Source organism: Numida meleagris, chromosome 3, assembly GCF_002078875.1.
Source record: "Numida meleagris isolate 19003 breed g44 Domestic line chromosome 3, NumMel1.0, whole genome shotgun sequence".
Classification (NCBI taxonomy): domain Eukaryota; kingdom Metazoa; phylum Chordata; class Aves; order Galliformes; family Numididae; genus Numida; species Numida meleagris.
In genome coordinates, this window is record NC_034411.1 from 32,836,439 (window position 1) to 32,908,527 (window position 72,089).

The window sequence follows — 72,089 nt, forward strand, 5'->3', positions numbered from 1 at the left end:
TGAAAAAGGATTTTGCTGGATACTGAAGTACTTGAGAGTTAAGTGCATAAGAAGTAAATCCTGCAATGCTTATCACAAATTCTCACTCCTTGATGGCTAAACCAGCCTAAAGCATTTCCTCTTCTGACCTGTATGTCTGTCTGAGATAGCCATAGACTGGCAGGCAGGCAGAAAGGGTCTCCAGAGATGGGATGAACTCTCCACAACAAGGACAGCCTGCCTTAATCATGTATGAAACAGCTACATTCTGTCATGCTCCTCATTAACGCATTTTATAGATGTGCCAGCATGGAACCAGTGACTCCCAGAACATCGCCAACCACCTAATGCAGTGTGCACTAACAAGGCCCATTCTTCAGCTTTTTGTAGGTCAGTTTAGGTGGGTATGTTAATTCTGCCTTGCAGTCTGGTTCTCTACTCTTATTCAAGGCTAGGAATAAGACAATCTGCAGGCTGCCTCATGATAGGCATTCTGCACATTTTGCAGAAGCTATAATTCTAGCCTATCATTTGCTGCTTCTTTTGTACTAATGCCCAGATCCCTTGGATTATTTTGGTGCATGCAGCTAATTATCTACTAACGCATACACCAACGGAATGACATGCTGGAGGTGATTCAGAATGAGGACTCTGATATTTTCACTGTGTTGGAGCTTGCTCCTTTTGGAACAACATGGCTTATATCTGTGTGTCAATTGAACAAAAGAGGGAACAAATTCAATAGAAAATAAAAATGTTTTTTTCTCCACTTTATGTTTTGAATGGGCAAGATAGTATCGTTAAAAATGGAGAGAAAGAAATGGAGGAAAGGAAGGGAAGGAGAAAGGGTTCTTCTGTTTTTCTTCCTTGATCTTTCCTCCTTCCTAATAGGTTTAAAAACTGATCTATTCTGCAAATAAGAGCCCATCAATTGTGGCAAGAATGTGCCAGGCTTGTCTAGCATGACAGCAGGTTTTTCACTATTTTCAGCACCTGTGTGAAGCTATGAATGATTCATGGTTTAAATGATTCACTATAAAAATATGGTACAGTCTGTCAGCTTATTTTGTGATGAGATGATATTACTGCAGGGTTGGTTTTATGAATTGGCACTGCACTGACAACTCAATTTGAAAATAAGTATCTCCAAAATTCATCCACTGCAGCATTTCAGAAAATCAGTCAGTTACTAACTCTATGCATATCTGAATGATGACTCTACTGAATCAGAGATTTGCATCAATTTCTTATTTTCCCCTCAAAGCCACGCATTTATTTTCACAGTCGCTTGCATGATGCGTCTTTGCAAAGAAACAGTTAATTGCTAACACTACCAGTTATTTTTAGCTTTAAATAAATTATGTGAACTTTCCAAATATTCTTTTACCTCATTCCAATGCTTCGGGCTACACAGATGGACCAATTCAGAATTCAAGAAGCAACAGCTTGTATCAATCACTTTCTTTCTGCTTCTCCTTATGGGCTTTCTTGAATTCAGTATTACTTTACCATTCTTATGCCTGCTTTCTGTGTGACATGTAGCATAGTTGCAAACATACCAATGACTTACCTTGTGACCTTCACCATATTTTGGTAAGTTAAAATAAAAAGGTGCCCTCAGGAATGGGCACGTTAGTTCTTTGAATATGTATGTGTCTGTGTACTTGTGCAGTGCACGAAGTTCCACTAAAATCACTAGAACAAATTTCCTGCATTAACATTTGCAGAATTGGAGTTAGGCAAGCCTAGATCAGAAAATACATAAGCACTGACAATAACTTGTGGCAGGGGAATCAAGGTGACAAAAGAATAGGGCGAAAATGAAAAAAACACTTTGTGTATCTAAGAGATTCCACTTACTGTGTACACTTCCTAAAGATTAATCATGTGAAATAATTGTTGCCCTGTAAAAAGTAGAGCAACTCCTGAAATGCAGTAAGTATTGCAATGAGAAAGCTGCTGTGACTTTTTCTGGATGAAATGAAGACACATATTCATTGGATCAAGAAGCCTGCTGCAACAACAGCAGAACATTTTTTGTAGCTCAGCTGACAGTTGTACAAAAAGAGGTCAGTTGTAGATTGCTTCCAAACCAATGGGTGCTTTTTAATGAAATCTCATTGAAGTTGAAAAGGTGTGAAAAGTATTAGAGAATGTTTTCAAACATGAAGAACTGTTATTTTGTCTTAAGTTTGTCTATTGTCTCATGGGTCCAAACCTTGGCAAATCACCTTAAAAGCAATGAATCAAACTAGAGAGATGTTCAGAGGAATATTTCAGGGTCTAGTCCTGGGGCAACTTTTCAAAAATTCTTTGTTAATGATACAAAAGAGAAGCTGATGGAAACAGTTGCAAATATACATTACAAAACAGTTTTCCATTATGAAGGAAGTCAGCAGAATGAGTTTATACTGCTTCTCTATCCTTAGCATCTAAGAGCCATGTACAACAGTTCTCTCCATTGAACAGTAATTGTTTATTATAAGTTTGGACTGTATCGAAAGCCACAAGCAGTGAAGCCTGATTGTTATGCAGTACTGCCTTGTCCCTCCAAATCACCAGCACTATAGGCTGAGACACGAATCTGTGACAACAAATATTTCACCAAAAAATTGTTCAGACTCTAAGTGTACATAAAAATGCCAAGAGTGGGAAATAATGCAGGTGAAAAACCCCTGTCTTAAAAGACTGCACTGCATGAAAAGTGGCTTTCATTAGTCTTCAGCTGGAGTCAAAATTCTAGGGTCAGGATTTTTTTTTGTGCAATGTAAAATGCTCTATTTATATCTTCAGATCTTTCTAAAAGTGTGTTGTTATTCAAAAATTAATCATAAATTTAAAGCGCTCACCACTCAGCTAAATTAAAACTGATTTTCTCTGAGAATCTATAAAGCATCTCTCATTCCCCTCTCTGCTAAATTTTAACTTTTTACTCCATTCCGCTGAAGATGTGATCAAAATAGATCGAGGTTTGCTTATTATTTTTTTTAATAAGGGGAAAAATGGATTCTCCCTGAGTAGCTGTCTTAAAAATCATCATGCTGAAACACTCACCTTTGCATGTGCTTCAGCAGCTGAAAGTTTTGGGAAGTTTAAAGCAAGAAGATACTGACAGTTGTAAATATATCTGTCTGTTTAAAATACACTCTTCACTTGCAAATATTTGCTTCACAACACAAGTTATCAAAGAGTTACTGTCATTCAGGCATTTCTTTCATAGGTCTCATATTCTCTTGCCTGTGCATCAGGCCTAGGCAAGGTAAATAGTTTGATCTCTAGTTTTTGATGTCACATTTTGCACATGGTGGTTCTTTGAAATTTACAACAAATAATTCAATGAAATCACAATTTGCCTTTAAAGTGAACTAAATACTCTTCTGTCAAAGACTTAGAGCCATTGTTCTATGTTGTAACAAATTTTTATTTTGGCTTGGTGGACTAATGAACTCTGAGATCTGTGCAATTGTGATAGAGATGCTGAACTTCTTAAATCAAACAATTTTTTTTATAGTTATGAGAAAGCAGAGGCTGAAAAATGTTCCATAACTTCTGAACTGGCATGTTCCTACAGCTCTCCATGTGATGTCTGTCTTTAATTCATACAATTTCTTCCATATTAGTCATTAAAGTTTCAAACATCATGTGGCAACTTGTCCCCCTTTTCCCCTTGAAAAAAAAATATAGTAAAATCTTGTTTTTTTTTTCTTTTAGGACACTTAAGACAATTATTCACCACCTGTTTCATATGAAAAATTGGACTATAAATTACATTTAAAACACATGGGCCAAGTGTATGAGTTGTAATGACTTGAAAATAAAATGGGCAATAGTCATTCCAATTAGATTGTGTATTTGAGTTCTCTAAGCAGATTAAAGTTGTGAAATTTCTGGAATTATATTTTGCTGGAAACACAGATAATGGTTGACAAATCTTTGCAGACTGTTGTCTTTGTTGTGTTATTGATTATTATCCAAGCATGAATTTTTTAGAATGAGTGATATTAATAACAAAAACTCAGTAATATCCTAGGGTTTGTTTCTTCTCTTAGAAATATAGGCAGGTGCTAACACAACCTTTGCGCTTTCTCACTTTCTCCCTCTTTTCTTTCAAATGGTAGCAGTCAGCTATTTGTTCTCCTTCTCTGCCTAATCAAGTTTGTACTTCTTTGCCTGCCTTGTAGTTTATACCAGGGTGCTGCAAGGAATGGTAGCGGCTGGGACTCCCTATGGCAGGGCTGTAGCAGCTGGAGACTGGCACTGTAATGTTATCACTGGGGTGGGTGCTGAAATAGGGTCCTGGCTGTGGGAAGGGTGCCTGCCACCCTGGAATGGGGGCATTATTGCTCCCAAAGCCTCGGCACTTTATCACATGCTCACTGCATTATACTGGTGAGTTACAAAAATGGTAATGATCCATTCAGATTTTTCTCCTTCCTATTACGTGACATTTCAATCTCTTCTTTGGACCTCATTTGAAACTTGTTTGCACAAACTTTCACTAGCCTCAAAGCAGGATTTCTGTCTGACCAGTTTGAAGTTAGCAACATCATAATATGTCCATGCTCACTAAATCAAAAAAGCAAATTGATAATTTGCTGTTGATAACAGCAAAACGTTATCATGTAGATAATATTTAAAATTTTCATGCTGAAATTCTTGATATGCATTCATGAAATAGTTGCAAACAGTTGACTGGTTCCTGAAACCTGACGAATAATTACAAAACAACAGGTCCCTAACCTTACTTCAGTAAACAAGTAAAATAAATGAAATTCATGTCTAGCTCAAGGGGAACACATGGAGTACAAAGAAGGTGTGCACAAAGACAAAAGTGAAGAAGATAAAGAAATGATGATCTGCTTCTGTACAATTTTTTTGTAGCGCGACTTGGTACAACTATAACAAAGTTCTTTCATCAGCACCAGAATCTCCTCATATCTGTAAAACTAATGAAAACACAATTCAAAGACAGCCCTGAGGTCAAAATTTGTTACAGTTTTTCTTTCTATAACACTGTCATGTACCTCACAAATGTTCCCCAGAAGTCAATACTATTTCAGCATTCCTTTTATACATGAGAAAATAGAGTAAAAGTTCACAGTCAGGTGCTTTCTGTAGCTTATGATCAGTTCAAATATAGCAGCTCAGTAGATTATAACTAGTTCAAGTTAGGTTACTCCTATGTAGAGCCAGACAAAACATTTTGACAGGTAGTTAATTCATTAGAGAATGGGCTAAAGTCCTTCCAAATTATTCCAAATTCAGATTTTTCCTGGAAAAAATCCCTCGAATCGTTTCAGAAAAAACAAACGTGATTAATTCTATTAAACATACTGCTGTGAGTAAAGGGCTCCTCAGGTAATATGGGAGACCTTGGTCATATTCATATCTCAAGAAGGGAATCAGAGCATTTTAACACGGTATTTATTAATTGTGATAATATGGCTCTTTTTTCTCATTTGCATTTTAAGTAAAACATGCGAACAATTACTGAAAGATGGTGAATTCTCTTTCTAGGTAAGAAGCATGAAAGTAGACCATGTTAAAATCCTATTTTGATCTAGTGTGTGGTGACCCTCCTTAAATCTTCAAGTCACAAGATCTCCTTTCTCAGATCAGGGAACTGGATGTCTTTAACATCTAGTTACATATTAAATGTGATTAAAAACAAAGCAGGAAAAAAAAAAACCTGTTTTTTTAATTCACAAACCAGCTTTTGCTTTCTTATTGTTTCTGAAAAGCAGCTGATAATGCAAAATATTCTTTCAGTGAATAAATTGGTCTTCAAAAAAGAAAAAAGGAATGCTTGTGCTTAATTCTGTGTGTGTTTTGGTTTTTTTACTATTATTTTATTTCAGGCAAAAAAAAAAAAAATAATAATCCCAAAGAAGTAAATATTTAAATCACATTTTTTTCCCCCTGCAAATATTTTGGTTTCACTGTTGAAATGTATTTCACATAATTTTAATCTGATCTATAAAGTGTTCAGTTGGACATACCTCAGAAGCTTATGTACCTGAATTTGAGTAAGAAGTTCAAAGGATGAGCCTTGACTCGGTAATTCAAAGCACATAGGTCATTCTGAATGTAATGCTGCTTATTTATTTTCATGGAAACTACAACAGATAGAAAGAATGCAATAACACAATTTAACAGCAAATTCTCAGCTACAAAACACTACTTGTCATCATAGTCACCACCATTAGCTATGCATTTTTGTTAGCAATGAACAAGAGTCTGCATTTCATGCTTGTAAAAATCTGTACCAGTGGAGGTGACCCACTGTTGCTCTCTCCACTGCTGAAATGCACCACCCACCGCCACACTGCGCTCACATCCACTGTTTGGTATCCAGCAACAGCAAGTGCCTGAGTGTCAGTGGGTCCACTACTTTCAGCATGGAGGAATACAGTTTCACACCTTTGCTATATATGCACTTCCATGTCAGATGCCATCTGTCACATGGCAATAAAATGTAACGGAATACTGATGAGAAGATTCAGCCTCTACCACCAACATTCTGCCTCTGGTGTCATGGACCAATGTAATAAAGTAGGAAGCATTACTTTCAGAGCAGCTCTCGTATTTAGATTCATTTCTAAATGAACTGTTCATGAAGGGAAATTAAGATATCGAAATTTTTAAGCTTTTAAATACGGAACCTGATGCAGTGGGAAGAGGAGATTTGCAGTATTTCTACCTACTCATTCAAGTAGTATTTCTGATATTACACAAGCATGAAGTCTGTGATCAGACACAGATCACAGATCACTCTGACAGCACAGCCGTTAGCCCTGATCCTCAACACTCCTGCACATTTGCTCCTTTTTCATTCTGAGGAGGACAGTCTGCTCAGTTATTTAAATGCTGTATGCCTCTGAGGAACTCTTTCTGAAAAGCCACTAATATATGATTTAAGCACAAGGAGCACTTTGTGGAATGAGCCCTGCTTCTCAGTGGTCCCAGATACACCCCTTAGCTCATCAGCTTTTTAGCAGACTGTTGTGCCTGAGGAAAAGCTTCCAGAAACTGCTTCTCTTTTCCCCATGTAACACCATCATTTTATTACTCTCTGGTCATTTCAGGAAGGAAGAAATTTGGATTTATTTTTGTTGAGCACATTCACTGTACTCCTTCCAAGATGCATCAGAATTTGGCTACTGCAAGGGAAGTGCAAATCCTGTGGCTTTTCAAAATGATGAACTTTAGTCACCAGTAGCAGGTGGTCCTGTACTTCTATTGCAAAGACAGTACATACATATCTTAAAAGATTAAGGGCTATCTACATTTGAGCTTCATTCCATTCAAGTTTGCCAAACCTGTGACAAAAAAAAAGGCAGGTGGGGCAAAGCTGTCAAGAACAGAGATTTGACTCACACGGATAAGAATTTAATGTTAAATAAAAATTTAATGTTAAGGACTGAGCAGTAAAAGGCAGAAGTTTTTGTCGTAAGCCAAGTTAATCTTTCAGTGCAGCAGCATGACTTAAAAAAGCAATGACAAAGTAACAAAAGTTGCTTCAATATTTGAAAGGATCTCACGTGAGAGGTATTTATATTCTATGAAGCATCTTTGCTGTAATGGATGTCAGTGTGATATTTATTTGAATTAGTAATTATGGGGGAACCCATTTCAGTATTTGGTACACAAAACTAAAATAAAGATGTAGTACTAGATTGTATAGCAATATGTAATACAATAGAGATTTACTCTTCAAATGAAAAACAGAAGGTGGTACTTCATGAAACTGTATTAGGAAGTGTCCATTATTAGAGGCTGTGGAAATATTCAGGTAGCAGTAGAAAAACTTTCTTCAGCTGGAGTTGTAGAATAACATAGGTTAGAAGGGCCTTCTGGATATCGTCCAGTCCAGTCTTCTACTCAGTACAAGCCCAGCTTCAAAGCATGATCAGGTTGCTCAGGGCCATAGTCAGTTTTTATGCATGATGTGAATCAGTCTTCCCTCATCTCTGCTTTTGGACACGGTTGGGTGCTGGATTAGGTGAAAGTTTAATTTGACCCAATACATCTCTTCTTGCATTCTTATTCAAAGAAGCGTCATATTCATGGTACTCCTAGTGTGGCAGTGTTCTGCTAGGAGCAGACGTGTGGCATCTGACTTTGCTTTTTTTTCTTTTTAAAAAGCAGCAGAGCAAAGAGGCTGTGCAGATTTCTTGCTCCCAGGGGGAGTCCTATCTGCAAGTCATCATTTTTACATGCATGCTTTGTGACAAGAAGGTAAAAACCTGAAGCATGAACTTGCTTGTCACGGGTGATGTAGTAGGTGGTAAGTGGACTGAGGCAGTGAATGTTCAGAGCCTGTAGCATCTGAGGAAGTTTTCTGTAGTCACTTAGTGCAAATCCCATATTCCTGCCTAAAGGGAGACTTCTTTCTACTCCCACATTTGAGAGACTGTTTCAAAGCAGTCCCTTGGCTGGCAGTGCTACCCTCTGGCCAGTTACCAGTGAAAGGTATGAAAATTGCATCTGGACCCCAAGAATGACAGCATAACAGTTCTCCTGCAGCAATAGCTAGCTGTTGAGCAAAAGAAGAATGTGCCAAACAGGGGAAGAAGAAAAAATATTTCTTGATCAAAACCATAGTGGCTTTCCTTCATTTACAATTGTAAATTCAAACAATCAGGTCAAGCTGTGATTTTATTCTATCTTATTTGTGATATCATGACTCATGGTTTTGTGTGCAACAGAATGACTAAGAATGACTAATCTCTACACATCAAGCTGCATCTCACCTTCTTACTACATTTAGATGGCATAAATGACTATGTCAAATCTCAAGATCGTATTTTTCTTGAATTCAGCTCCTGCGTGGCATCACTTACTAATTTTTCCAGCGACAAGTTTATCCTCCCATCAATTCCCCAAATAAGAAAATTACATTTCCCAGTCAGCTGCTGGCCTGACACTTAACTTATTAATACAAACCTGAACCTGTGGTCTCAGACCCAGGGTGTACCTAAAACTCTAGCTATCCATATTGCTTCTTTTGATTGTTCAGGCCAAAAGGCCTACAAAACATATCTGCCACAGCAATAAGGATTTCAAGACTTTTCCAAAAAGAGGCCTTGAGTATACTTCTACTCAATTTCAGTCATTTGATATTGCCTTGAGAGAATGCCAGTACATATGCTATAAAGGAGAAAAGATTATTCAGAGTTTTCCCCTTGTAGAAGTGACTTGCTTTGGTCCTAGCTCAGTGTTCTCCTCTGGGTAAGCAAAATATCCTGTCAGCACATATAGCCCTGGGTTGCTCCTGAATCCTGCTCATAGAAGACTGGTCCCCAGGAAAGGTGGTATAAATTAACTGATTACACATGCCTTAGGGTTAGCTTGCCCTTCTCAGACCTCCTGCATGCCAACAAATATGGGTCTTATTTATGGTCCTCACATGCTACACTGTTTGGGAAGGAGTGATCACTGTAGTTATAGCTGCCCCCTCATCCACAACCAGCTTTGAACCCAGAGAAAAATTGTAATCTAAAACAGTTCAGAAACAATTAGCTATACTTGCTGTCAAGACAGTCAAAGGATCTACATTCAGGTTATTTGACCATGTAAGACATACTGTGTCTTACATGAGCAGGTGTACCATCTTCTACTTCATAACAGTCATTATTAATATAGTGATTTTTACATCTAAATCTACACCAAAACTTACTTTATTGATTTTTTCTTCTCATTTTAGAAGCTACTGATAAAATTATTAACACCTAATTGTCAAAGTTTTTCAAAGAAATCACACAGCAGAGTCCTGAGGAGACCTGATTCTTTCTATTCTACTCCAGTAATGAGCTACATTCATATGTTGTAAGAAGAACAGACTAGCTGTTCTGAGCATTGAAGAATAATTTTTTTTTTACTAAACATGGTTGCACAGTGTCAATAGACTAGGTTTCACATCTTCGGCTGGGAATGTTGACTCTCCTATCAGAAATAGGAAGAGTAATAATAAATTAGGGCCTTGGGAGATATTTTATGCTTAAATAGGAGTGAATCTTCATATCCAGGAAGATACTTAGTGCTGTTTCTGAACCTGGTCTGAAAGTAGTAACATTTTCCTAAATTTTTTTTATAATATGAGAAGGACATGATTACTTACAGTTGAAGAAGCAGAAAGGATTTTACTTTATTTCATTTAATGGTAAAAGGGCTAAAATTTGAGTAACATGATGAAACTAACTAGGGGAAAAATTAGGCTGACTATTCAAGGAAGAATTCCTACCAAGTGGTTCTATGGAACAAAGTCTTGAGAGAATAGTGGTAGGATCCCCAGTACTTGAGTTATCTAAAGTCAAACTCATCCTCTGCCCCTACCCTCCACAACTCTGAAAACATCTAGGAAACAATCGGTCATCCTTTACATATGTAATTACCTAGATTTATGTACAGCTAGTCTCCATCTTTCAGAGCCAAAGAGCTCGAAATCAAGCAGTCTTTTTCATGCTTATTTTGACTCTGCACAACACAAAAGGCTCTTTGTAGGAAGACACTGTACAGTACTATATATCCTAAGGCACTCAGGAGTTACTAAAGAAGTGAAATGTCAACTTTTAAAATTCAGGAGGAGATTTTTCTTAGGGCTACCCCATCCCCATAATAACAGTAATTCAGCAAAACATATTTTCATAAAATAAAGAATACCTTGTGGCAGAATTTTTTTTTTCCTTTTGAACTCGTTCTAACTTCATTTTTCAGAGAGATCAGAAGAGCCAAATTGAGTACTTTCAGCATGCTTTAAAATCACAGGCATTTCTCTCAACTGAAAGTGACATAGATGTCTCCTACTACTGAGGACAGAGCTAAGGGAACGACGTGTTCCTCTGTTTGTACAAAACATACTTAGTCTGTGGTTGACACATCTGTCTTCACTTTAAGCAAAGATGTAGCAGTCTTGATAGATTTTCCTTTCCTTCACCCCAGAGATAAATGTTTTTAACTGAATTTTACCAGCAGAAGCAAACTGATTAACGAAACAGAATTACCAGAATCTAAAACAGAGGTCTGCCTTTAAGCTGCAGCCACTTAGCCTGGGACAGTTTATTTTGGATTCAGAATGGTGCAGTATGTTTTTTTAAGCTCTCAGCTAAACTAGAAGACCTTTACATGCATAAAGTGGCCTGTAAGTGCATTGTTGAGTCTGTTCTGGAGGAAATCAAATAAATGACTTGTTTAGAAGTCAGTCCAGCATAGCATGAAAGGTGTAACACTCACTGTTCAGGTTAAGAGTGTGATTTATTATCATGCCGAGAGATGGGTTTTCTTTTTTATTAAATAGTGTCTTCATCTAATGATAGTTATACACCACATTTTCTTAGCTTTTGCCTTTAAATCATCCTGAGCAAGACATCTCTTCATACCTGAGAACAGGAAAATAGAATGTATGCCCACCAAAACATGCAGGCATTTTAGTTTCCTCCTGGTAGCAGTGACTGTAAATGTCCCATCATTTTTTTATGCTTAGGAAATATAGAGAAGTAGTAGTATAGCATACAAAAATTTCATATCCACTTGAAAAGCAAAAACCCCCAAAAGACCACCTTTTCTGCTAATTACTGTTTTCTAAATTCAGCCAGACGAGCATCTTAAGCAGCACAACTGGAGAAACTGGAAAAATCCCAGATGTATATCCAGCGTTCAATCACATGACAACTCCAGTAGCTTCATTAACACAGCTGTGTCAATACTGGGGAAAAAGTCAGGAGAAGTATCTTTTGGCAATGCAATTCTTTTGGAAAACTCTGAAAATCTTTTAATATTTAGATGAAAGTCATATGCTACGTTTTAAAAATGTGAACAGAAATTTTGAAATGATCCCTCTTAAAAAACACATCTGAAAATAGCACAACATCACACCTTGTGGTACAAAAATACGTTGTTTACATTTCTGAATGACCTGTGGCATCAATTTATCAATAAAGTGCCCTATGCTTTAATGTAGTTTTAATTTTTGGTATTGAATGTAATATCAGAGGTGGCAAGAGGAGATAAAATATTGGGTTTGGAAGTAAGCAAACACATTCATTCCTCTTAAATACGATGTTTAGAGCCATTCCTTCTCTTTTTCTTTACAGATTGCTCTAAAATAAGATACATGCCAGAAATGAGAGTAAACTCTGTCTGCCTGAATATTTTTCTGTGTGTGATTTACTCGCTAAATACTACTGGCATGAACAAATAATAATATATAAATGAAAGTCCACCTATGAGTAAAGACTATAAATTTGGTGTTCAACACAGCATGAATACCCATTCTTTGCTCTATGCCCTTTATAGGAGCATATATCATAGGTAGTAGGAGGAATCAATTTCAGACTTGTTTCTAAGTGATTTGCACTGCCTAGCACAGTAGAGAGACAACACCCAGAGATTTTGGCTTCTTTTCAAGGCTCAAGAATTAACTGGATGTCAAGGCCAAGACCTGTAAGCTCTAGGAAGACCTCTGCAAGTTTCCTGAGTCCTTCTCCAAACAGATTTTATCATGGATGAACACATCACAGTTTTTGAAAATCTGTTCTCTGATGCCCCAGGTAACAGCTAATCTGTTCAAGTTAAAGTTATTAGATTTCTTGTCAAGAGGAGGAGTACCATTTGGCTGGTGCAGATCCTTCTATATGCTTGATTTGATTAAATGGGCAAAGATGAATCAATGCAGTCATTAAGCCTTTAGATTTTTATGGAATTTGTTGATTTTATGATTATCTAAGGTCTCTCAAGTATTCAAATGGGCAAAATACATCTTGGCCTCTAAAATATATTTTCAAAGTCATGAGATCAGCAGCTGCCTCTTTCTTCTGTTAGGGAAGCAAATCTCTCCTTTCTCTCAGGTTAAAGAGTGAACTAGATATATCTTAGGAAAGAAAATCAGTGTACATGATTCTGTGGTACCATGGAAGAGGTAGGTTGAATTAGACATCTTCTGCAAGACTCTCCCTAGTACCATCTCTAGTCCATGGTCATGGAAATAATTTCAAGGACAGTAAAAACCTGAGATGATGGAATTGTTAGGTTTGGAGCTGTGGCCCTGGGCGAAGACAATGGTAACCCTCTCCCACCCTGGCCAAAGTGAATACACTCTCAGCTACCTGATGGCAGATGGGTAGAAGGTAGACATGTGCCCGTGCAAATGGAAGCAAAAATGCTGAAGTCAGGCTCAAAAGAAGCAGTAATCTACAAAGGAGCAGTATCTGTAGCAGCCCTAACCCCAATGGACTAGGAACAACATGGAAGAAAAAAATGCCAGCTTTTAATAAAACCCTGTAAAACAAAAACAGACTGGTAAAGATCCTAAAGATCTAGATCCTAAGACTCCTAAAACAACTGGTAAAGATGAAAAAACATGAAGCCCTGGAGAAATGTGAGATTAAAAACACTTCATTCCAAGCATTTCCCTGTTGATTAACCATAGCTGGGTCTCTCATCAGAGGCTTGAATTTTCAGCAACTCATTTTAATTTTTGCATTGTGCAGTATGCCCAAGTACCTGGCCATGATTCCAACATAACTCCAAGAAGCAAATATCTAAAAGACAAGAACCTCAGCAGTGCCACTATCCCAGCCATCTTGCTGCCTGTCTGCAGATCTAGCCCATGAGACATTCTTAGAGGCAGCAAGCAGTTTTTACACAGTGGTCATTTTAAATTAAAGCCTTCCACTACCTTTATTTTAATTTAGAGTTTGCAGATACCAACAAAAAAAAGAGAATAAACCCTCTGATATTAATAAACAGACAACAATTTCCTCAACTACACAGAAACATAAAAAAATAAAATAAAATTTTGTTGCATTTAAAACAATTATAATAATTGTTCAAGTTATAAACATCACTTTATTCATTTGTAGATCTTAGTTATTTTTCATTTGCAGTGTTATTCACCATTAACACTAAAATTAGGCTTTCCAAATGCGACTAAATGATCATTTAATGGTACTGCAATTAAATATATTTAACAACCATTGAAATGGCTTATATACTTACTTTACCTGCTCATAAGTGACAGGAAGTTATGTCACAACATCTTGTGTTAAAGCAGAAAGCATTTTAATGGATGATAATACTATGGTAGGAGACTACAAGGAATAATGGATTTAAATACCTTAATTATAAATACTTGAATTTTAATGCTATTCCTTGGACATTCTTCATTTATTTCTATTGTCCAATGCTTTCAGAAAAACATGCTTTTTCAGCTAAAACTTATCTGAAAAAGAATCCCATTTGTATAACACATTTCACCACTGTCCCACCTGTCACAGTCTTAATAGAAAAAGCAGAAATAAGTTTTCTATTTTTTCAGTATCACTCTACTTTCTTTTCTATTGTATTAAGATAATTAATTCTTAAAATAAAATCCTTAAGAGGACCAATCTACTGTCCTTTAAAACTGAAGTTAATTTAAAGTTAATCTAAGTTAAAATATGTAAACACATTTTACCATTCCTACCCCTTCTACAAGTACAAATGTAAACAAAGAAATTAAGCGTAGGATGAAAACAAGGCAGGAACTTGACCTTTTGTTAAGTTCCTTTCATTCCTGTGTTGAAAGCATACTGTGAGAAATGGGGAAATAATGCATAGAAAACAGGAATCATTTCATTGGTCACCTGGAAGTCTGACTAAACGTATACTTTCGTATGACAGGCTGTAATGACGTCTATGGGAGATAACAGACTCAGACTAGTGCTTGCAGAAGATAAAAGGGAAAGCTGTTGATCAACAAGACAGTAGAGTACTTGTCTAATTTGAGTTATATGCTAAAATACTTCACAGAACTGGGACTTAAAATGATTAAACAAGAATTCACCAAAGGTATGTTGCTTGTTTGTTTGCTTTAAAGCAACAATTACTTATCTTTCACTAGAAATATATTGGAAGTGCTTGTAACCCCAAATCATGCTTTGTTCAGCATGTAAACTTTTAAAAAAAAAATTCCTGATTTCAGCTGCAGCTCATTTCTCAAATGGTTGTCTCTCTTTGAAGTACTTGCAGCTGGAGATGCAGTAGCTCTCAAAAGAGAGAAACAGGATGTTTGAAAACAAATAGCCTTTAAATCTTGTGCAGTTTTGCACCTGGGGCAGCAGTATCCGCCGTGCTGTAAGCAGAAATAAAGGGTATTTTTAAAACAAATAGAAATAGAGCATTTTGGTAATTCAAAGGTAAAAGATGGTATGAGGAGTGTGAAGCATGCCTTACCTTTGAAGTGTTTAACTTCTCTGTGACTTGTTTTAAAGAATTATCAATACTAAAAATGAATTGTATATTTTCTTCAACTGGTGTAGCAGAACTGCTGTCATGGCTTGAACCAGTCATCACTGGAGCACCTGGTGGGAAGGCAGGGCCAACCCAGGGGAGCTCAGCTGCATGCAATGCCCCTGAGTGACCAGAAGGGGTGGAGCCAGGATTCACCCCTTCCCAGTCCTCATTTAAGGGTTGGCAGTAGAGGCAAGGGTATCTCACTGGAGATTCCTGTGTACCTGAGGCTTTCTGAAGTAAGTAGTCGGGCTCCCCCCCCCCCCCCCCCTTCTCCTTTATTACTGTGCCTATAGATGTTGCATTTGAGTAAATTCTCACTTGCTGTAGCCTGGGACCTTGCTGCTCTGCTGTTGTTACTGTGCTTTCTATCCCATTATAGATGGGAAGATAAGCTACTGTAAATAAGGTTCAGTGTAACTTCAACAGAGACTATGTTCACAATGTTATTATAGCTAACTTCTTCTATGCTCTGAAACAACTACTGCTATATTTGCAGATTAGTATTTGGTGCTTCTTTGTACACAAAAATGCTATGGAGAATATGTAATTTGTTGGTTACCTAAGTATATGGTTTCTGAATCTCAGAAAACCACTTCCAACAAATCAATTCATCATTTGATGGTTGCAGTACTTATAAAGGAGAACAATGCTACAGCCATGAAAGATCAGTAAATTAGGAGATAGTTCAAAAACAAGGGTTAAATTAAAAAAGTCAGAAGTAGCTATTCAATATTCATGTGCTCTTTCATTTGTCCTCTTTTGGCACTGTTCTTACCACAGATTTCCTTGCTGGTTAAATGCTGACATTTACCTCTTATTAAAAGATGTAGTTGCAACCCAGATTAGGTTTTAAATCTTTTTAACTGGAGAATGAGAAGAGAAAATAATCATTACATTTTCCTTTTTAATAGTCAGGAAGGAAGTTGTAGGCTTAAAAATCAGGACAAAGATCATCCAATATTATTGTATTTTCCCAAATAACTCAAATGCTTAAGTGCAGAATTCTTCATCGTGTCACGCTTCATCTGAAAATACTGTCCACTTGGTTTCAGAAGGGCCACTACATAACAGATGATTCAAGATTTTGAAGAGCAACAGGAATTGAATCATAATGACTGTTCGTTTGTTCTGTTGACTTTTGTAACACGTTTCCCAACTAACATTGTTTCTGCTGCTGTCATGAGTTTGATTTCCTTGTGAATGGGTATGGAGAGATGTCCCTATATGTTAACATTTGTAGCTCAAAAAGTGAGATCTGAGAACTGCCTGTGTAGCTCATCCTTTCCTTCCAGTGGGCAAGTATGTTTTTTTTTTTTTTCCCCAGTGTTACATTGCTAATGTGTAAGTGTAGGGCTCATTCACTGACTAGTCTGCTGTTTGAAATTGTATTTAGATCGAGATAGAAAGCATAGGAAAAAAATAACTTCTACATATGACTGCGGCAAATCTTTATTATTTATCCACTTTATATTTTTCATCTTTCTTCTATTAGCACTGGTTTAATTCCATTGCTATCAAATATAAGTTAAGATGATGTAGAACTTAAAACACATTGGCCTTTTATCAGCAGAGCTACAGAGGCCAGAGAATACAAGCTACTAACAGCTTTTAAAGCTGTCCCCATTACCAGGAGAGCTGAGGACTCCAGTTTACAACATTATGGCAATCTTAAAGGGAGGTATAATCATTATGGAGGTCAGCCTAAAACTAGGGTGGTGACAGAATGTCTTGTTGGCAGTACTTAAATGGGGCTTACAAGTGCTAAGGTTGGGAATGAACTTGATGGGAATGTGCTTGATTCTCAAAGGCATCGTGTTCTTAATGGAAGCAAAAGTCTCAGGGAAAAACACAAGGGTAATAGGAGGCAGGAAGTGCTGGCTCTTCAATATCAGCATTTGCAATGTGTCTTATGGCTTCCTCTGAAAAACAGCTCTTACTCCTCCAGGATGTTCTGAAGGAGAGTTCTGTGTAAGCAGTATTCCTCATTTCTGAATACATATGATGACTTTGGGAAAGAATAAGGGCAGAGGTGATCAACAAGAGTTTGGCTTGATATATAGCAAGCTGAACTGACAATTTCCAGACTAAGAGTGTAAAAACTATCATAAAAGCCTGCACATGTACATTGGCTGGACTGAACATAAGCAGTAAAATAACCTCACAAAAATGAGGGATGGATAATATACACCTAACTGAACTGTCATAAATTTATTCATGTTCTCTTTCAGAGGGCAAATTCAGAGCTCCATTACTCTCCATAAGTATTACCTTCCAGTATATATTAACGTGTACCTGAAGAACAGAACTGGCCTCTCTGTGGGGAGCCACATGTGATTGGGTGATGACTACTTACAGTATTTATTTCCTTCAGGCTTGGGGTCTGAAGTGCGTGTTTAAGTCTATATTGGTGATGGGGTGGAGACTGTTTTGTAAGGCTGGACATTCAAGGCCAAATCAGTTTATATTAACCTCTTTGTAGCAACCCTGACCATAGCAGCAAGTAGCATCTCACAATAATGTGCCAGAACCTCTATGTATGCCCATGTATCCTGAGTATCAGGTATTGAGTAAAACTCAACAACACTATTTAATGGAGCACTTAATGAACTACCATTTTGACTCTGTCTCATAGTGCTGACACTGTCTCATCACCAGTAATGCTGTGATCCAAGAAACTGTCACTTTCAGCTTTGCATTGGTTCAGTAGGTCCTGACAAACTTTCATATAGTGTACTTTCATTTTCTTTGTGAGCATTCATAGGACCAACCGAAGAATGCTCACTATGAACCTACTGCAGAAATGTTGCAGTATTTCAATGTTGCCACCATCATTTCCAACACACTGAAGTCAGTATTTAGCTCTGTGCACAGTTTCCCTGGTCATAATCTGTTGATTCGTCATCATGAGCGGATTGAGATCATTTCACGTTGTGACAGTTGTGTGTGGCAATGTGGCTTTTCTTTCACACTGCTATAATTGCTATTGAAATGCACCACCTACAGCCTCACTGTGCTTGCATCTGCGTTTGGTGTCCATAAATGTTCAGTAAGCACTGATGAACGTCAGTTGGTGCAAATTTTTCTGTGTGGAGAAATGAATTGCACACCGTTGCCATCAGAAGGACCAACATGATGGAAAAGGTGTTACAAGAGAGGTGGCAGGACCAGCATGATAGCAAGATGCTACAAGGAGAGGGAGGTGGATTGCTCACCCATATCAGAAGATTCTGGGTTTGCAGGCAAAGGCTTCCACCAAGGAGTGATCTCCAGAAAGAGATCCTTCCTCAGTGGCAGTCAGCCCTTAAATGAGGCCTAAGAGGAGTGGAGCCAGGCTCCACCCCTACTTGTCATGCAGGTGAATTGCCTTCACCTGTGCTCCCAGGGCTGACTGGGTCTTTCCTCCAGGTGCTCAATCAGTGGTTCAGGCCATGACTCAGCAGGTCCCATACACACACCTTTGCTACATATGCACTACCATGTCAGATGCCATTTTGCCAGACTGCCCCTCTTCTGCCATCTGTTGCATAGCTAGAAAATGTAATGGGATGTTGCTGGGAAGGTTCAATGTCTACTGCCATACACCAACATCCACCTTTAACTTTATGGGCCAACATAATAAAATAGGAAGCACTACTTTCAGAGTAGCCCTTGTACCTGGACTCCAGAGAACTTCCCTCTGCCACAGGAACATCCATTCTCTACTAAAATGCATAATAGTGGTTGCTTTTTTTTGTTTGAAATAGTGGGGCTTTTCTTGCTGAATAACACAATCAGCGTCATTTACCACAAAGCCACTGCTGCCCTATAATACAGCAATGGATTATGGGGAATGTGCATTTTCTTGTTAGTGGATGAGACAACAGAGGTCACTGATGAGCCTCAGCGATAGCAAGTCACTTCTCATGCTTTACTTTTCCTTCTCTCTCTGAATTCTTACTATAAATTCTTTTTCTCAAATAATCATGCTAGAAATTTTGACTGACTGCATGTTGGCTCTTTAAGTCAAGGGCCTTGAGAATGGATGACATATGGGCAGTCATAAATTTTTAAACACAACAGAAAAAACAAATAGCTGTGAGTTATGATCAGTTTTTTGAGCTGGCTGCACAAACTTTCCAAGGCACAAGAATGTATGTGCTGTTTATCTTTATTCATTTTAAATAGATTTATTGTATGTTGTCCTTGTGACAATGGCTTCCATATATTTACCATTCTGCATGCTATCCACCAAAATACTTTTGTAATAGATGGTTGTCTTCTAGTCAAGGACTTCGCATTCACAAGATAAAATAAAAATACTTATAAATAATTGGGTTTGTCGAGAGGACTTGCAGCTCTACATAATGCATTGTAGCAATTCGCTTTGTTTTAGGAACAAAAAAAACAGACATCAAGGTTTGCTTTTTAGAAACATTTGGCAGAAAATAATCCTTCATTCCATCAAAACAATGGAGAGTTATGATTTCAATTTAGTTTTTCTGTTTTACTTCTGTTTCAAAACAAATCTCCAGAAAATAGAGTATTCCTAAAATATATCAACTATTTTCATCTGGAAATGTGTACTGGCATATTGGCAGAACTTAGATCACATAAATGTGGACTTGTCTCTGAGGTGTGCAGCCAACAGACACTCTCAGAAGTTGTATTCCATTATCATTGGAACAGCTGAAATGAAAATTCATTTCTGAACATCTCCCTTAGATACCTTGTATACTGCCATGCTCGCTAACCTCTTCAGTGCTGTTTGCTGGCTTCTCACCAGCATTATGTACTGCTCTTCTCACAGTGTCTGTTGCTTTGCCTACTTTCTACCACAATTTTTCTTCTTAATTTTATTCTTCTCATGATCTTTCTTTATAAACCCAATTTACAAAATAAGACTTCTTGCATATTTTTTATTTTTATATCCTCCCACTGATTTTGTGGAAATGAATGTTCAGGATAGATTAGCCTTCCATACAAAGCAAGCTAATATATTGACCCAGTGGTTTGTGGATTTTCTTTTTTTTTTTTTTTAATTCTATGCAGAAAAGGCCAGAGAAATGACTTTTGATCTGCAGGAAACTACGTGATGCTGAGATGATAGAGGAAGCAATTGAAAGATGTGGAAAGAGTGCTGTCCCTTTAAATGAGCTGATACTTTGTGTACATAATCTGAAAAAAAAAAAACTGTTGATTTCAGAGAGCTATGCTGGTATAGATTGTATTATTTGTTCTAGACAGTGATTTTTCTTTGTATTTTCTCAGAAGGTAGAAACATTTAGTGGTTATTTGTCCACCATTATACAGGCAATGGCAGATAGACAAGTCTTCCTTCAATATTTCTGTCGTCTTACGTGATCTGCTTGAGGGCTTGTCCCAGCTGAACACATCCTTGGTGATTCAATCATATGAAATACATCCCCGCTGCAGTGAGAGGTACTTGCAGGTGTTTTGCTGCAGCACAGGTAATTGCCTGGGAGATGCAGGAAGAAACTTCTGTAGGACTTTACTGAATTCAACGTTTTATCATCTACCCATCTCATATTCAGCTGTGCCTTGGATTTCCATTTCACTAACAAGAAACTGAGAAAGTTTTTGAGGAGTGACTAGTTAATCAGTATGGAAGGATTGCTTACCTCCTTCACTTCTCAAGTTTTATGGGCTGAGTACAGTAAGATAACTGGATAGTAATTCTGGATTCTAATTAGTGCTGTATGACACAGATTTCTAATGTGCTTAATCTGTGGGGGAAAAGGGATGGATTTCATAATTTCCGTAAGCTTTAGTTATTTATTCAGCCTGGACAAACTTGCATCAACTTGCCTTTTAAAATTTGCATTTTGAAAAGGATCTGTTGATCACTTTATGATGAGTATTTCTCAATAATATGCAAGCACTTTTCTTCTGTGTGTCAGGGCCCTAGTGAGATAGTGTTATGAGGGAAATGCAGCTTGGTGCTGATTTGATTCTTTGAATTGGGAGATTATGCTGATTTTTATGAGGGGGTTGTAATTCAAGTTTTATCTAAAAATTTAACTGAAGTTGGTCTTTCAGCATATGTAACTGCTCAAACACTGTTTTTAAGGAATCTAGTTCTGGCAATCAGTGCATCGGCTTCAGCACCTTTTTCTGAATTACAGCAGTGAGTGTAAAACAAACAAGATTTGATTTGGCCTGATTAAAGTAAGGTCAATCTGAAATGATTTCTGAGCAGTTGTGTTATACCAGGGACAAATAAATTTGTTTACCCAAAAATGATATCTTGCTGAAATAGCTGATTGATTGAACCATCTTCCTTGTCATCCCTTGGTAAATGTAGCTTTACAGCATCTAGAAGACAGCTGAAAATTACAGAACTGCCTGATGTGTCATAAGAGGTATGATTGCCTGTTTGTACAATACACTTACATTCTTGTTAAAATAACAGGAAAATATTATCAATTTTGTTTAATGCCAGAGTAAAAAGGCTGGAAAAGAAATCTAACCCATACTTGGGATTTTTTTTATTTGTGGGAATTAATCATATTGAGAAAAGAATTTCAGTTTATGGTACATTATCTTCCTCACAAGTGCTTGCACAGAAAAGAGAAAGACATAATCAAACATGAAACTTAAAGACAATCTTGCCACCTTTTAGCAAAAGAAACCAAAGAAGCACATCTTCCTCTTTCAAAAGGTAAAAGCAAAGCTGGGAGAAGTTCTTTGGCCAGTTTTTACATGCAGTACTTGCCCAAGAGTACAGTATTCCAGGAAAAAAAGCACAAATTTCACACTGGCTTCTCTAATTCCAAAGCAATTGTTCACAAGAGAGCTAGGTTATCATCTGCAGTACTTTGCTGGGTCCTATTTCCTCTTCCATGATTTTGTATTTCTTATTGACTCTCTTCCTGGTATATCTGTGAGAAAATAATATAAAGACTGAAAACAGTCTGTGATAGTTCTTCACAACTGCATTGTTTGGATATTGTGATCGGGCATGCAGGGACCTCAGGTTGGGTTTGGGTGTGATCCCTCATGGCAGCACTAGTGTAATCTAAGTTAATCAATTTGAAAAGGTTTTGCTTTGCAAATCAGAGCCTGTGACAGTGCGAAGTAATTGCAGAAACTGAAACACAGGCAGGCTGAAAGACCAAGCAGACTTCAGGAGACCTGATAGCGCTCCTTTCTCCTACACCGGGATGAGTGCAAGAGATCCTATAAAAGTGCTGAAGAGAGAAGCCTGGTTTCCATGATGATCAGGGCATACAATTTGAATCATGATATCGCAGAAAGAAAGACAAGTTTCCTGTCTGACCTGTGATGTAATTGAAGCTGTAGAAATCAAATTGTAGATGTGTGGTTATTGTTCAGAGAGAAAAGAAGAATGCTGACGAAAAATAAGGTCAAGAAGGAAACAGGACAATACTTATAGTAAGTGAAAGATATAACTAAAATGTAAATCTGTGATCCATGGGGTGGGATACGTATGGTGATAATAATAAGAGACTAGTGTAATTGAGGTGGACAGTGTATAGGCAGCGTATACGTTCAATCTACCTCTCCAGTAAAGTAGGTCCTATCATTTCATTAGCAAAAAGAGCAGCAGGATATTTCAGGTGGTGTGAAGGCTATGTTAGCAACAGTCCCTACTCAGTAACTAAATAACACCTTCTGTGCAGGTCTGATTTTTAGGCCTAATTTTCAAATTTAAGCAAGAAAACAAATTTTGCCTTCAACAAAGCTCAGTTGCCTGACAAGCTGCTAGAGTAAACAAATGCTTTACATTGTCTAAAAACATTCCTGGACAGCAAACTTTTGAAGCACAATGTATGGAATATCTGTACCTCTCTACCTCTGATACGTTTGTGAGAGGTACGTTAATACCTGCTGAAAACTAGGAGAGAGGTAAGTGAAGGGAGATAGAGGGGGAAAAAAAGAAGCCTGAGAGTGGATTTACCTATATAGTTCAAAGGTTAAGAAGATGGGTTAAGGAGTTCACAAAGTCTCCTTGAAATGCTCTGATGTGCCTATTGAGGGAACATCTCTTGCTGACTCCTAAGAGATTTTGGTCAGTCCAAATTATGTTTTCTGTAGGTGCTTCAAATATTATTGACGATAACTTCCATATGGTCTCTTATAGTGCATTATTTTCTTGGTTTTACCACTGAGCTTGGCATTACCGGTTTCAAATTTCCAAACCTCTAATTCCCATTAACTCTTTACCTTGCCCACTAAGAGTAAATTTTCAGGTTGTTTTTGCGTGCAACATAGAAAAGCAGGGTTCTGATACTGCGTAGGTCTTGTAGGCATTACTGCAATAACCACTAAACTAACTCAGACAACTTCTTCCTGATCTATACGAGTGAAATGTTACCCCATATATTTACAGGATAGCTAAGGCTTTTGGGAGGTGAAGAAGCACTCTCAATTCTCTCTCATTTATTTCACTGATTGGATTTGGGGATCTGACAGTTGCATATGTTTTATGCCAGAGAGAAATGCTATGCTTGGCATAGTACTCCACATCCATTATTTATTTTAATTGAGCTGAACTCTTGTCTGTCTTTTGGGACACAGATTTAGAAGAAAAAGACTAATTGAAGGATACATGAACTATGAAATGCAAGCAGTAGCTGTACAAAAAGATAGGAACTAGAACACCCAGCTATTAGCACTAGTTACTAAATGTCTCTGAAGCCATACGTTAGAAAGAGATATAGCTACCAGAATATAGCTGATCTAATAAATTCCACTTGAATTTTCATTGTGATGTTTCAGTATGATGTAAAGTGAAAACTCATTCTTTTGACTTATTGATCATCTCTAATGCTGTGAAGCTGGATGTTGTCAGGGTATTTTTCTGTGAAAATGCTGAAGTCAAGAAGCTGTTTCTGAGCCAGATGTCAAGTCTTTTACTTCTCTTAAACTTTTCTTTCATTTGGGCTTTTTCTTTCTCAGATCTTTTCTGTGTTTTGGATGATTTTTACACATGTTGGACAGAAACTTACTGCATTCCTTTATTTTGTCTAGTTAGACTATTGTGTGTAAAAGCCTAAATCAAAGCAAATAGGGATAGGGCTGTCAAAAAATGACCCTTACCAATACAGGTAGTACTTAATGTTTGTTCCATGGCCAGACAGTGAGGATTCATTTAGACTTGAATGCTAGAGTTCCTCCTGGTTGCATTAGTGTATGGTACAGCTTGATACAGAACCACTGCATGGTGTGCTCTATCAAAGTTGTGCTGATGTTCTGCACTTGTAATTTAGAGAAATTTCAGGACTCCTGCAAACCAATGTTCAGCTTCCTTCTGCCAGATGGATAGTCTATGAATTTCAGAGTCATGCACAAGAATTTTAGGTGGCTTTAAAATGTCCAGCTGTAAGCCATGGAAGGCCACTTGCTGTGCTGTTAGGATCTTCTGTTAAAACAGACGCAAACAAACTCTCAATGTCCGTAATGCTACTAGTCACTTCTTATGCTCTGGTCTATGTTTAGTGTAGGTCCAGCTCTTTTATCTCACAGAAACATTTATCCCAGTATACAATAGCTAAAATTTTTCCGCTACTGCTAAACCTAACTTGGTATCTCACACAGCTTTATTAATAAAACTAATAAAGCTTTTTTACTGTTCGTATTAAAAAAGACAGTTTGAAACATTTGCATGATAATTGTCTTTAAAAAAAAAGTCAGTATTTTCTTGTAGAGCTGAATTCCTGTAGTATTTTTCTACAATGCACATAAGGTGTTACTATATGTACATATCAAATTTATTTCATAATTATGAATTTAAGTTATGTTAGTGAAACAATGTCAGCTGTTAGTTAGGAATGTGTAAAATAGAAAAGAACAGTATTAAAATTGTCTGACTTTCCTTAATGCATGCATTCTCACATGATCTGTGATTACACGCATAGCTCATGGTTTTTCCTGCAGGATCTCTGCCTTAGCCAGTGGCACAGGTGGTTACACTTGTACTGTTGGAGGCAAAATCCAACATCAGTCTCCATCCTTGCAGACTCCTTGTTTATGTCTGTTCTATGATTCTTCTCCTTAATTAACTCCTACTGTCATCCTCAGTAGCTCCAGTTTTCTTTGTTCTTTGCTGCCGTGAAGGTAGTCTTTATTTCTGTTTCCTGTGTTATACAATTTTTGCTAAGTTAGCATGTGTGTTTGACGCATTTCGGTCTTGGAATGTCAGAAGGGCTTTTTTCCTTACTCATGAGCTGCAGATGTTACTTTCAGTTTAGACTTAGTGCTATACTTCATAGGTGTATAGGGATATGAAAATCTACATCTTTCAGTACAGAAATCTTTCCAGTGCTTATAATTTGCTTATAACTTAACTGTGAACACAGAAAAGAATGGGAAACACAGAAGAGTACAGGAATCAAAGAATGCTTCTGTGCAGAATGTGAACTATTGATGAGGGTTCAGAACTACGTACTGGAACTGAAAGTTTATGTAATTTTACTTTATATTCTCCAAATAACATGCTGTTCTTGTGATGTTATTCTCACTAAAGCTGAACAATTTTGTCAGTTCTTTTTTTTTCCTTAGAAAGAATTAAAAGCACAGCTTGAAGTGGCATGGCAAAAGAAAAAGAAATGGTATCTAGTAATGGAAGGATGTAGCCTTAGGAACAATGTGTACCAACACCATAACTTGTGTATTTTCTTGTAATTACATGTATGTTAAATCTATATACATAGGAGGGTAACAGTAGTATTCAATATTTAAGATCAGTAGTTGAAATGTAAGTAAAAAAAAAAAAACTTCTTGGTGGTAAACGTTCTCAGGACTTTAAAAATCTTTGCTCCATTCAGTTATCTCTTTTGTTGTTGTTATTGCTGCTATGAGCACACTAGATAAACTAATCTTGCCTCGGAGTGGTTGTTGCTTTACATTGATAACATATAAACAGCTTGTCATGCAGTATGTTGAATGTGTACATGAATGATGATAGTTTTTATTTTTTTCCACAGTATGAACAAAAAATTAAATCTGGTCAGATTTATATCATACACATATTTGTCCTGCAATTAAAAAAATATAACTGTAGCTTAAATCCTGAAGTAGCTTTAGTGATTTACTTCAGCTGATAGACACCGCTTTCACAACGCTGCTGCAATAACAATTTAAATTTATATTGCTCTGCTCACGACTAGGCTCCAAAAGAAGTAAGCAGTGGAAAAGAAAAACTGAACAAATGAACACTGAGAAAAGAAACAATTTAAAAGTCTGTCTTTAAACAGAACTGTAGTTCTGAGCTCCCCAGGCAGCATATTTGACAGTATGCACTGAGATGTGAAAGAATTTACAACAGTTCAGACCTGAACACCTAATCAATAAGACAGCGAACAAGTCCAAGCTAGCTGACCACAGTACCCATCACCTTCCCCATGTGTACAATATATGATCTAAATTTAGTAGAGCATATTGCAGTCAGTTGGTTACCACAGTGTTTTGCCCTATATAATCATTCAACTGTTGCTGTGTGTTCCCTGTTTACTGGTGTAGTCCAGTTAATTGAACTCATTTTAGTTTTTATACATGCCGTGGAGAGAAAATATTTCCAGCAATGAGAAAGCAGGATTAGTCACACACTCTCCCACTCCTGCTCGCAGAAACTTTGCCCACAGACTGCCTGGAAGGGCAGACGTGGGATAGGGATCATCTACAGTCCTGAAGGAAAAGTTCTTCTGATCTTCTATGACATCTGAAGAGTGGTTTGAAGGAAAAACAACTAGCTTCAGGTCTTTAGAATAAGAAACCACAAAGGACCTCAAAACCAAGTCCAGTCTTTCTGCATAAATGATATTCAGCCTTTGAGTTTGTGTTGTACACATGCTGCTCCCAGCACATCCTCATTGTTTAGGGCAGCTCTGCTGCCCAGTCTCCAGGTGGATGGGATATATCTAGTTACAGTGCCATTTCTCTTTCACTTTTGCCTCTAAAAATTTAATTTTATTACAATTGTTTGGTAGACTATTTAGTTTTTAATACCTCTTTAGCTAAGAATTCACAAAAGTACTCAATTCAGTCTGACTTACTGCCCAAAACCTAAGGAACAATACTGCTCATCTAGTCCCGAAGTTACAATGAGGGAATGTTAAATACAGTATATGAAATATGTACACTTTCTACTGTAAATACTTAAGAAAAAATAAAAAACCTGAAAGGATACATGCTATGAAGTAATAACAAAGTTAATCAGAAATACCATTGGCAATGTCTGTATTGCATCAAAAGAGCTAATTTATAGTCCTCAAAAACAATGAAGAAAAAATAAGCAGCTCTACCACAAAACATTTTTCAAAATCAGTTACATTGGCTGATAGATTGGATAGTTTATATGGACTGTAATTAAAGTATGAAATAAGCCGCAAGCACAGTTAAAGACTGTAATATCTACTTGAAATAAATGAGTTCTTAGTACAGCAACAGAAACTTTATGAAGTTTACTTTTTTAATCAATGATTATAAATTCTCAGCCCTCCAAACCTATTCTCTTGACTAGATTTTTTTTTTGTTACGCTATTTATTTTGTATGCAATTTAAGTTACCTAAAGTTAACAACTGCATAAAAGGAAAGCAGGGCCATTGTTTTATTTATCAGTGTCCTCTTCCAATTAAGCAGACATTTGTATAATACAATCCAATGCAGCTATCAAATTGCAATTAGTTAATATTAAACAGCAACTAATCAAACAAGATTAGATAGAAGATTAGATAGAAAATGATTCTGTTCCAACATGTATTTGTCTTGCAGAGAGGGTCAGTGCTGCTCAGCCTGAGCGAATGGTTCCAAAAAGGCAAGATCACAAAGAAGAGGAGGAAGGGTGACTTTTAGGCCCAGATCTTGTCCAGTAAAAACCTGAGATTTGTCAGGGGACAATCTCAGGTTGTAGAATCTATTTAGAGGCTTGGAACCTGATTACAAACCTTCATGACTGCAGAGACCCAGCAGAAATTTTCTGAGAACCGTGATTGCACACGACTTTTCAGAGGTTTTTTTGTTTGTTTGTTTTTTTGACTGATATGTCAAACAGCAAAGACATTCAGCTTCTTTGTCTCTGTTCTACTTCCGAAGTGGAAACAAAATGGATTTGTCATGTGGTTGCTACGTTTTGAGATGGAGAGAACTAGAAGAGCATAGTCATGGGGTGAAGGCAGAAAACATTACTCTTGTAATCCTCTAGCCGTGTAATTTTCTTCACGCCTAGTCTTAAAACTTTGTTAGTGAAACTCATAAATGTAATACTTTGATACAAGAAGAACAGGCCTACAAGCACTTTCTGTTAATAACAGATATTGAGAGACAGAAGAGGATTTCAAGGCGTTTCATTGTTTTCTCATTGTGTTGCTTCTAGGAGTCTGATCTGCATTAAAGTAAATGCAAAGATATTAAGATAAATTGGATGTGTAGCTATGTACTCTTCTCACCAGACAATTGCATGTCTGCGGGAGATCTTGGGGAAAAGGGGTAGTAAAGAGGTGACTATGGAAGATGTATTTTTGTTGCTACAGGGAAATTCCCAAACAGTGATCTTCCTTCTGGATGCTGCCATGGGTGAGCAAACACAGGAGCATGAGAGAATGCGTTTCTGTCAGTGTGAACAGTAGAGTGCCTTGACAGTACCAAGCTGGAGATGTTTATAATGCAGTGTAATATATTGCTCTTATCTTGTTTTCAGCTTTACAAACCTCTCTAGGTATCTTTTAAAAAAAAAAAAAAGCAAATTTCAGACAGATCTGGAGGGGAAAATGTTTGTGTAGGTAGCATTTATTTTAGAGGGAATCAAGAAAGAAAAAAGGAAAAAATTCAGTGAGTTTCTCACAGATTGAGCCTATGTATTGAGGTCAGTAACAAACATGGAAGGTTATAAGCCATCTGATCATTTGCCTTTAACAAACATCTTTACCAGTTGACATATCTGTGACTTCTATACCCAGCTCTTTTCTTTCCTAAAATCTTTACCGGTAATTGGTGTCACACCTCAAGGATTCAGTGCATTGTCTGCAAGATTAAAAAACATGCCTTATCTATTTATATAGAAGAATGAATCAGATAAAATCACATGGCTAAGCTTTATGAGGTAGGTTAAAATTTGCTCACAGTTTTTCTGTAGAAGCTTGAAAAAAAAATTCTGATCTCCTGTATGGCTTTCATGACATCTTTAACTATGTATTATCTTAAATTGATGGCAAATAGCATTTTTATCTACACATCTACTTAACTTATATTCAGTTCACTAGCAACAGACCGCTCAAAATTTATGCACCCCATTAAAAATCCAGTTCAGAAGCATAGCTAGGGTCTGGAAATCTGATGAGCTCCTGTAGCAGGAGACTGGCCTAGGAACAGTCACGTATGTCCTCTGTTCCTCATATAGCTTCATGGAGATTAAAAACACAACTCAAAGTGCGCTTCAAATCCAGGCTGTCCGTGCATGTGGGGCATGGAGGTAGGATATTTTTCACAAATGGTTAATACTATACAACAAACACTTTAGAAACAATAACAACAACAAAGTAATTACAGTAACCCTTAATATGTCTCATGATATTTAATAGTCAGGACAAAGTAAAAACTTAAAATGTCTATAAAAAGCACATTTAAGAACCCCCAAAATACATATATTTGATATGGGAAAGTAATTTAAGAGGAAAATTATGTATTTTCTGTTTTTTCTCTGGCATGTTCTCATGTTCCTGTAGCTCACTTTCAGCTAAATTACTGATCTTCAGAATGTAGTTAAGGTTATTATATTTGTTAAACCTTGTGCTTATAACAAAAAAAGCAATGCATTATCATAAATTGATGTTGAAGTATAACAGATGTCATATGATTTGTACACTACTTCAGTTGCAGAGATAATGGGTTTTATCTAGATGATTATTTTTTTGTATGTAAAGAATGATTCATATTTACATAGTGCATTTAAGGGCTCCAGTGATATTAGCATACTACGTTACGGAGAGCTTTTTTAAAAATAGGTAGGAGAAACAACAGCTGGAAAGAGAAGAAGATATGGAAGAGGCTTGATCAAAGTCTCAATTGCAATAGATATATACTGTAACATACAGTCTTTTGCTCTGTGCTGTACATAAGGCAGCCCCTCCCTCCATACAATAATGCAAGTACCCTGTATGCACCTGAAGCTACCAGAGGCATAGGATTTGCCGCTAGTCTTCTGTATCATTTTCTTCCCTGTACATGCCTCACTCATCTCTTATAGGTGCCGTCTCTTTTTGAGACGGCCAGGTGTGTTGCTACACCAGTTGGGTTTAGCCTTTAAGCTCTCTGGAACAATGAATGTTATGACTTTGGGAGGCTGAGCGTACAGAGTCTTGGCAAATTAGAATCCCAATCTAGCTACAGTTTTCAGGGTAAGAAGTACTACTGTTCAATAGTAACAACTATAATTTTTCCCTAGTTAATACAGAGTGACCTTGATATTTCCCATGTCTTGCCTACTGGTGATAATTATTCATTTTTCTTGACCAATTGCTTCAATTCCCACTTTTCCTGTTGTGTCTTCACAAGTTAACAAAGGTCAGAGGCAGACATGGAGTCAGTGGAAGTGCAGTGGCTGCAGCAAAGGAGTGCAGTGATGGGTGAAGACATTAGGATGGATAGCTGGAAAGTGTTAATGGCAAGAACCACAGGGAATGAACAAAAGGTGGTTGATTTTAAGATAAGAGCTCTGTTACATTCAGTTTTCCCTCCTTTTTCCTGCAGTGTAGCCACTCCTAAATGGCCTGGTAAACTGTTAACATCCTAATTGCATATTAACTTCAGGTAAGCGCATCTAACTCTGGGCAAGCAAACCTAACTATTATTTCTGGGACAAACCTATCTTTACTAGAATGCTCAGGTCCTTACAGTGTATCATGAGTTCCGCCCAGTACAAAGAAAATGGACTAATTTCGTTGTCACACGCAGTTACTTCCAGAGCGAGATATTTGTGCTGCATCTTTAGCAAACCAAGACTAATGCTGAGTGACAGAGGATATATAGAGACATTTTATTTCCTTTAAATTTTACTAATTGTCATGACAGTTTCATAAGCCTAGGGATACACTGTGTGTTGTATTTACTTTTTTATATTTTCATTTGATTTTGAATGTGAAAACTTCTGGATTCTATGTGGGCATTGTTTTCCATTTAAGAGAGCAGAACAACCCAAAACCCTCATAATTACTGGGCAAAAATGGGACCAAATATATTTAGTTCAAAATCCAAGAGACGGTAACTGAGGTTTCTAAAATGATATTTTTTATAGATAACTTTAAGTCTGCTCTTTGGAATTTTGAAGATCTGGTGATATGCTTTGAACTACAGGAGTTGGCAGTACTACCTATTTGTCAAATATGCATCCTTGATATGTTACAGTACAACTGCTGGATCTAATTCTACTGCAAAATGAGGAATGTATTAATAGGTAAGGTGAATGCTAAAACAGTATTAATGCTGGAAGTAACCAGTGACTGGCACAATACTGCCATCTAACAGAGGGGGAACGCAAAACATTTGGAGATCTTTCAACTGTATTTACAAAACACTGTCTGATACTAAAATATAAAGAGAATAAATATTCACAAACACAGCAAACATTCATAAACCATCTAATATGTATTTGATTTTTGTTCCTGCACATCAGCAAGTTCATCTACAATACATTAATATCTTGAGGCTTTAGCTAAAGCATTTACTGAACATCTGTTCTTCTTACTCTTACCAGTTGTACATAATACAAGTTATTATTTGTCAGTATTTACAGTTTATTTAAAATAAACAACTCAATTATTTTCAAAATTTTCTTATCCCTTTCCCCATTTATTTCAGCATGCTTTCAAGGTTTGGTACAGTCAGATATCCTCAGGTATTGAACCCAAAACCCAAAGTATTTGTATGCACTTGGAGTCACTGAATTAATAAGCGAGGCAACGAAGCACATCTCCCTGTCTGAGGGTGAGACAGAACAGCTGAACCATTTATGTTCACCTTTCATTAGACGTAGAAGTAAATGTTTTATTCCTGTCTTTTTCTTCCACAAGACTTTTTGTCTTCTCAGACACATGGGATGCCTTGTCAAATCATCTGTGTAGATACAATTTACTACTGTTTATTCTGTTCCTAATTACCCTTTTCAGATCTTCAGTAATAATATGTAATGAGCAAAGAATAATTAATTTAGACTAACCAGTCCAGATCAATTATAAGACAGTAACAGAACTGTAAGGCTTTCTTGTTCTAGCATCACCCACCACCCGCTAGTGTCAGACAATAAAATGAGACCATTGTGTTTCCAAGCTTGGGGTGTTCCTGTACGATTTACATAAATCCCCAAATTGAGCGACCATCTTTTTGCACACTTTACCAGTGCTTCATGTAACCACCCACAATAGGCCATGGGTGCACGTAACCCAGCTCTGCTGTACCTGTCATGGGCTGGCTGTGAGCTGGACTCGGAGCAGAAACAGATGTATTGATCTTTAGAGAGATTGGTGTGCTCCTGTCTGGGACCTGTATGTACATATGGGACATCTAGTGCAGAAATAAACACATTATGATGTAGTCAGTGATGAACTGAATGTGCTACATCTCTTACAGATTTCACAGGTAAACATTGCAAAGCAATTCTTAATGCACCATTTGATCTATGCAGCCTAAAAAACTGCAATGTATGAAATATAATGCGCGTACTTAATAATAATGTATGTACTTAATGTAGAATACAAATTAAACAGCAGGAAAAAACATGGAGGAAAAAAAAAGCTGTGGCTGATGGGAATGTTCGTATGGTAAGATGTGTGAGAAACCTCTCTCTGAATATGATCTTGCTTTCTGGGTGTCTAAGCACTTTGCAAGTGGATTTGGTAGTAAGCAGCAGTCTAGCTGCAGGGTTTTGGGAATAGTGGCAAACTGATCGGTGTTTTTTTTTGTTTGTTTGTTTGGTTTTTTTTTTGGAATGCAGAACTATGAGCCTCTGTACGACCATATAGTATCTTGTGTCCAAGAGACAATGTTGCACTAGTTTGTGTTCTGTTCCCTTTGAAACACATTTTTAGCCCAAAGACAACTGGCTAGCACAGCACCCAGCTCCACAACACTGCAAACAGCATCTTGTACTGAGGCTAATTTGTTCTCACACTTCAGTCACCTGGGGTGGTAAGGTCTTTCCTTTTCAAATCTGGTTGTGCAGTCCTGGAGCACAGCTAATTAATAATAAATGGTAACTTAGGTGACTACATTTGGCAGGGGATTTCTCTCTCACCTATTAAAATCTGTGACTAGATTTTTCAAGCTGTATTTTTAGAACCACTTACCATGATTTTCAAAGCACAATTTATTCTGTTTTATTTATTGTTATTTTTATTTTTTCTCTCCAGGCCGTAACTTACTGACTTGAAACCGATCTTCAGCCTTGTATACTCCATAATGAAAAATGCAATGCTTGATTCAATGCGGTAATGTTTCCTCCTCCACCTAAGTAAACTTTCCAATTTCTTTGGCTCTAAAATTATTATTTTATTAAGATTTCACCCTGAATCAACTGGAAAGCTTTGATCTGTAAAGTACCATCATTCATTTCCTTCAACAGGAGGCTATTGCTGTAAAATCACTGTTTATCCATCATAGCTGTGTTACATCATGATATTTTATTGCATACAAATACAAAATATTGTGTTTTTCTTTTCCTTAGAGGAAGATGTTTATTATTTGGTGTATATACAGAATTTCGACTTAAACACACAGCCCAGTTTCCTGCTCTTTTTGAATGCTTTAACATAGTTGCAAGCCACAAACAATTCTGCAGTGTTTGCCATAGACACAGGTTAGGCATTATTTTGGCACTGACTCATTTGATTTTTCCTACTGCAACATAAAATGTATTTTTGAGTAGTTTGTGAAAAACTGTGAAACATATTCACTGTCTATGAAACCTGAACTTTTTGCAAGTTCATTCAAAGTACAGTGTGGTAATGCTGAGAAGAGAACAAGGACTGAAAAACTAAATTGTTATTCTTGGAATGTGAAGAATCAGTAGCAATCTGTATTTAATGTAGGAGTTGTGAGCTAAATTTTGCCTAAAACAAAGATACAATCACTGGATTGCAGATTCTATCTAGGGAAGATGCTGCATAGCAAGTCCTGTGACTTATCACAGGTGTTAGGCTGCTCTCACAAGTGAAGAGTGCTGCTTGCTCTATTGATTTCTCGCAGGAATGAAAGATCAAGCTTACCAAAAGGCATATAATTGCACCCATGTCTGTGTTTCAAATGAAAAATAAATATATTTTTAAAACCAACAAAATATTTTCTCAGATGAAATACTCAAGCCTCTTAAGATTAGTGAATTAGAGGCAAAAAGATAGCAACTGTTTTGCATAGTTTTTAAGTAGTGATATAGAAATGGATCCACCAACATTTTTAGGATGGTCAGTTCTTAGTAGCGATTCTACCCTGAATTGTCGTAGGTCTTGTGAAAAGAAAATTAAGCACAAACTAAGTTTTCAATTTTGTCTAAAATTCTACCATTTCCAGGAAGAACTGCTCTCCGCCACCCCAAAGTCCTCTATGAAATGGAATAAGGAAACAAGTGACTGAAGGTTTCTCAGTCAACCTTGCTTCTCAGAAGGAGCAACAAAAGTCTATCTTCAATTTCACTCATAGAAACTGATCTCCTTAAGGTTGGACTGCCAAAGGTAAGAATAAACATCCTTAAGTGCTTTGCTGGGTGAACTTGTAGTTTGCCTTCTGAAGATCTTTTTAATACTAATTTTAAGGCCCAGCTGGAAAAAAAAAAAAAAGCTCTCTTCCTTGCAATGAATTTTATGTCAGGTTGATGGAGGATATGAAACTGACTCAGGGATATCAATCCCCATAGCTGAAAGCCTATGTAGTCATTTACATTAGATCATCCTGATGCTCGAGGGCAATGGCTGTTACAAATGCTTCCACTCCAGAGTTGGAAGTATTTTGTATGCACTTTGCATAGACAGAAACAAAAAAGGGCAACAGGGATCAAGTCGTGTGTTCTGTAATATTTCCTGATATATGCCTTCATAATATTAAACTGCACTGGGAATGGGCAATTTTAATGCAGGAAGACATTTAGTTTGGAAAAAAATACATGGACTCTTTTAAAAATACTAAAAAGTAAAAATTACATGTTTAATAGTAAAAATAATTAGGAAATTCTTAAGAACATGAATAGTTTAGGTGTGACTTCAGAACTGGAAAATAGCATACAAATGTTCTCTGTGGGACATGCTAAAATGAACTGAATGATCATTGTGTCTAAACATTTCTTAATTCAATAATTTGCCGCTGTATTTGCCAGGAATTTACTAAGAAAATGGAGAGGAAAGAATTAAAACAGATGATTAATTACTTAGAAGCAGAACAAATCTCAAATGGCTCTCATGTACTTTGAGCTTACAAGTCAATAGAAGGTTTGCAGTTTTCAAATTCACAATTGTGCCCCATAGCAAACTGGCACAATTATCTCACCTCTCTGTGTGAGGTGTCCTGCTACCAAGAGAGATTTTGGAAAAGTCAAGAAACACAGAAGAGTTCACATTGCCAAATGGGATTTGCTCTATTTTTAAAAGCAACCAAATGAACAAAACAGTCTTTGACTGTGAAAATTCTTTCTTAGCTTTTTGGGAGTGGGAAGATAAGGTTAAGTGTATTACAGATAAAAAAAAGAGATTTGTGGTGAGGAAGAATTAAACCTCATGGAAGAGGTGAAATCTGCAGTTAACTTCTTCAATATCAACTCAAGTTCTCAGACATAAGAAAAATGCTATCGAAGAGATCCCTAAGAGCTAAAGCACTGCAATAAATAAATAAAATCACAATCCCTTTCCAGAGGGATGATTATTACAATATTCAAACCTCAGGTCTGTGTATTGCTTACACTATGTTACGTGAGTATTGGGATTCTTATAGATTGACAATAAAGTAGTCCTCAGAATTACAAATTGTACACAAACATTTTTTTTCTTCCTTCCAAAAGTCGGTTTTATAGCACGGGGTGCATAAACTTTGCCCCAGTTCGTTTCAGACAGGGACTTAGTCAATGGCATCAGTGAACATAGCATAGTTTCACCTAGTGGCAGAGAACGTTAGCGTCAAATAAAATTAGCTGACCCTTTCAAAAATTGTTTCCAGTGGGCATTTGGATTCAGCTTCTTGAACTTACAGCAGATAAAATAATCTTCAGAATGGACATTCCTTATCACTCAGTGGCACTACTCTACCCTGCCCAAGAGCACGTGCACTGATCATTGAGATAAACAGCCTGCTACTGGCATGATGCTGTAAAGGGTTTATAAAAATCATTGATAGAGTCTGATTAGATTAAACAATGGAGTAATTCTTGAGAATTCAGCAGAAGTGAAGAAACATGAAGAAAACTGCCATACATAATAGAGAGATCACTACTTTTGTTAAAAAAAAAATTATAATAATTGAAGGTAAACAGATTTATTTCAATATTTGTGAGATTTCAGAGGAAAAAGAAATAAACAGTATTGTTGAGAAGAGACTTCTTGTGATAACAGAGAGGGATGGTAGGAGTACCACAATAAATGCTCTTCAGGATTAGGCTAACACTTAATGTACGCTAACACTTAACACTTAATTAGGCTAACAATTTAGTATAACTGTTATGAGCCAGCGCTAGCTTTGTGCTGCCATTTAACCCAGCTTTACTGCAGAAACATAAGCAAAAAAAGTCTTCTGGAAATCTGAAACCTACAACCACAAGCAGTACACAGGCACTGTAGTCAGCTCTATGATGCTTTAAGCATGAAGGATTTTGCCAGGTGTTTAGAGATGAGGGGTTGTCATCCTATCTCAAAAGTCATTGCTGAATCATCTCATTAAATGACTGCCTAGATGTACTTAATTCAAAACTAAAACATATAGCATCTAAAAACCTCAAACATCCGTTTCAGATCAGTTCTCTGGGGGGCCAAACTTCTTTGTACAGTGCCTGAAAAACACAGATGTTGTGCAGTGCATGAATATTCAACAGGTAAGATGAAAAGTCTCCCTCCAGTCCTACAGCCAGGCTGTGGCAGAGCTTTTCTTTCTACTGGAGGGGGGAAAAAAAAAAAAAGCTAGAGCAATTGCCAAGGGCTTTCACACATGTAATCACATGCAACCAGTTCAAAACATTGCTGACAACACATTCATCCTCGAAGTCATAACAGTACAGACAATGACATTCGTCTTTTGCATGCTGGAACTTGTCACCTCTCTGCTTTTTGAATGGGTGAGCAAACAGCCTGATAGCTGCCTCATTCTGAATAGAGGAAAGAAAAGGTGGGGGAGCCAAGCCTTTGAAGAGATCATAATGTTTTAGTAAACTGTTTTTGGAAGTGAGGTGGGAGTGAAGAACCATTCTTCATCTCAGTACTAGCCAGGTGAAAATGCATTTGTTGTGTTCAAGTGTGGGCTTGTTGCTTCACATTTCCTGAAGGTGAGCAGGGATAAAAAGAACAGACAAAAGCAGAGTTTCTTTGAAACATTCCAGTCATGCAGGGAGAAAGTTGTACTGATACTGCACTCTGACATTGACTAACTCTGGGCTTTTCCCTCCAAAGGCATTTGGGTTTCCTCTAGGCACAGAGTGACCAGCGGAGGAGGGCAGAATGAGGAACAGGGCTGCACTGACCCCCACAGTCCTACTGCAAGATATAACCTATCCCTGAAGCAAAATCGCCAAAACATGGGTGAAGAACACACTGAAATCTTATTTATATGTAGGGTGATTAGCTATTTTATTTACTTGTCTTTTTTATATAACCTATTTAAAAGGAAAGTGTTTATCTAGTTGATTTTACAGAGGCAGAGATTACACTGATAATTAGTTGTTTCTATTTCTGCCAACACTCTCTCCATGCTAATATTTTAATGTCTGTAATTTTCATAAAAGAAGGACATGCAGCATGCCATCTGATCTCCCACAGACTCAAATTCTCTCCTGCCTTCATGCACCGCCTCTGTGCACTCCCTGGCAATAAAGGTTTTTCTCAATATGGTAGCATGAATCACTGTTGATGAGCATAGCTAATAATGTCAGATTCACAGAAGGCAGAAGCAATGTCTCTTATTTTACTAGTGTCCTCAGGACATGGTTCAGCAACCGGATAAGAGTGAAAAAGATGTAAAACTAGGCACACAGCTGAGCATAATAAGGACAAAAAAATAAGGCAAAATCCCAGAAGAGATTTGAGGAAATCCAAATATTAGTCTTATCAACACACCCCATGCTGTCAAAATAGAGAACAAAAGGATATTCATTTTTTTAATATTTTCCTCTTCCTTCTTGCCACATATGTTGTACCGCTGTGTTGTGCTAACCACCCATATGGCTCCAGATACAAAAATATATACTTACCAGCATCCTACAATAACACACCTCAGAAGATTAATTTGGGTCCAGTAGTGTGATCATTTTATAATTACGTGTTTAGTCACAGTAACTAGAGTGCATGAGGACAATTTCTAACAAAATACTGATACTCTGCATCTTCTGAATATCAATGAAATAATCAAGAAGTTAGCAATCTAAATAGAAGTTAAAAGTCTAATTATGTTGTCACCGTATCTTAATACTGAACAGTTTTCTGACAGTATATGATCTGTGATTAATGGGCATAATTATGGAAATCAGGGTATATAGATTTCAGATTATTTGTTTCGGCAATCAGCACCTATTTCTAAAAAAATAAATTTCTTTTTTAGTTTGTATATATCTTATCATGTATGCTTAGATATTCCAAAGAAATTGCTAGTCAAATTTCAATGAATGCCATTCCAAAATACAGGAAGCACAAGATATAGACCTGAACTTTGCATGTGGGTACAAAAAGACAGAAAGAAGCAACCAAGATCACTGCTGAAAGTTTGAAAGCATAAATTCAGCTGTGAATCAGCACTTATCCAACATTTGAGAAGACTAATTGCTTTTGCTTTTTTGCATGAGCAATTTGTATGTATCCAAGGTTAGGTAGTTCAAATGCTACTAGTTCTGTTGTGTTTTTTTCAAGCCAGCAGACTAACACCAGTTAGTACATGTGAGCTAGAGGTGCATTACTGAAACCAAAACCAGAAAAGTTCTCCTAAAAACTAATGAAGCAAAACAACAAATGCAGAACATTTTAATTTTCCAGTCTGAGAAGTTTTGTTCCAAATTGTATGTGAATTGCTTTGGGAATGAAACTTTTGAAGGCAAAATGTAATTTTCCTACCTAATGCAGGTAATTTTTCCTATAGATGGAGCATGTTGGAGTAATAGCTATATACGAATATTTAATGTAAAAACGTTAAAGATTTTCTGCTGTTTTGGTTTCCTGGGATATTTATTTATTTATTTGCCCAGTTTATTATATTAATAGGACACCCTGTTGCTTGGTGATGTTTTTCCACATAACTTTACTATCAGAATGATATTAAACACATCATTTATTCACTTAAACTTTGTTTCCTGAACTTCATTTTGAAAATTAAAATTTCTCTTTTATACTTGCAGTATTAAAAAATAAGTACTTAGTTTTCTTTTCAAGCTTGCCAGCTAATCAATTTGGCCAGATGTCAAGCAATCTTGTGTTTATAGAGAAAAATAAAGGCAAGAGCAAAATACCTTCAATTTATCCACAACTTTTATGCAAAAGCTGTAATAATGTGCTTCTGAAATTATTGTATTAATTGAGAAAGCATAAATGCTAATGACAATTTGAGAAGCAGCAGGGTATTGTGCCAGTTCAGAATTATAACATGCCTTCAAAATAATGCTCTTGTAGAATCTAGTGCAATGTTCATTGAAATGAAAGTGAGTTTCTAAAATGCAGTAGGTTCTATTTCTTGTGTAATAAATGCGTGTGTAGTATCTCTGGAAAACCATAAGAACCAACACCTGAGAAAATGCAGCCTTCCCTTTCACAGACATTCTAGTAATAAATAAAAATACATGCTATGATATATTTTTAACCAGAATGCATTTTTCTCATCAGTAACTAACACTTTCATGTTAGCTCTACACTCTTATTACTGAAGTTGGAAATGTCTGATCCTCTAGATATTTGATTCTCAAGGAAATATTAATTTTCTCATAACATGTTTCTCTGAAAAAATATATTGAGATATGTAAATAGTTTGGATAATACTACACAGAGGATTTCTTTTGAAGGAAAAAAAACTAAAAACACCTACTATATTTGGTCTTAGAAAAACTGATTTTTTTAAAATATCTTTCACCATTCCTCTTTCTACCATGTAAACTTCTTATGGCTACCATGACAATATTTATTTACTTCATGTACTGTTGAAATTTAAAAATACATATATTTATTTTTATATGAAGAGATACAGGCCCTCGTCCAACAAAGCATGCACTTACATACATAATTAACTTTTGCTATGTCTGTGTCTCCAGTGAAATCAGTGGATGTCTTGTACACCCCAAGCACTTTGTGGAGCCAGTTTGGATTGGAAGGGGCATTAAAGGTCATCTAATTCCAACGCCCTGGCTGTGGGCAGGGCTGCTACAAGTCTTCTGCAGGGCTGTTCTCAATGAGTTCTTCTCTCTGCCTTACACTTGTTCTTGTGGGCCCACTTTTCAAGCTTTTCCAGACATGTTTGGATGGCATCCTTTTCTTCTATTGTATTAACTGTGCTGCTCAGCTTGGTGTCCTCAGCAAACTTGCTGAGGGTACACTCAATCCCACTATCTAGGTCACTGATAAATGATGTAAAACAGTAGAGCTACTTAAGTTCTACTGATGATGTCTTCACAACACAAAATCTTTATTAATATGGGAAGTCAGTGTTTTTGTGTACTGACTTGGATGCCATCAAAAAAAGTCATTTCTAGAAAACAGTCCAGCATTCTTGAGTGGTACTGTGTGCCATTTTATTTGGAGGAACAGCTGTAAGCTTAAATCAAGAAATTACTGCAGGATGACTGGAAGCTAAAGTCACATCCATACCTTGAAATCCATTACAGATGGTGGTGCTTTATGAACAGTGAATTTCATTGACGTGAGCAAGAAAAACAAGCACAAATACCTATCTGTGCTAAAGCTCACTATGGAGAAGCTCTGTGATGAAAATCAGGATAGTTCATCAACAAGATTTCCTGGTTTGTGACCTGTATCAACCATTGTTTGAGCCCTTCAACACTGATTTAGGCTAACCAGTTTCCTGTGAACTTCATTCTCAAACTGCCCTTTCTTCCTTGTCTCCCCACAGGTGCAGGCTTTCCTGAGGAATCGCAGGGAGGAAGAGCTATGGGGACACCTTGCAGGCAAGATGTGAAAATGACTTCAGCAGAGCCTCTACTACTTCAGGACACAACTGGGCTGGGCATGCTTCCAGTGAGCTTCATCACAGGTGCTTTATTAGCTCAACTTCTCATATAGAGTCTTCTAGGTCAGTCCAGCTGGTAATATGATGCGAGCAGCACAAATTCTGGGCTAGCAGCTGCATCCAGCCCACGGTCCTCAGATGGCCACTCAGTCTGTGTAGGGATGTTTCATCTCACAAGCCAAGTCACTCAGCTGAGGTGCTCTTCAAATCCCTACTGAACTCTGAGAGGTTCTCAATCAAGAAAATATCCTTAGATGAAAGATAAAAGGTAGCAAATTAAAAAACCTGTTGTGCATCCTTAAAGAGAAATTTTGGTGAGAAGTGATCTTGCAGGGCTGCATTGAGCACCCAAAGCCATTACTAAAAATGTTGAAAACTTGACTTATTTTTCAGGTAAGGGTAAAGATTTTGCCTCAAGGCTATGTTCTCTGGCATTTGGTTCACTTTATTGATTCTGCTTGATTTATTTACTTTCTTTTAGGTATTTTTGTTTAGGATTTATATTCTTTTTTGAGTACTATTGTATGGGTAGGAAAGGCCCTATCACTATCTTTCAATAGACTCTTCATAAGTTATTTTGTTGTGGATGAAACAATATAATACTGTAATTATTTAAGTATTGTGTCAAAGCTTTCTGTATGATAGCTGGATTAATTAATAAGTAAATTTTCAGAAGCTGTGACCCTATCTTAAATTAATTTAATTTGTGTAATCCCAATGGCTGCTTCCCTTATTTTATATGTATTCCTTCTGCTTTAAATTATTTTTCGAATTTCGGAGAAACAGAGAATAAATATCTTTAAGTTACAGAGATGTTCCATTCATTTCCCTGGAACTTTTAATAGGATTAACTTAAGTGGGCTTACAGCCAACATTGTAGTTTGGCTGAATTTCTTTCCGGGTGGGGGGGGAAGAGGTATCAATTTAAAGGCATTTCCTAACATTTTTAAGGTTAATTGTTAAATTAGTTACTTAATGTACATCTAAATGGTGGGTTGGAGTTGAAACATATTCATATATGCTTGTGCTCTCAAAAGATAGAAAGTTTAAATTATTTTATAAGAAGATGTAGGAAAAAAATAGATTCTGTTGGATTGCAGGATGTAACAGCTTTGCAACTGTTCTGAGGATTTACCCCTCTCCTAACTTGATTTTATCTAAACAGAAAGTTCACTAAGCATTAAAGAACAACAAAAGACAAAGATAACAGCAAAGCATTCATGTACTTGGAGGGGTTACTCTGTGGATATACATTTTCTGAATGTTGAAAATCTGATTTATATGTGCAGGGATTGGGATTCTTGACACAGCTTTCATTAGGAAATCAGTTAATGGTGTTGATATAATTGGAATTATTTTTAGTCAGGATTTGAAAGATGAGGTTGTAGCAGCCTTAGGAATTAATCCAGAGTAATGACAATATGCACAATGTATTGTTGCAAAAGAGCTTGAAGACAGCAACACAAGTCAAGCACCGAATAAGCACTCAAAGTTTGACACACTGGCAGAATAGGTCAGAATGAAAGTACATGCAAGAAGGTAACAGAATCTAAGCAGCAAGAAACAGACGTTTAAAATGTCTTGAGTGCTAGAAGAAAAATCTAGGATTCTTCTGTAAAGGGAAGGTACAAAAAACAGAAGAGAGGGAGATTTGTCAGCATAACTACTTGGCTGGTAAGAAATATGTTGGACAAATAAGACTTTATATGAACAGGAAAGGAACTTATGGCACAAGTTTTAGGTTCCAGTAATTAAATAATTGCAGTAATCATGTTCTTAGCTTGAAACTCATAAACACAGAGCACTACAGCAATGAGAGAGGTCATCAAGAGCTGAACAGAACAGTCCAAACAGGTGAAAGGTGCTGAAGAGAAGCCCCGGGCCAGGGACAGAAGAATGATTTGGGGACAGAGACTGTTAGTAGCATTTGTCAGAGTAAGGTCCTGGGGATGAAAACCAAAACAACTATATCAATCAAGCTTTCTGTTTGACATGATATTTTAAATGTCTGATGAGTTTCAGAAGAAAGAGAGGGAGACTGCAGTGTATCTGGAGGAATGAAGATGAGTGAGTGTTCTGTGAGTCTATATTGAAGCTTTAAGGGAAGATTGCCCTGCTAAAATGGAAAGACAATTGGCAGGAGTAAAGAAAGTGTGAGATCTTAGAGGGAGCTGAATATGCAAGACCACTGTTGACAGAATGATGCTATTTAGAACAAGACGAGAAGTACAAGATGTTACAAAAACGCAAAGATGTTCCTACTGCAAATGAAAAAATACATGCTGAGATGTTTTGCACAACTGTGAATACCGGGAAACAAATTGCGAGGGAAAAATCTACTGAATTATCTCTTCATTGTTTTTTTTTTTTTTTTTTTGAAACTGCAGTGCATATAAGCAACCCCACAGAGAACATATTCATAGGTGCAACGTCTTCTGCAAACAAGAAAATAACAGTGGAAAGAACCTCATCATCCTATACCCTGAATCTGTCTTTCTGAAAAGTAATTGTGCTGATTATGTAGGGAGACCGGGACTTGTTTTACTTCCCATCTCTGCTTACGCCATCATGATATTGTGACCTACCCATCCCAAAGTAAAGTGTCTGCACTTTCTGGTCTTTTTTTCTGTTAGCGTCCTCCCAAAGGGTCCCTGGAAGCTTGCTGTCAAACCTTGATGTGTGCCTGAGGAGAGGCTCCTGGATACAGTATGGCCTCTTCAGCACAACTTTTCTTCTCTAAACTCTTGATGTGTATGCCCTTGGGGCACAGAGTTTTCATGCTAGTCACAGAGACTTATCTAAACTGTACTATGGCCAGCCCTGTAGAAGCTGTAGGCCAATATCTGTCATTGAATGTGCCTATCTGTTGACCACAAAAGGAGGTTAAAGTTCGTCTTCCAGTCTGGCAAATGCTATTTACGTTATGTGGAATGAGATTTCCTGTGACCTGCAAAGAAATACTACCAGCCATCCCAATAACTTCATGGAAAAATACCAGAGTATTGTTTTTTAAAAACCAAATAAATGAAGTGCTACTCCTAAAAACAGAATGGTGCTGAGCATGATGTACTTAGAAGCAGCCAGTGGAAAAAAATAAATCTAAGATGAAGGACCAAAGAGCACTCCAACTGATGCTTACAGATATTCTTGTATGAAGATTTAAAACAAAGAAAAACCAAAAGTGTGGACTGCAAAGTTTTGAGAGATTTAGATGTACTCATTCTTGTAACCATGTTCCACACAGGTTTTAAGCCAACCCATACTTTTCAGGCCCTCTTCAGCTTCAGTCTTAAGTGACACAGCATACAAAGCCTGGTTTTTTAGCATTTAATTGCACAGGATACAAAAAGGACTCCTTCAGACACCATCCGTGACAGCTGACAACTCATGACAAAAGTTTTAGGTAAAAATGAAAGCCTACCATTTTTATTTTTAAAAATAAATGCATTCATCTTTGTTACTTGTTACAAAACACCATTTTTCTGATGTTTTTCAGCTTGGCTCACGAGTGGCCCTGCAACCCTACCCCAGCACCATAAGCAAGTGTCACTGAGTTCAATCTAAGGAAGTCCCCAGGCTGCTCCTACTCTGAGAAACTGGTAAGGCTCCCGCCTCTAAATCTATTCCACAGGAAAGTTAAATGTAGAAGCTGAAGCTTAGGGCTGGTGTGCTGTCTCAAAGTGGTTACTTTTAGATACAGGCACTGACGTCTCTGACTAAGAAAGAATTAGGCTTACCCTTTTAAAAAACTATTTGTTTAAGGAAGCCTTTGGCCTTCATATTCATAAACCAAAGGCTGAAAACAATGTCAAGCTGATGCTCAGGACTCAGTTCAAACAAGACACTTTGCAGTTTCAGGATGAATGCTCTCCTGCAGCAGCTGTAAAAAATCACCGAAAGCATCTCTCCTAGCACTCTCGAAGACCATTATTAGTGTACAGAAAACAGTTATTAGCCCTAAAGCCTCTCTTCCCTCACTTAATTTACTACCATGTCTTCCCCAGGGCTCCTGCTGCCTGTTTTCTCAACTTTTAAAGAAATAGTACACGTCTCCATAGATGTCTTTAAACTGGCTCTGTGATTGCCTGTGTATTACAGCTTCAGAGGCTCTGTGCCTCAGCGCTGGATTCAAGAAGATATCTGATTTTAGATTGTTCCAGGTCAGATGCTACAAACCTCTCCTTATATTTTCACTTAGCCCAGTTTAATCTTTGATTAAAACTTTCTCAGCTTGCATCAGGAGATTACAAAATTACACTAAATTGACTAAGCAGGGGATAAACCAGCTTAACCAGGATTGTCTTTCAGTGGCCTTATGCAGACCAATTCAAAATCAATTTAGGTAGATGGTTATAACGTTTCACTGAAGAGGAACACAAGTAAGGATATGTAGTAATCCTTCTAATTTGAGGCTAAATTACTACAGGAGCAAATGCCTTATTTTAGCAAGGCAGAGACACAGAGAATACACTCTGAGCAGCTGCCTTTAAATGACAGAAATGTGTAATTCCCTAGTTAACTCTTTGCCAGTTTTCTTCCTGCATGCACCAGACCCAAGGTAGTCTGCTAACATACATATTCCTCACACTGCAGTATATTCTATCCATGGGGGGGGTGGCATCTGGAAATTACTGCTGGCAAAAGACATGGGTAGAGGTATTAAGGACGTGCAACAATGAAGAGTAGAACAGAGCCTGTTATGGACATCCTATAACAGTGAAGTTGTCAACAAAGAGAAATATGAAGACATCATAATGAATCTCTTGGGTAACATATTTTGCATCATTAGTATCTTTGTATTTCAGTATATTTCTAATTGTGTTTTATATGTCTCAATTAAAAATGTAGGGTCAAGGAATTTCTTATATAAAAGAAACCGTAGAATCTCTCTGCCGGTTAAGCTTGCAGTATTAGCTGGTACTCATGATTCTCTGCCTTTAACATTATGAGGCAGTATGAACAAGGAAATTGAGTGGCATAGTCCTGAGTGGATCAGGAGAACAAAAAATGTCTTTTTTTTTCCATTTTCATGATTTCAAAATGAATATGAAATGCATTCAGCTTACAGCATCTACTCACACATTTTGAGATAACTGCGGAATTGATTATTACAACATTGTAAGTTTAGTTCTCAAGATAACTGGCACAAATGTGTTTTACTGTAAGTGGCAGGACTTTTTATTTTTTTAAGAAAAAGAAAACACAGATATAATTCATCCACATTGCCTACAATCCTAAGTGAATTTGTGAAAGGAGTGTTCCAGTACCTGTCTGTTTAAAATGATGTCTCAAACACTGAGGAGTGATATTTCACCATCTTCTGCTGAGTGGTTCGTATCAGTGTCCCATTCACCATCTTTAGCCCACTGCCCTCTGACAATTTATAGAGAGAAAGTCAAATGCCATTATCAGCAGGCAGAATTCCTTTAAAAAAACTGGGAAAATTTCATTCAAGAGATCTTCAGTAATGCATAATTTTCATAGAAAGGATTTTGTTTAAATGTGACGTTTATGAGGTGATTCAAATTTTGCGTCTGGGCATTACAGCCAGCTGATGGTTTTCAGAGATTTTACTCAGGTTTTTAGCTGGTGTCTGTCAGGAGGTCCACCATGGCCATACTGCATCAGTGCTCTACATGCAGCTTTCACAGAAGTGTCTTTACCCTTTCTACATCCTTTATTCAGTTCATGCAAAAACCCCAACAATACCAGCTACAAACTCCTGAAATTGATAGGTGACTTAATTAGGAGGTCAAAGGGACAGCCTGTTTTCACAAAGAATGACTCTGACCCCACAGTGTTTTTGCCCTGCTTCAGGCTAAATGGGTGCACATGGTTTGGATGGACTCCAAGCGATAGTCTAAAAGCTGCAACATGCTCTCAATGACTAAGAAAATATAACAAGCGCTGGTACATTTTTGCTTCATTTGTTTTACGAGGTATCATCTGGTATGGAGTCCTGTCAGTTCCAATAGTGTGACCTGCATGGTACCTTTTAAACCATACCTTGTGTGATAATTTCCCAAGATTTGCAGCATACACTACAATATACAAAAATTATATATATATATTTACATGCAGTATATAAATTTCCCATCACATCCAGGTAGAAATAATCTTCCAAAAAATACTAATGCTATTTTTGTTGGCAATACGTGATGCATTTCACTTATCTCTGTAGGTGAGTAATAATAAGCACTTATATAATACTTTTATGATTTTCATTTCCTTCTGTATTTCATCCTCTCTTAATGCAACACTTTACCTCAAAGTGGAGAATTGGAGGTACTGGAAATCTGTGTAAAATAGCAACCTGAGCGCATCATGAATCTAACTTTTTCATTTGAAATGTAAGCTAAGTGGGCACTGTTCTGATCTCTTTTTTTCTACCTGAGATGATCCCTGCTGAATTCCACTGACTTGTATGTTATCATCACCACAGCACACAGCATTTCAGTGAACCACAAAGGGTAGATATTACAGCTCAGGCAAAGCAAGCTTGTGGTATTGACATACACATGCTCCCAGACTCAGAGCCAGAAATGACAGGGGATCACCTGGGAGCTCTTTGTACAACAATTCACTGGTATTAAAAGTATCAGAGAGGAAGGATCCACAAGAAATAAAGTGTTTTTCAAGACTTCTGAAATGCTTTCCTTTGCTTTCTTTTTCCTAAAGGACTGAAAGCAACCACATTAAAATTTAAATAAGAATCGTTTCACTTTATGTGCACCTCCACGTTACTGTATCCTTCAACCTTGGCTGCTCAAAGGCAGTTTGGAGTGTAAATCACACTGATTTCAAAGAAAGGTGGGCACCAAAATAGGTTTGCAAATCTAGACCTCACTGCTTTTTCAGCAGCACTGTTTGAAATGGATGGAAAAGGTGGAAAGAGGCCACAACAAAAAACAGAATCCCAGATGGTTTAGATGAGCAATGCTAAACTGTTGTCAGTTCGCCCATTTACACCAAAAGAAAATGTGATCCTTTGAACATGAACTGAGTCTTCAACACCAAACAGAATTTACCGCTTTCCCTGCAGAGAGCAATAGCAAAAAAGCCACACAGGAGGAGTGGGAAAAAAATCTATTGTTTTCAGATAGCACTGACTTCATTATGAAAAACTAAGTCTCATAGCATTGGTTGTCCTCATTAACTGTTTCTAAAAGCAAATGTGCAATTAGATTGGTTACAGCCTGTCATTTTAGGTATGATTCTTTATCCCATTCTACACTTTATCTGATGCTTAAACTTTAAAAAGTAATTCTCAAAGAAGCATTACAAAATCTGTTTCCATAGCTGTGGAAAGTTTCAAAGGTAACTGCTGGTGATACAGTACACTATTACTTATCACTCAACTTTACATGTTAAGAAAATAATCGTCTCAACTACATCATACAATTGAAATTGTTTTCTAGTTTTCCAAAAGTAAAGAATTTATTATAACTGTTTTATTAGTCACCTGTTAGCACCTATAAACCTATCACAATGGAGACCCTGGGATTAAACTGTAAATGAGTAGTTGAACAGTCTACAGCACTTGTCTGGGAAAGGATGATCTTCATTAATTACTTTTTTATCCCTTTTGAGACAGAAAGTGTAGAGCTCTGGGTCCACAGGGAATGCAGCATTCTGCATACTTCACCAATTTTAAAATGAGCTAATTTATAACAGATAATTCAGCAGACATGCTGTGGAAGTGAGATTTGCACTGCAAGTTATTTTGTGAATTAATTCTTTACTCTTTTTTTTTTTTGTCGTGACAATCTCATAAACAATGATGTGTTAATATCACAGAAATCTTTTACCACCATTCACTATGTTGGCACTGGCCTAGTTCTATGGGGAAGCAGTAGATTTTCTCACAGAGAACATGGTAATTTGATTAAAAATTTACTAAATCCAACAAGGTTATTAACTTAGGTGGTTTCCAGATAAGGAAAAAATACAGATTATAAAACTGCTTTATAAAATGACTCCTGCAGGTAGGGGCACCAGCAGAATGCAGTCCATGAGGTTCTCCATGTAGGAGATGCCCCATGTAGTAGGGCCTACAATTGCATCTGTCCAGGGAGTGCTGGTAGCGTGAGGAGGGTTTCCTGCTCCTTTTCCATGCTGTTTCCGAACAGAAAAAAATATTCTGATTCTCTACGTTCATTTTAGCTAATGATACAGAGAGTAAAGCTTGTAGAAGGATCACATACATTGCAAGTTATATTTACAACTAGATATGTCTGCAAGTAAAGGTTTCTGGCCAGGAGTCTTAAAGAAAGTCCTCTTTGTGTTCCACTCTTTCAGGTGTTTGGCAGTATACTGATATCTGATTTCTCTCCTCTTCTTTTTCAGCACTTCTGAATTTGACTCTGTGAGCTGAAGGTGACATAATGTACAGATCAACGATAAGTGAAAGAAATTCAGCAGTAAGAGAAGCTTGGAGATAATAAAAATGGCAGCAAATAATCTGGCCCAAAGGAAACAGCAGGCATTTCACAGGTATTTAGAGCAGTGTATTGTCTTCAGTTCTCCCTCACCGTGATACACTGTGGCTTCTTGTTTATAATCATACTGCTGATTGACATGATATAAGTCAGGTAGTATGTTTTAATTTCTTTGATAAGTATTTTGGAAACAATATATTACATCAGGGAAAATACATTGTAGAATAATGGTTGGACTTGATGATCTTGAAAGTTTTCCAATCTAAACTATTCTATGCTTCCATGCAGCTGCCACTGCTAACAGAAGCAAAGCTATGCCTCTTGTGTACTTTTTGAGATTTAAAAAAACCCTCGAGATTACAAACCATCAAATACTAACTGAGTAACATCTGATTGGGAGGATAGAAAGGAGTAACTCCAAACCATGCCTTTGCACTGAACAAGCTCCTCTCACAGGCAGACATCCCTGCAGCCAGCTTAGATACTCATCAGATTTGGCTTTAAACCCTTTGAGGCTCCTTGACTATTTCTGAGGACTGCATCACTTTACAAGGCAATAAGGCCTTCTGAATAGCAAGCATACATCTCTTTCCTCCGTTTGCATTGTATTATCCTGTGTTGAAAGGTTACTTTCCGAATTCTCTGTGAGTTGTCATACATGCAGTATTTGTACACCACTGCTAAGCTTCCTCCCAAGTGCCTTTGCTTATGAGAGTCACAGAAAGAACCTTAAAGTTCATCTTACTTATGCCTTCACCCACACAAAACAATTCCCAGTGGTATATAAGTGCTCCACTCAGTTCAATTTAAAAAAAAATTTCATGCAATAAGTTTTCTGTTCCTTCCCTTGAGAAGCTATTTCACAGCCTAACAGAGCAGCATGTCCCTTGGACCTTATGAGCTAAAAATTCTGTTCTAAGTGAGGAGCACAGTTCCTCCCTCACACAGGGTTTGATTTTTCCTGTTCTATTTGCTTCCTAATTAGTTTTCTCAGTGAAAGAGCAGAAGGACCTTTGTGGCAACAAGAGAAAAAGAAGTCCTCTAGGATTACACCTGCCCAGGTGGAGAACTGCCTGGGAGTGCCTGGAGTGGGCAAAACAAAGCAAGCAGCAATGAGCAGGTGGCCAAAAGGCAGCTTGCCTGAACCATTCTCTTCTCCAGAACTGTACACAGGAACAAAACAAAGGAAAACCCAGAACAACTAAACAAAAAGTGGAGGTGATGAATAGAATTCTAAGCTCTAGCTTCTGTGACTGTGAAGCAGCCTCCTACCATTACCATACTGGGACAGCCCAGGAACTTCTCCAAGTTTCTCTTCAGCTGAAACCACCACTACCAGGTTGCAGGTTTCAAAGACACCTCAGACACTCCTGACAAGCCAACAAGGGCTAACAGCCCACTTGTTGCTGAATTAGAAGTCCCCACAACAGGACATAATGTCTCCACAATGGGTCACTTCATCATTCAGAAGCCTTTCCTCTTAACACCTTGGTTTCTCTCTCTTCCTGTCTGCAGTGACTCCTCCCAGGCCACAGGCACTCTCCATTTCTGGATCCCTCTCACTTCTCCCTTTGCAGACCACTTTGTCCACTTTGCAGACACTGCACTTGCCAGCCCAGCCTGCCTCATTGTCCCTCCCCAGGAGCATTTGCTGCAGCACCAGCAGTGGCTACACCGCTGCTATCAGGACTCACTTGTGCTGCATCGGATCATATTCAGATATCCTAAGCATTAATTTCACAGTTACATCTCCCTACTAGATATATCTGTACCTGTTCTGAAAAAGGCTGAGAAGTTCTTCACCTTCCTTAGATAAACTATCTCTTTAGCAAATGGTGAAATTCAGCCCTGTGTTTCAAGAAACATGAGTTAAAACTCAGCTCCTAAATTAAAGTGTATGTCAAGCTGATAGATGTAGTCATACATAACTCACATAAGAACTTGCGGTTTTCTGGCATAAGTAACTCTGAGTTTATGTCAATAAATGTGAGAACTGTCCTGAAAAAAATATTGTAGCTCATCTCTAACTTTGATGTACTTGACTATCACTTGCACTCAGCTGTTCCTCCATATCAGCTCCATATATATATATATGTATCAATCAGCTTTGAATAGGTGAGTAAATCTTCAGTCTTAGTCATATACACGTAGGTCGCTCTGAAAGTGACGCCCTTGTGTGTGTGTGCATGCACACTTGTATTTATGTATATATAGAGAGACATATAAATGAAGTTATGTTCTTCTTGAAGTCTGGTCTAAGAAGGAGGGTATTTTTTCTCTTAGCTTTGGAGCCTTAGAAACAACAACCCTCTCAGCTTTGCTAATTAGTCTTGCCCCAGCTGCTGACTCCACAGGTGATGAGACACTCCACTTGTCAGCTAGGAAATACAGCTTCTGTAACAGAGGAAAGTTTCCATCTGTGAGAGTCTTACAGCCTCTACCGAAAGGTTTAAAATAAGTTCTGGGGACCTTGCTATGTAGCTTGCTCTGTGAGAATATTGGAACTTTGAAAACTTCTGCAGTAAAAAATGCTAAAAGTTTTTTTCCAAACCAAGATATCAAAAGAGGCTTGATAAGTGTATATATATGCATGTATACATGTATACGTGTGTGTGCGTGTGTGTGTGTGTGCATTTACTACATGCAATGCAGTTGTTTACCTCTCTAGCTTCCTGAAATAGAACAAAAGAAAACAACAAAAAATTTTCTTGCTATTTGTTAATTGAATTATATGTCATGATAAAGGCCTCATTAATAGATATGTGTTATTTTTCCAATAACAACTACCAGGAATGCTTTCCTCAAAGGACTACTGTAAGGAATATTTACTACAGTTACTGTTAGAAGAGAGAGTACCTGGGGATTCACACCCAGAAAGATGGCTTGATGATGAACCTCAAATAAACCATTGTGACATTTTGCTTGTATTGATGGGATGTTTTCTTTCATCTTTCACCTACACTGTTCATTAGGACTGATCATGAGCAAACACAACTCTGGAGAGCAGTCTGACTTGGCCTCACACAGACTGAGAAATATTGCTGGGTTTTATTTTAAGTGGCCCTGGTCAGTATATTTATTACATGGGTTGCTTGCTTTAACTGAGGAAAACAACATAATCTGACTCAATCCCTGAAGACCTGACAGTGATGGGGCAGCTGATAGGTGGTGACGGCTCATTACACCGTCCATAGCTGCAACCCTCCAACAAGTGCTTCTTCCTCCCAGTGGAAGCTCTTCCCCCTGTAGTTTCTTGGGTTTGCTTCAGATTGCTGTTGTCTATCTTTTCTTCTAGTAGGTTATCAGACATGGAGAATTTAGGGTAAGAATTGATAGTTTATAAGAATATCAAGGATGAATGAATGTTGAGAAGTTGTCTGGTCCATTCATATGCATCAAGACAGACTCTATACCTCTGGTGAGTAAGGTGCTGGGAACTGTGTTCCCTGGATCAAAAAGATCACCAAAGATATTTGGTGGTGTCATCACTCCTAAAGGGTATAGAAGGTATAACCGCAGGTTTTCCTTTTACATCACAGTTTCTGAACTATTAATCATTCTTCTTGTTTTCCTTTTTTTTAATATGTAGTGTATTCTTCTCAACATTAAATTAAATTACTTCTCAAAAAGCAGTACCCAAAGCTGTCTGCAGCACTCCTGCTGAAGCCTTACCAGTGCTGAGTAGTGAAGAATTATTTCAGTGTTTTTATATGCTACGTTCCTGTTTATGTATTCAAGTAGAGTTCTTGCCTTTCTCGCAAGTGTAACATTATTGACTCTTATTTAGTCTCCTAGTCAACCTCTTAGATCTCTTTCTGTGGAAGTGATTCTCCTACGGTTAACCCCTCTCCTGCTTTTGCCTATCAAGTTATTCCCTTCTAGGTGAGCTGTCTCCCTCTTGCCCATATTGAGTAACATGTGATGCATTTTTTTTTCAAAACAAATTACTAAGATTAGTTTGAATTCAATCTCAGATCTACAGTGCAGAGAAGTTTAAAAAAATGCACCCAGAAAACAGTTATCTAAAAATAAAAACAGGTATTGACTGTAAAACTAAAAAAGGGTTGTGTTTATAGGATTTAAGACAAAGAAATTAAAAGAAAAGGTAGTAAAACCACTACTTTTGAACTTATCCTAGCCATGTACATACGCTGAACATTTCCTTATTTGTTTACAATGATGTCATGTGCTTTATGCCAGAATTTTTCTCTAGTGTCACTTTAGATGACATGATTTGCAAGAGGATGTTGCTACAAAACAAAATCCAGTTCCTTTGACAAAAAAAAAAAAGAAATAAAATAATTCAACCTATCCTGAGAAATTAACTGACTGGATTCTGAACAAAAAGGATGAAATAACATGAAGTATTTCATCAAAAGTTGAAAAAGCAGTAATTAAAAATTGTGCCAGATCTTCATATCGAAGAACAGATTGAAGGCACAGGCATTTTAGAATTGATCTTACTACATTAGAAAGTCTTCATAAAAATAAAAGCAAGCAGAATGTACACGGACAGATTGCTACTCTAAGAGGGGAGCTTAATGTGTTACTTTGAAGATAACAACATTCTTAATGAAAAGCACAAGGTGCAGACTCTTTGGAGAAAATAGCCATAAACCTGATAGAATAATATCTCCTCAGCTTACAAAGTGAGCCCCCGGGGGCACTGGCCAAGCTAACTGAAATTAAAGCCGCCATTAAACATTTTTGACAGTATTATGTATTACTCCCAGATAAACAGGGCTCATCTCAATGACATCAACAGCAAATTAGAGTCCCTTGCTTTCATATCATAATTATAAATCCTTTTTTCCCTCTTTCTCTCTCTTTTTTTTTTAAAATAAATTCTGCTGCTGCTCCCTATTTATTTGAGATTCCAGCAAAGGAAAATCTCCAGAGCTAGATGAGCATAAGATCCATTTCAGTAAAACTGTAAAGCAGTTAAAAGGTAATTGCTCCATTTCTGACTTTCTTTTAAAAATAATTTAAAAAAAATCATGACAGTATTTATCATTAAACCTACATGATGACATTTCTTATCTATTACATAAAAATACCTGCCCTTCTGAAATAAGTTTTCTTTAGTGTATCGTGTTGAAAAAGATAAACCTTACAAGGATAACAGATCCAGTTCTTGTAAATACTTCTGTGGTTAGAGTTGAATTCCCTGTATCTAAAATCATTCTAGAATTATTTTTAATTAAAAGCAATGAAATAAATAAAATATCATTACCTGCTACAAAAGCAAGCCAAAAAGCAAAAAGCAGAATTCTGAATTAAAAAATCAGGTCAACGTTTTAAATCGATTAGTGATGAAGTGTACCTGTTCTCAGTAAGGGAATGAGAATGGCGTAACTTGACCAAATGGTCATAATTTAGCAGGAGAAACAACTGGGTTATTTGTCTGAGTTTTAGTACACTCCTGGGATGAGAAGATGATGTGGAAGATGCAAATATCCAAAAAACAGCGGAGGCCCATTTGAACAAGTAATGATTTAAACATTATAAATCTTTTCATTCTCCCAGTCTTGACCTCAAAAGTTGTAACAGTTTGAATGGTTAACGTAACCCATGCATACTGTCAGATGATAATGAAAAGCAGCTTTGGCTGACAAGTGACAGAGGGAAGGGGGAGCATCTCTGGGTGTTCTTACCGAGATTATCATGGCTACAAAAGGACAAGAAATGGCAAGCACCAGACACTGGTATAAACAAGGAGAAACAATAGGATTTTCCCAGTCAAAAGTAAGTTTATTTTGACAATTAAGTTTGATAGTTTTCATTTATTTGCTAATGCAGTATTCTAGGTTCTCTACCCTCCACAAAAGATCATGAGCCTCAAGTGTCATTTGTGTTCTCAAAGATTTTGATCAGCTCTCAGATTTTTAGCAAAAAACAGATACAGCTCTAAATATTTCTCCCAGTGATATAGATTAAGTTGAGAAAAGATAAGTATCAAACATAAACATTTTCAGAACTCTTGTGTTAATAACTTAAATCCTGCAGAAAAGCTACAAGGACACAGCATCTCACTTTGCAAATCACTCAGTGCTTTGGAAATTTTCTCTCAAGTATTATCCATCTTTTCCTTACCTTTCATATTTACACAATGATATGGAAGAATGAGAAAAGTCAGAAGGCTATTTTTTAGGGATCCAGTTTGTTCTTTCAAAAGGAAAAGATGACACATGGAAGTAATCACCTCCCTTTCGGGGCTCATTGTTCCAGTTAATAATTCCTTACTAGCATGAGCAACATTATCTGCTGGGGAAGGAAAGTTAGAAGCTGGGCACCTTGGGCTTCCCTCCTTCCCTTTCCCTCTTCTATCACATTACCCTGGAGATTTTCAATGTCCGGTTTCACATTTGGTAATTTACCACTGGAAATGAGCACATGCTCAGTAATGCCTTAAAATAGCTTTCCATTATTCCAGGCCCAACCTGTCATCAAGACTGTAGTAAAACATTAAAACAATCCATTAATTATTGCTTATTCACTGTTAACTCTGTGGTGGAGGAGTATTATTTCATATTCCATTACTCCTATGGCATTCATAAAAGAGTTCTAATTTGACACTCACATTTTTTCCTCAATTCAAGTAGCACTGTGAATATGAAAATACAGATGGGATTCCACTCTGTCAGTTTGCAGATATTCTGTATTTCCCCTCTGTGAATAAGGGACACCAAGCCCAAATGCCGTTCTCTGCGGTTAAGCTCAAGATGGAGTTGAGCAGGTGCTTTTACAGATCCTCTTAGCTCACATGCTTGGCCAACAGCTGAGCCTGGCAGGACCCTTCTCTTTCCACTGCTAAAGATCTTGTATAGCTCTACCAGATGGAGAACAGAAGTTTAAAATGAAGAGGAAAGGAAAGTAGGTATGATTAGTTCTTCAAACCACATTTTTTCTTCTGACAAAAACCCCTCCAGTCTTTTCAAAGCTGAGATTCAGTTTTTAGTAATTTCTTTTTTATTCCCACTTAAGAGAGCAGGGAAAAGGACCTACCACGTAATTCACAAAGATGAATTCAGTAATGATATATGTGGCATTGTAATACATTTACACTTCCAAATTACCTGAGGACAGAAGAGGCCTCTGTGGAAACCCCAAGGCTAAGGTTTCTCTGGAAGCTCATATCATTGCAAAGTCTTTTTTAATCTCCTGTGTATTTATTTCAAGGAATAAGAACCTCATCAAACCTAAGAAGGAAGAGAGAAAGCGGGAGAAAGAACAGGGGAGACATGAGCAAATAGCTGCAAGTGTGCTGCTGCCACCCACGCAAGCGGTTTGTTAAAACAGATTGCTGCTTGTTAAAGCACTCAAAGAGAGTGGTGCTGCACAGGTAAAAACTAATCCCAGATCTGGAACTATGAATGAAAATCTCTCCTGAGAAAGTGAGGTTTTCAGATTGCTGTTTTTCAATTACTTGTACCACTGTGAAGATTTGGGGCTGGGGAGAGAGGAAGGGCTTGGTTCTGCTAGAGCCCTAGTCTCCCTGCTTCCTCACCCAGTTTACACCATGTTGTTCCACACCCAGATTATGACTCTTTTTCTCAAACTGCCAACAAATGAGAATGTAACATCCAAAATTTATTTCGGTTTTTGTTTTTCCTTCCCCACACCACTTCTCCTCTATCTCCAGGGCAAACACCACACATGAAACAGGAGAGAAAGTCTCACTTCTGCTCTTTTTATACCATATAGCATGGATTTCATTGTGGACTGCTCTTGCTGAAGCCGCTTGTTTCTGGGAATCTACTGAAGTCCATTAAGGAGAAGGCTAATCTGCCACGCATATCTCTTAATGCAGTTTTCTTGTAAAATGAGCTGAACAGAATCAGATAATAGAAATGGTCTCCTACACAGGTTTTCGTAAGGTGAATGATTTTTATCTAAAATAATTATTTTTGTGATTTGTTGGAAATAGTTTGCCTACTTTGACAATTAAATGTAAAATGGAATTTGTGCATACATTATAGTTTAAAAATATGTTTCTATAATGGCTTTGGCTCATGCACTTAAAATCTGTGTAAAGATTGATTCAAGTTCCTATTTTATTCAGATATTTTGTTTAAAAAATTTTGCAGCAAACATTCATTTTCTGAAGCACTAAATTATAATTTTAGAGATGGTTCCAGTTCAGAGAAATGCATTTGTAACTGTATTAACCTCCTAGAGAAACACCACCATAACTGACTAAGGCAGTATTTTAGAAACCTATCACCATTTAGTCCAAATATGATCATTGAAATTTTATGGGTGTAACTATAGTTAGGATTTGGTCTCTCATTTATTTCTCTGCCATACATATGTTTTGCATTTCTCTTAGCCTGGATAACAAGCATAGACTTCTGAGTTTCGTATTCTCATTTGTTGATTTAGTGCAATTGTGCTTACATTGCAAGACAATTTTTCTTTTAATTCTCTTTCCATTAGGATGTTTAAAGAAAGGAAATACTTCTGTGGTTCTAGATTCCATTAAAGGTTAAATTTATCCAAATAGTTAACCAAAACTGACCTTATGTTCCCATTAAAGCTTTGAATGTGCTCCTAGAATGTTTATGTTTCATTTGCTCTCTTAATTGTACAGCCTGGAGTTCTCCAGGTTGTCCCCAATATCCTCAATATCAAAATGGATAGAAAAGTCAGGACAATTTTATTAACTAATGAATTCCTGGAGAAAAGAATAAATAAACAAGCAAAACCTACAAGTAGTAAGAAGAGCTTGACATCCATCTCCCTTATTTTCCAGAAGGCAGCTCTTTCCAGGACTTACCCTAGCCCTCTTTATGCAGTGCCCTCTATATTTTATGAAGTTGCACTCATGGTTTCTACTGTCATATTTTCTGTTGTCCTGCCCCCACTGGCTGCAGACACCTTTTAGCTACCAGTAGTATGATAGATCAGGAACTAGACAAATTCGTAGTGGGTTTTTTTGTTTGTTTGTTTGTTTTTCAGTAGAGGTGAAAATACATTGTTTTGATTTCTGAATTAGTCCCATTTATACTACTGCAATTAGACATGGGTATTTTTATAGCATCTACTATGAGAGCATCAAAGCATTTATATTATGAAAGATATATCAAATGTACTGCTAGAAGGAAAATCTTTCTTTTCTTGTTCTTTTAATCTTGTTTGTTCAAATAAGGTAAGCTGCTGGCAGATTCATGTACATTCCATTTGGCTATTAGTTGACACATGCCTTTTTCAGTAGAAGAGTTTTGTTGAACCTGCTTAAACTGGGAAGATTCAGGCTTAACCAGATCTGTTGTGGAACTCTGTTCAACAAAAACCTTTTTTTCACTCCCAACCAGTTTTCTTCTCATCTTACAGCAGGGTGTAAGCTGTACTCCATCAGACCCTGTCTCACTGAAGAATAGGAAACATGGATGTGAAGACAGAGAAATAATTGTCTACAAAGGTCATAAGATAACAAAGATCTTGACTGGCTTGCAAGTCTGATTGGCAACCAAGGTAGGTGCCAAGCATATGTATCACAAACTCATGCTGGTTAGCATCGGCATGCTCTGAAGAGGATACATACAATCCATTAGACACAGCTGTTAGTCATGTGCCTGCTTACTGTTTCACATGGGAAAACATTACTTGAAAACTCTTTACTTAAAAGCACTTTAATTTTGTGGAGAACTGCCTAACGTTTTGCTCTAGGTATAGGACACATAAATGAAAAGTCCTGAGGCGTATATTAGATTTGTACTAACCTGTAATTTGTGAAGATTAAGGACTTTACTGTTCAGATATATGGAATTTTGTTAGACTTTTATGATGTTGGTAAGAACCTGATGTGCACCTCATGGAAACAAGTAGTTTTCTAAAAATAAAAATGTTTATATGCCATTCTCTGAATGCTTTCCCATTTTTTTTTTTTGCTCCAAAAAAACCCCAAATTTTATCTTTATCTTATTGGATACTTAGGATTTGAATTTACATTTGAAAAATGATGTTAATAATCAGCAAGATTCACATTTCTGTTTATTCTCCTCTACAAGGAGAAAGGGACAGGCAACAAATCTCTTTCTGATTCCCAGTTTTTTTCATTAAGCAGTTCAGTTTCTATTTTACTATAATTTTTATTTTATAATAGAAAAAAACCTGTAGCAACTCCTTTTGGTTCAGTGTGGTAACTAAAGAAATACAGGGCTCTTGAGGAGGATTAGACCCTGTGTTTTTCAACAGTGAGATGTCAACATTTTGGCACCTGATCACCCAGGGGAATTCGTAACCCCAGATTTGGCACTCCACTCATTGCTTGGAGAGCAGTGTGAGCTTGTAGAAGCAGATACACAGAAGCCAGCAAGCTGGCTGCAGAATCAGGTAGAGCTAGCCCATAGGAAATTGGAGAAGAATGGAGACTAAGGAATTTTTCCTCCAAAAAGTACTGTTTCTAATTTTGGGCTGGTTAGAAATTACACCTCTTTCACAGCCATGAATCCTTTCTTGGACTGAAGTATTTGAGTCAATTTTTAATTTTTTTTTTTTTTTTGCCAGAAATGGAGGAAAGAAAAGTGGCTGTTTTTCTCCTTCCCTCAAGCATAAGTTTTAAAATTCAGTGAGTAGGTAAAGATCCAGAGTGATTCAAAAACATGGCAGCCTTGATGCTAACCTGGGATACTTAGATGCAAAGCTCTTCTCCAGTGAATACAGAAATATATTAACAAAGAAGTGAAGCAGGACAGATGAAATTAACTCATTCTGCATGTTAAAAGCAAAAGGGAACTTTCTGAGGAATTAGATTTCTGTGTTCAGATTTCTACTGCAGATTGGGCAAAGGCATGGCTCTGATCTGAATCTCCAGTGCCCTCACTTCCTGCTTGTCTCTACTGTCCAGGCAGGTTGCTGCTCCAAGGCCATCCTGGTCGCTGCCAGGATCCCAGTGAAGTGGAGCTGCATGGAAAGCTCAGGGTCTCAGTGCAGGCTGAGAACACCAAGCCCATATCTGTGGAAAAACTTGAAAATGCTGCTTGGTGAATCATGGATATGCAATAAATCTCTGCAGTGACACTTTCTGCAGCATTTAGTTGCCTGTGTAAAGGTGTAAGGATGAAAGTGCAGTTACTGGAGATTGTGCTGGTGGAAAACGAGCTATCTGTGCATAAATGTGGTGGTGGTGCGAGGCTAAGCACCTGACACCTATTGTACTTAATGTTGCATTTAGGGATTAGATGTGATTTTGAGTTTCTCACATCCTCCATTTTCTTTTAGATAATTTTCTTATTTTTATGAGTATATAAATCACTCTGAGTAGGTCAGGGATACTCTGCACTGACTTGAAAAGAATGGTAAATATCCCATCAACACGCTCAAAAACAGTAGGGTCCTTGGCCTTTCACAAAATCCCATCTTTGGCAAACTGCAGAGCCTTGGTGTTGATAACACTCTGCATTTCTGTGTCTAGCAAGCACCTGAAAAATGAGCTAAAAAGCCTTCCTTTTTGTTTGTTTAAAAGCAATAAATCCATATTTCAGTATGCTTATTCTTCCAGTTTTCATGTAACTTAAGGTCTGACTCAGGAAGTTCTTGTCATACGAAACACTAAAAATTATTGCTCACCCAATGACCACTAACATAAGAATATGTATCATTAATTATGAAAATTAATCCATCTGCATTCTAGATGCTGAGCTGTTCTTTTTTCCAGTGTTGCCACAGAGGGGTGAAAGTGAATATTCTCACACAGACACATGGAACATACTCTGGAATCATTTTTATTTTTTTTTAAATTATAATGAAAGTAAAAGAAGCTAGCAGTACTGGGAATATAAATTGGAAGCATGAATTCACTTCTGGGCCTGCAGGCCACAATGGATCTTCTTCCAGTAAAAATAAATTAAAAAAATATTTATAGATATTTTTCATTTGGGAGGGAGATTTGCTATCTATAAGAAGCTAAAAGTTAAAGACTATTTAAGTTAAGACTATCTAATTAAGAAATTCCTGTATCCTCCATTCAAGTCTTTCAGCTTGTTTGTGGATGGGAGAATGAAAAAGAAAAACAATGCATGCTTTGTCTTCATATCCAAATGGGCAACAAAACCCTTCCTAAAAATGTCAGGGTTAAAACCCAGGAAAGCAGTCTGGAGGACGGAAGTTGTACTGCCTCTAAATTAGGAAAACTCAGTGAAACATCATGGGATTCAGAATAAATAAAGTGGCAAAATCCAGTCCACAAATAGGAGACATAAATGGTGAGGATAGGCAGATGTATTTTGATCAAATTATCCAGTTTTGAAAAACAATACACAGGAAAAAATCGAGCATCACAGACAACAGGGCTGAGACTTTCCTTGTGTCCCTACGCCCTGGACAGTTTGCAATTGTTCCCATTGAGGTAGAACTTTCTCCATTGTCCCTTGGGCCATAAGTTATTGGATTTACTCATAATGCTATTTTTATCGTTTACGTACTGCATTATGTATAGTATATTCTATAATTAAATATTTCAAAATTGTTTTGTCCTTGCCAACCACTGCCAAATCACCTCTGCTCTTAAAGTGAGGCCAGTTTTAGGCTCAAAAAACATATCATTCACCTGAGCTTAGGCAATTTTGGCGAAGTCTGTCGGGTCCCTCATGATAATTAGCATGCTCCTTTTCTCTATGGCTATCTAGAAAGGAAGACCACCTGCCAAACCTCCCCGACAGCCAGTCAGATGACTTGAGTCCCTAGCTGTGTGAGAACTTTCACCATCAACAGTCCTTTGATCAACTTAAAAACAAGCAGTTAGTTTTTCTGGGTGACCTGGTTCACAGGTTTTTAATTTTCTTCTTAGCAATATCACCTTTTTAAGAGTTTACACACTTTCCTCCTTTCCCATGCCCAGAAGCTGCAGTGTAGCAAACTGAGGAGTTTATCTGATAGTTCTATGGTCAATTTGTCTTGGGCTATTAAAATTCTCCAGCATCAAATTCAAAGTTTTTCATTTATACATCATGGCCTTGGAGTTTATTCAGTCTCTGGCTGAATTTGTACCTTTTATAAATGAAGCACACTTGGCTAATCATTTAAATAACAGAATGGCCACTTGAGAGTGCAGAATGCATTTCTAGAAGGAAAGCAGAATTGGTATTTTCTGAATCTCTCTTAACAAGATGAGTCAGAACATAAACAAGTGCTACCAGCCTGTCTATGCTAAGGCTGGCAATGCAGGCTTTTGTATTAAAATTACCTTCTGGATGGACCCAAAGGAGGAGACCAAACTGGAGAATTGGGCTGTTGTTACGAGATCCCCTTCCATTACCAGTTCCTGACTAGATTATTAAAATATATTACAACTCTAGAAACCAAGTAGTACCACCAAGGAAATTAATGCAGTAGGTTTTTAAATTGCACTTTTTAAAGGCAAATTGTTTATTCAGGCAAACAACAATAATTTTTCCTTTAAAAATCTGCTCAGATGTGCTATGCTGCAACTTCACTTCATTTCATTTGGAGGCCTACCAAGGCTAGAAGACAAGCAGAAGGTAACGTGAGGCAAGAATAAACTGAAGAACACCACAAAGAGAAAATGTAATTACAAGAGCGTGATTCTGAAGCCCCAGAAATCAAAAGTGTCTGTAGCATCCAGGCCTGTCAATCTACTTTTACTGCCAATCCTTTTAGTGTCTGTATTTCATGCAGATAAAATTTGATGTTTCTGAAATAAAAATGCGCAGTGTTTTATTTCTAAGTATGGTACATTCTACTTTTTCATACCGTTCCAATGGACATTTAACTTACTGATATTTATAAAGTCTTTTTTCTGAAATTTTAAGAGACCTTGAAACTGTCTGTGATAAAATGAACTAGGTTTCTCTAATTCCCTCTTGTTATCTGTTGATGACTGAATGCCCACTTGATCATATCACAGAATATATCTAATTTTGTTCCTTGGAGCAAGCTATTTCATTGTCAAATTCATTAGAATAGGCCTGCTAATAAAAGATGTGTTCTCTATTGCATATGCAGTCCTATTGTTTGAAGTTAATACAAGCCTGTTTGAAAACAGCAGTTTCCATAGGAACAGTTTTCCCAAATAAATCTTACATGCAGAAGTATGTCATAAATAATTGGTCCTACCCTGAGGGAGCTGTTAAACACCCAAAGAAAATGCATGGGTAGGGACAGAAAAAAGAAAAGCTATCAGAAAGGCATAAAATGATGGCAAATTGGGAAAATAACTTTTTTTTGCCTATTTAGAATTCTTCTCAATGTGAAAGAAAAAAATATATGAGAACCAACTTAAATCCATAAAAACGTTCTGAAATATGGATGTGCCTTATTTTTCAAACTTTGCTGATAGAGAGTGGGAATTCATATTTTACTTCTTGGGATCTTAGCTGTGTTCAGGTTACAGTTCATGCAAATCTGAAACTATATTTGTATTGCATACTGCTTCTTTCAGCAACAGACAGAAGAAGTGCAGGTTTTCAGTACATGTTTAGAACACAAATTTAAAAACATTAAAATGGTATGTCACATCTTACAGAAAAGATCAACATTATAACATCTTCTCAGACCACAATACTGCAGGACAAAAATACACTTGCATCCAATAAATACCCAGCCTTCCTGGAGAACACAGGATAACAGACATGGTTCCTGTCTAAAACTCTCCTACAAAAATTAAAAAGCACAAGTCTGCACACCTTTTAAAATCAAGGAGAGTTCAGTGAACATGTACAAAAAACAGAGAAACATCACTATTTGATAACGCCTGTAATATAACAGGGACCCTTGCTCAGTTCCTACCCAAGCTGCTCAGCAATCAGGTGTTAGGTGCTGCTGTCCTCGTTATTCTCATTTATAGGCTGATGTTTCAAGTGATGCTTCAGGAGCTGTGACTTTGGTTCCCTAATTCCATCGATGTGAACAGAACTAGGTGAATTTGCTTCTTTGGAGTAACAGGTTCGAAAAGCCTCATGTGAGTCAGTTTCCAAACTATAAGACAATTCTGAGTGAAATGTTGCAATAATTGCTTGTCTTGAATTATTTTTTTTAATTCTGGTTAGTTTCTGACAGTTAATTATAACCTTAGTCTGAAAACCTCAGCAGTGATGGCCAAGGCAAAGAGCTTCCAGCTCAACTAACAGCTCTGGATAGAATCCAGATCCAGCTAACTTTTGTGGACTTGTGATTTAATTGCCTTAGCTTTTATCCTCTGACATGAATTCAGGGTGGACAACACAAGAGCATTGCTTTGTAAAGGTGTGAGGTTTGCAGGAATCTCTGTCTGGAGGAAAGAACATCTCCATTAAATGTAAATAGCTGAGTGTTCTGTTTCTTAGTAATTGAGCTAAATTTAGGTAACAAATAATTGAGAAGGAGATTAAAACAGAGTAAAAATACTGTTTACCACAATATCTCTCAGGGCCAGCTGCCAAGAAAATGACTTTTATCTTGCAAGCATTTAAAATTGTGGGTCAGCTGGCTTAGTTATTTTGGCTAGGTAAAAGAAAGTCATAAGCTCAGTTAAAATATATAACTAGATTGTAATATATTTGAAGTTATGTGTTTTTCCTTCTGAAAATCTTTTCCTTATGACAATGAAGGATGACCCAAAATCACTGTATATCTTCTCTATTTATACTACTAAGGCTTGCAATTATATTCTTTTTCATTTGGAAACTTGATATTTAGCCAAAGCTTTAGAAGAAAGTTATATCCAGTATGAGTTTGAATTATGCTATCCAGTAAATAACTGGATAACTCTAAGCTCCTCATTCTGTATCCCTACACCCTAGAGCCTTCATTTGTTCAGGGCCAGACTGACTTTAAGATAATTACACTGATTTATTTAACATACAGATTTGTCTACATCTGCTAATAATTTTTGACACCTTTTGGTGGAGAAAAGATCCAGTTAAAACCCAGGCAGACTGGAGGAACAGGGCAAAGGATGTGTGATGATTGTGGTGGACCATAGATAGTGACATGTGGGACAGTCAACGGTTGTGAATTCAGAATTGAGTTCAGATCAGTAGAAAAATATCTGCGATGTCTTAGAGTCTCATCCCTCTTATTTCACTGTGACATTAATTTTTATTTTATTTATTTATTTATTTATTTATGTATTTATTTATTTATTTATTTATTTGCATGCACTGAATTGCTTGGGAAGCCACATACACAGATAAACATGATAAAAACTTCTTTGAATGATTTATATGTACTGGGGGGAAAAAAACCCACCAGCTCCAGAGAATGGCAATGGAATATAATTAAGAGGTTGTGCATTAATATCTGGGGTTGTGTTATGCTTCCTTTTCATTCTCATTTTGTTTTAAACAAAGATATGAGATTTGAGAACATAATATCTGTTTCTAAGGTTGTCACCATCGTGGTAGTTCTCCCCAAGGAGTATGTATGATATGTAGGATGTTTATAGGTAGAGATAAGGCATGTCATCTACACAAAATCTGGTAGAAAGATGGTAGTTACAACTGTAGATGTCTACACTTCAGCACCGTAGAATCAGATTTCTTGCAAGTCTGTGAAAGCAAGGAGATCTCATGGTACACGATGATTATAATGAACACAAGAAGCAGTGCTATCACCTGTGATTTGATATAAAGGTAGCACAAACTGTTATGTAAATTCTATCACAGTCTTTCCAGATTATTGGCTGTGAAATTGCTATCTCATAAGCAATGCTGGAGAAAGTATAACAAAGACAGAATTTAAATAGACAATTTAGTTCTGTCCCAAAACACAGAATTGCTGATAGGAAACAATAACGGTTGCTAAAAATGCTCCTGGAATGAGAACTGTAGCATTTCCTCTGCAGGAAATGATCTTAGGAGCACAAAATATTTAAGTAGTAAATGACAAAACCCAAAAACCTGTAAAAATGTTGTTTCTTACAGGGAAACGTTCCATAATCAAGACAGATAGCGTATCCGCAATTACTAATTAACTAGGGCACTGTGTTCACAACACATGAAGGTGCAGACTTGAACTTGCTCTTTTTGAAACAAAAATTATGAAAATGGACTTTTCATAGTCTTTCTTACTTTGTGTTCATTCTTTCATTCCCTTCCTCAAGGGTTTTCTTTCTCCCAAGTTACAATTGTCTCACATCCAGAACGGATCCTGCTACCCTCAGACACAATTAATTCTATCACTTAAACAGTAAATCCAGCATTCACCAAAAGCGCTGAAGATATGCTGCTTTTCCCATTCAACTGTTGCCATACCTAAAAGCACTTTAAAACCACGAGTCACACTCATTCCCCCCAAGCAATCAGATGATGAAATAATAATAGCCATGCTTTAGGGATTTCTTTTTATTTACCTTCTGGTTCCTTACCTTGGCTTCACTTCACATGAGAAGCCTTTTCTTCACCATAACAAAAGCTAACAACTTTATTTATAATTGAAAGGATCTACTGGAAGCTCTTGATTCCAGGAACTGGGGCTGTGAGAACTACCTCAAAGCTATGAAATTATAAAAATTCACAAGAGTTGGCAATTCTGCAAGTTCTCCATAAGAATTTTTTTTTAGTATGTGGTTATTTCTTTCCTCACTGTAGGGCTCAGAGAGTGAAAGGCAGGACAACAGGAAGGGATTTCCTCTTAAGCCTGGAGAAGTCATGAAGGTCCCTGGTAGATCCAGTCCCTGCCCTCTTGTTCCTGCGTTTGTGGGTTACGAGAACTTTCCATAGGGGTGCCTGTTGTGAAGGATGGTGGAAGTGAAGATCATGGGAAGTAGGAAAGGAGTGCACCCCTTTGAAATGTGAGGGTAAAAGAGTCTCAGGTTTCTCAGCTCTGGAGGAAGGAGGCAAGAAAAGATGGATGATTGAAGGTGAATTTTCCCACAACTTGGCTGGCCAGGAGTGGTGACCATGTTCCCATGCCTTCAGAATTACACAGAAACCTTCAGCCATGGTTGAATACGACTTGAAGAAGAAAATCCTCTTCTGCTAGTGGCTCATACGGTGCATCAGGCTGGTTTAGTAAGAATGATGCATTTTAAAGCCTGCATCCACATCAAGGATTTGGGAAGATGTGTTTTTTTTTTCCTCTTCTTTAAGGAATGAGTAGTTCAATTTAGCTTCCCTGGCATAGCTGCTAAAACTGAAAATTATCTATTAAAACTATGACCTAGTATGTATGCATTTTTTAAAAAAACTAAACAGCAATGCTAACAGCATACAGTTATATGATTTCTAGATTTTTTATTTTATTTTTAGAATAGTGGTCTAACAACAACTTAGCACAACTGATCAGTACTAATGCTGTAATTTTGGAGATGGATTTTATTTTGTAAGTGGTGAAAAAATAAACAGCTGCTTGCAGGTTCACTCCCTACCCCTCCTAGTTTTGCTAGACTGTTATACGATTATCTTCTTTGCATTGAATAGTACTGTCTTTGTTGAAATTTTGTCATTTTTTTCTCAGTGAGGAAAATCAGATTGTATGTTCTTCAAAACTATTTAAATTTTTTTTAGCAGGAAAGCTGTATTATGCACAGTATCATCTATGACCATACTGCAGTAATCTCTAGGTTGATTCTGCCCATCAAAATAGAGCACATTTCTATTTAAAAACTGTTTTTTAACAAGTTGTTTTTTCATAATATTGTAGCTAAGCAGAATTCTGAATTCCTTTTTAGCATTGACATAAAAGTAAAGGAAAATGAAAAATAGAGAACATGTTTTGGCAGTACTGTGGTTTTCTAGTGACACTACAGGGAATACTATGGAAAGAAATAAAAACTACAGCTGAGAAAAATATCCCAGTAGCCTAAATCTTTGGCTAGATCAGAGACCAGTGAATTTTGGAGTGAAGAATAAATTCACTTAGAACTGTAGTATCAGGAGACTATGGTTTTTTTGTGTTGTTTTTATTTGGGGGGGGGGGGGGAGGGGAATTTGGGAATAGTTTTAGCTCATTCATGATATGAGATGGAATGTGAGGGAAGAAGACAAGAGGAATTCTAACCTTTTGCAAGGGAATCATTTCAACTTACTTCAGAATGACATTTTCATTTTATAGTCATTTTAATACCATATTTTAAGGACTGATGTGATCATGATTTGAAACAATTCATGATTAAAGTGAAGGGGTTCTATCTTTACATCAACTTTTCTGATGTTTTAATAGAACACTGCATGGAGACATGGGAAATTGACCATCCAGCCAAAAAATGTATGTTGCTCACTCACATATAGCTCCATTCTGCGGGTAAAAGATAAGCAAGTAGGCTGTTTGCTCAAGGGCTTGTCATTTTTTCCCTGATGGCTGAAAACATGGGGACACCTCTGGTCCCCATCCTTTCCAGTATAAGGTGCACCTTATGTACACCAAATCCAATAGAGATGCATTCCTGCCCAAATCCATTTTATACAGTTCAGGGAATCACACAACATTTTACTTTCATCTGTTCCCTGGACACCAGGATGTAAAATGTTTTTAACTTTAGAGGAATTCACAATTACCAAATAGCAGTGGAGCAGGTGGCAATGCAGTTGTTATGAGCCATGCTTGTGTGCCTGGTTCATGATCCTAATTCTCTAGGTCAGCATCAAGGAGGAAGAGTGGCTTTTTCCATCACCACCACGCTCTCATCACATTATCACTTAAGTGGTGGAAAGAGGTCAACAGCTAATAAATCTTATGAGCAGTGTCACCACTTTCAGATTGCAGTCCCCTTTAGAGATTGCTGCTATAATTTTCACTTTTATTCTTTTACCCCTGGCGAGTCCCTACATCCTCAGAGGTATTTGGCTTTTCCTGGCCTCTGACAAATGGAAGATACTGAGTTTTTAATAGGGAGCTTCTGCTGTTGCCAGTTAGTCTTTGAGAGAACGAGAGTAAATTCATCGCCAGATTTTTCTTTTTCTTAGGAGGTCTGAGATAAATGTTCAGATTAAAGACAGAGCAATTACATGAACTTTTTTGAAGGGCATTTTTTCTCAGTAGCTTTGATTTAATTATTGAAAGTTTATTACATTAAGAAAATGGTGCAATTTAGTTGTCCTCTCCATATTTTAGAGCTAGCTCTGAAGGAACTGCATTACAGTCTGTTATCATGTCAATGGATGCGTTTGCCATGTCACATTCACTAGTAACTCTTCTAAGACTCAGCAGTGAGGCAGCTTAGAAGCCATCACTTTATTCATCCATCTCTCATGCAAAAATGATCATGAAATTGGGAGTGGATTGTACAGTGGACAATTAGCACTAAGGTGCTTATGAAATCTGAACCCTGGGCTGTTTATGTCTTAAAGTGTTTCACAGTAGTGCATTATGCTTTATTTTGCTTAGATTTCATGCTCTCTTACTTGAGTAATTCCACTTCACTTTGCTATTTACACTGCAGAGGTAAGTGTTAGGCTGATTCATGTTCTAGAACAAGAGAAGAACCCCCAACACAGCTGATATAAGTGGTGACTGCCTAAGGAACCACCATTTTCCCTAGAAACAAATGCAGCCAAATGGCATCTGTCTACTGTAGAAACAGTACTGCTGCCTCTCAGAGACCACTGGTGATAGGACATGACAAGATTTCTGCACTTCAGACAGTACCCCACAAGAAACAGGTATCTAAATGTCTTGAAACAAGATTACTGAGATCATGTGCTGTGTTATGTATCAAGACCAAGGAATGGCTGGAGAAGACATGCTCATTATTGAACAGGATGTACTGAATTAATGCTAATAATTACAGTTCTCTAAATTCCTTGCTTTCCCATATTTTCAATAATTTCTGGAGTACAAAGCCTCCATGATGTGTGGCAGCTTCAAAAGTAGTAAAAGAAGTATACTTGTTTCCTGCATGACCGTATTTCTGATCCAAAGATAAAATGTCACAAAAACAACCACATATGGCATCGTGAGGCAGTCCTCAGTGTCATCACACAGTCTGAGAGTGGGGAGGTGAAGGGAAAACAGCACACTGTGTCATTGTTCATCCCAGCATGACCGCTCTCAGAACGAATTGCACTTCTGACAATACAATGTAGACAAAAGCACTGAAGAAGCTCTGATCGTTTGATGTAAAGTCTATAACAAATAAATAAAGCAGGAGATGGTTAACATTATCCCATTCACTTTTCTAATAGAAACAAAACATTCTCTGCTCAGTCTCTTGCCACATACTCTTTTGGTTTGTTTCATGAAAGTACATACATGCTAGAAAGCATTTAAATACAGCTCTTTTCTTGAATAACGTCTTGAGGAGTCCTCCAGTTTAATATTACAGGAAAAAAAGACCCTCAATACCAACCCTGTTAGCAGTATACACTCCACAGTAACAGGAATAGCCTTCAGGCCATTCAAGAAATTTTGGCTGCTGAAAGAATTGAAGTGCATCATTTCTTAGATATTTAAAACAGGGAGCTTCTGTGTTTTCATTGTTTTCTGTTGTTCTGGCAGGAGATTGACAGGGCTGGTGCAGACATGCAGATGTGGATGTTTTGAAGGGTAATTTCTGACTAGGGAGTCTTGTCCATGATGACTTCAGCTGTGGATGTTCAGCTGATCAAAATAATAAGACAGAGAAGTAAAGGCACCTTTATGAGAATATCTAGTCCTATTTCAGGATTTACTTGGAAAGCACAAGGAGTTGCAAGAGAACAGAAAAAAGACTGCATGGACATAGCAGCTGGAATCTGGGAGCTTGTGAGGCTTCATGCCTCCTTTCCATGAGTCCTCTCTTGCTCACCTAACCACCCAGGAGGCAGCAGCTACTCGATGTTTTCTCATGTTACTTTGTCATTGGTATCTGACTTATTTCCATAGGACTGCAAGTAGCAAGAATGAGGAAAGTTCACCAGGAAGACCTTCAGCATCTGTGCTGGGCCCTTCATCCCAAGGCCATCAGCTGAAGACTGGTGAATCAAGGGAACAAATGAGATACTTTGCATAGAGTTTATCAAAGGAGGAACCAAGGACATCTGCCAAGAAGAGGAGATGATAGACTATAGTCAGTTTCAGTTCATGGTATAAGTTTTGAAGATGGTCTTTCACACCAAGATACAACACTGACTGTGTAGTATTTGAAGGCCAGTAAGACCAATTGGTGGGACAGTAGCTTTGTCCTCAGAGAC

At 37.3% G+C, this 72,089-nt stretch overlaps 2 long non-coding RNA genes across 5 annotated transcripts; both read left to right on the top strand.

The window, feature by feature from the left end:
* Positions 15,455-40,219, top strand: LOC110397191. Of its 4 annotated transcripts, none has more exons than XR_002437600.1 (6): positions 15,455-15,485; positions 31,500-31,658; positions 32,063-32,188; positions 33,610-33,687; positions 34,766-34,926; positions 37,837-40,219. It is a non-coding gene; the product is annotated as an uncharacterized LOC110397191 (long non-coding RNA). The 4 variants fall into 4 exon arrangements; XR_002437598.1 differs by lacking the exon at positions 15,455-15,485 and adding an exon at positions 30,956-31,015; XR_002437601.1 differs by lacking the exons at positions 15,455-15,485; positions 32,063-32,188 and adding exons at positions 30,956-31,015; positions 32,968-33,021.
* LOC110396926 lies at positions 41,488-50,142 on the top strand. Its single transcript, XR_002437369.1, has 3 exons — positions 41,488-41,626; positions 45,099-45,201; positions 49,949-50,142. It is a non-coding gene; the product is annotated as an uncharacterized LOC110396926 (long non-coding RNA).